This window comes from Protobothrops mucrosquamatus, unplaced genomic scaffold (genome assembly GCF_001527695.2).
Source record: "Protobothrops mucrosquamatus isolate PMUCROS unplaced genomic scaffold, P.Mucros_1.0 scaffold3915, whole genome shotgun sequence".
In the NCBI taxonomy this organism is placed as follows: Eukaryota; Metazoa; Chordata; class Lepidosauria; order Squamata; family Viperidae; genus Protobothrops; species Protobothrops mucrosquamatus.
The window spans coordinates 1-70,549 of record NW_015389859.1 but is presented as its reverse complement, the minus strand read 5'-3'; the positions used below and the strand labels follow the sequence as shown (position 1 = coordinate 70,549).

At 37.9% G+C, this 70,549-nt stretch overlaps 1 protein-coding gene across 1 annotated transcript; it reads left to right on the top strand.

Annotated features, from left to right (window-relative positions):
- Positions 1–44,027: 44,027 nt before the first annotated feature.
- Positions 44,028–70,372, top strand: LOC107298362 (lethal(3)malignant brain tumor-like protein 3; the record flags this gene model as incomplete). Its single annotated transcript, XM_029286506.1, has 12 exons — positions 44,028–44,160; positions 49,981–50,092; positions 51,397–51,401; positions 52,607–52,794; positions 56,509–56,638; positions 57,488–57,572; positions 59,621–59,712; positions 62,807–62,911; positions 63,561–63,696; positions 65,952–66,043; positions 67,659–67,810; positions 70,296–70,372. Coding segments are annotated over exons 1-12 (1,276 nt in total), but the record flags the coding sequence as incomplete, so codon positions are not given.
- Positions 70,373–70,549: the final 177 nt, after the last annotated feature.

Below are 70,549 nucleotides of genomic sequence, written 5' to 3'. Positions count from 1 at the left end.
GAGAGAGAGAGAGAGAGAGGGAGAGAGAGGGGGGGGGAGGGAGAGAGAGAGCGAGAGCGCATTGGTTTTAGAAAATAGGAAGAACAGAAATGGGAAATGGATCTGCTGTGGTCCAACTTCCAATAGAATCAAAAGAGGAATATAATATTCTTTAGAAATCCAACTGCGAAAGGAAGAATTAAGAAACCAAGTCAGAAAAAGAAGAAAGAGAACAAAGACGAAAGATAGCAAAATGAAAGAACAATTCAGCTATAAAAGGACTTGTTAGAGCACAGACCTATTCACATGTCCTACTAACTGCAGCACAAAGTTTAAAAAAAAGAAAGAAAGAAAAAGGAAACGAGTCCCTGCGGATTTTACTCTGCTAGTCGTTGCCAACTATAGGAGAGGTACTCATTTCCATTTCAAGGCTATTGAGCCAGGGCTGTCTGAAGACATTTCCACAGTCATGTGGCCAGCATAGCCAACAGCACCAGCAGGAGCACTGTTACCTTCCCACCAAAGTGGTACCTATTTATCTTCTTGCATTTGTATGCTTTCAAACTCCTCGGTTGGTAGGAGCTGGAGCAAGGATGGGAGCTCACCCCGTCGTGTGGAACTCAGGTCTTGAACCTGGGCTGCCGGCTTTCCAGCCCACTAGTCCAGCGTCTTAACCACCGAGTCCCCATGCCGCCTGCAGCATGAAGATGCCCTGCAAAATATTTCTAAAGGACATGGTCTCATGATGTTGTCTTTGTCTCATTCCCAGATCACTGCAGGAGCAGCTTAAAGCAGTTTTAAAGCAGTTCCAGTTTTAAAGGACTATCTTCCCTTTCTTCCACACGACCAGGGGTAGGCAACCTTGGCTCTTTTATGACTCGTAGACTTCAACTTCCAGAATTCCTGAGCCAGCATGGCTGGCTCAGGAATTCTGTGAGTTGAAGTCCACGAGTCATAAAAAAGTCAAGGTTGCCTACCCCTGCACAAGACAAATCTCATCATGCTTCTCTGCTGACACTGATGACGATGACCTCAGAACTGGGATCTGCCCAGCCCCAATTGGTCACTTGATGCTGCTGGAGCAGTGGTGGGATTCAGCCGGTTCGCACCAGTTCGGTAGAACCGGTAGCTAAATTTTGTTGAGTTCAGAGAACCAGCTGAACCTATGCTGCTTCTGGAAGTCCGTTCTAGGCCTCGGAGGCCTCCCAGGCCTAGAACAGCCCATAGGAAGTGCGTTGATGTCACTTCTGGAAGTCCATTCTAGGCCTCGAAGGCCCAGGCCTGCATCCACACAGAGAACCAGATGTTAAGGTATTTGAATCCCACCACTGTGCTGGAGCATGCCCTTTCTTCACCGGCCATTATCCCTGTAACCATAAACTGCAGCAGAGACCCACACCTGACTCCGGACTTCTGAGGCATCAGCCCGTGTCAAACTCGGACAACATTAAAACATGCTGATCAGCCATTTTAGGGGTTCCCTGTAACCTTCTGAACAAGTGCTAGATTGGGTTTTAAATATGTGCTTAGTGTGGTTTTAAAAAGTTCTGTACTTGTGTTTGTAAAACTAGACTTATGCTTTTTTGTGAGATGAATTATCCTGCGAGACAGAAGAGGTCAACCTAAACTAGGAAGGTGATGCCAGCTGGTTCTGTTACCCAGGAACATATTGTTGGTTCTTTAATACCATGTTTTACAATGGCCATGCTTATTTTTTATTATTTCAAGGTACTCTTTTTGTCTAGTCTTGCAACATTTTATCTTCTCCATAGACTACTTTTACTCCCTAATCACTCACTGCCAGCACCTTCTTGTTTCTAAGATTCTTTCCTTACACTGTTGAGCTTGAAATTAATTCCCAAAGATAGCAGTCTAATTCAATACTATATGCTTAGTTTAGAGCTGTCTTACTTATGGATTCTTTTTGTATCGTACCTCTGTTAGGAAATGATTAGTATTAATAAAATTACTATTAAAAAAAACTAGACTTCATTGTGGAGATATGTGATGCCACAACGAGGTTTTGAAAGACACTTTGCTGATAATGGAATAGATGCAACTCAGGTTTTGCTTCTCAAAAGAGCTTCTCCTATGTAACCCATTTATACAAAGGCAAAACTGATTTTGTTTTTCTATCTTCACCAGGGTCTTCACCATAGCTCTTAGGTAACTTCCTCTTTGCTGGTTTGATCCAGAACATCACAGATGGAACATTAGACTTAACTGTACAAAGTCTCCCCCTAAAGGCTGACTTTCCCTTATCCCTTTCCCTTATTCTATAAAGCTGAAAATAAATATTCAGAGAGCAGAAAAAGGACCTGTCTAGGAAATCTATGCAGAAGGCCAAGATGAGTGTCTCCAACTTTTTAAAAGAGGCTTTAGTGCTATGCCAGAAGAGGGCTAAACCCATGTTTAATTACGGCCTCAACAACAGTTGACACATGCAAGAAGATTTGCACTATGAAGCAGCAAAGAAAAAGATGATTATCAATCTCTTCATCTTTATCTTGCAGATCAAGCCCCCCTTCAATTGTGTCAGCCCCACTAGATAGACTAGATTGAGAAATCAGCATCATATGAAAGCTAAAACTACTTTTATTGAGATTGTTTATAATAACAATCTCAGACCCTTTGACCCATCATCCAGCCAGTTTCAGAACATGAGTCTTGTACTCTTTTTATCACAATTTACATGAAGAGGAGTTCTTGAGAACTTGAAAGACTGCGCATACTTTGTCTGATTTTGGATCCTAATAAAAATATTATCCAACAGTTATTTTTTTATATATAAACTACAAATAGTCCTCAGCTTACAACCATTCATTTACAACTGTTCAAGTTACAACAGCATTGAAAAAAAGTGACTTATGATTGTCCTCGTGACTGTCGCAGCATCACCAAAGTCATGTGATCAAAATTTGGGCACTGGGCAACTGGCATATATTTCTGACACTTGCAGCATCCTGGGGTCATGTGACCTTCCCAGATGGCTTCTGATAAGCAAAGTTAATGGGGGAAAGCTGCATTCACTTAATGACAACATGATTCCCTTAACAACTGCAACATGATTCCCTTAACAACTGCAACAATGCACTTAATGACTATGGCAAAAAGGGTTAACAGCCATCTTGGATAGCAATGGGAATTCTGGTCCTGTTGAGGACTACCTATATTGAGAATCTAATGCAGGAATCAAGGAATATGGTTGTTGCTTTTATGTATATGTAGTAAATTAGGATGCCTGAATCAATGACTTTTAAAGTGCTCAGTATTTGGCAATGTGAGAAAAATCCTTAGTATTCTTATCAGGGGTAGTCTAGAGCTTTCCATCCATGAATGGATGTTTTAAAAGCAATCAAGAGCAAAATAGCTATAGCCCTGAAAGAAGTCAACGCATCAGTAAATGGTACAATTACAGGAATGACTCACTGAAAAACAGACTTAAAGGGCTGAAGAAAAGGAACCTGGAGGAGATGATACTAACTGATGGACACCTACCTCCAGAGCAGTTCCAGAACATCAGCTACTTAGGAATCCTGGCCAGTTTACAATGTATTAATCATTCTCATTCAGAGTAATAAAACTGGATAGCACAAGCATTAAGATGGCCCTTTGCAAAGCTTCAGTTAATAGGAAATATGTTCAGTCTTTACATGCATATGCAAACCATTTAAATCAATGTTGATGCAATAAATAAGGTTGCTGTTACTTTGTTCCAAGGGTGGGGGGAATACATCTACTAACATTCATTAGTAGAATATTATCAGGGCTGTGTTTTCTGCAAGCCCTATTGTGGTGGCTATGAGAAAACTGATTATTGATTCTTAGAATTTGCTGCAAATGTATTCTGGTCACAGAATTTGTAAAATTGTGTATTGCTCAATTTTTTAAAAAAAGGCATAGAGCGTACTTGCATATCTGTCTGCTCAGGAATGAATCCCCACTGAATTTAAAATTGCAGCCACAGTCAATTAATTTCTGGAAGAGTAGCCAATAAATTGAATTGTCAATTAAATTTGTGTATAAAATCGCGATTCCTGATTTTAAAATTACATTTCTTTACTTGAATGAATTATATCAATATTGGGTTCCGTATTTTTTAATACTTAATTCTGTTCTCTCTTATTTTGAAGGTTGCTGACAAAGAGGAAGGCACAGCTGAAACATATTTGATAAAAAGAAGTTCTTTGGACTTAATCTGAGTTAAGGCTTGGCTTTGGAATAAAACCAGTCACTCTTATAACCTTTTGAGGGAGGAAGGCAGAAAGCATATGACCATATTGATTTTCCTTAATCTCTTGGTGACTTTTGATGGTCGTGACTACAATAGCTTCCTAGACCAGCTCTGCAAAAAGCATGATTTTCACAATGCTTCTGCTCCTACCCATATGACAGTATTCAGAGGATAATGCAAGGTGATTGTACCTGATCCCCATGGCAATTAGATTCCAATTTGTTCCCAAAGTTGTCATATCCACATGATATTGCTGAGGGAGGTTTCAGCAGTATGCTGAAGATTCCCCACGTATTTTTCTATATCATCTGAATAAGGACATGTTATGCATTCCTGGACACTGTGATAGGGACAATAAATTGAATCTGAGATTTGATCAACTAGACTTTTTTCATCTTCTTTTTTCCAATATTTGGGAAGGTCACCTATATAGGATTGTACTCTCCTTGAAAGACCAGGAGTTTTATCTGGAGGAACTCTATTGATGTGGGTTTAAATGGCCTTTTTCCAAGTAAGACTGTTCATTAGCTATATAACTTGCTCTCAGTGATCTATACACTGGAAGTCTTCATCCTGGTTTATTGCTGTCTTCTGTATATGGGTTAGCATGAGAATTCATGTAAAATTCATGTGTCCAATGTAAAATACAATGCAAACTTTTAAAGAAGGCAGTCTGTTGCAAGCAAATACAGTACCTATTCTAAAGATATTGTCCTGGCTGGTGATTTGCTCCCTAGCTATGATCATCATCATCATCATCATCATCATCAGCAGCAGCAGCAGCAGCAGCAGCAGCAGCAGCAGCAGCAGCAGTAGTAGTTGGAAGGGACCTGCTCAGGCAGGAAACCCTATCCAGTCTCTTCTTAAAAACTTCCAATGTTGGAGCATTCACAGCTTCTGGAGGCAGGTTGTTCCACTGATTAATTGTTCTAACTAACAGAAAATTTCTCCTTAGTTCTAGGTTGCTTCTCTCTTTGGTTAGTTTCCATCCGTTGCTTCTTGTCCTGCCTTCAGGTGCTTTGGAGAATAGCTTGACTCCCTCTTCTTTGTGGCAGCCCCTAAGATATTGGAACACTGCTATCATGTCACCCCTTGTCCTTCTCTTCATTAAACTAGACATACCCAATTCCAGCAACCGTTCCTTATATGTTTTACCCTCCAGTCCCCTGATCATCTTTGTTGCTCTTCTCTGTACTTTTTCTAGAGTCTCAACATCTTTTTTACATCGTGGTGACCAAAACTGGATACAGTATTCCAAGTGTGGCCTTACCAAGGCATTGTAAAGTGGTATTAACACTTCATGTGATTTTGATTCTATCCCTCTGTTAATGCAGCCTAGCACTGTGTTGGCTTTTTTGGCAGCTGCAGCACACTGCTGGCTCATATTTAAGTGATTGTCCACTAGGACTCCGAGATCCCTCTCACAGTTACTACTATTGAGCAAGGTACTCCCTATACTATACCTGTACATTTGGTTTTTATTGCCTAAATGCAGAACCTTACTGAAAGAACATACAAAAATTTTAAAAAATTAACCACTTGGACAACAAAAGGAATCCTTTTCCTGCATGTTCTTGCCCATTAACAGAGATTTACTGGTGACATTTCTCTTAAAAATGCTGCATCTGCCAATGAACTACTACCGTATGTAACAACTTGACCATGGACATTTTCAGTGCAAGCCTCCAGTCAACCTATCTGAGACATTTCCTCCCTCCTTAAAACCTATCTAGTCTCCCAAGTGTTCAGTTATACTACCCTACTGTACTTCGGAAGAAGTTTGGTATTCTCCTGCATCATAGCTTTTAAGCAGTTCACGGCCTCAAGCGTGGTATTTTAAGGACTCTTTATTGAATTATTTATATTTTAATTGTATTTAATTTATTGTAAATGGTTTCCTTCTTTGAGACCGGTTTATGGAAAAGTGGGTTAAAATGTCTGAAATAAAGTTTCATCGGAAGAAAGCAAAATGCATGACTGCTGTTTTCAACACTATGTGCTGTACATTGAAGCTAACGTCATACAAAAATGTATGGAGTTTTTAATTCAGGGATATGGTTTCCCTGTGACATTTGGGTTAGAAGAAAGAAAGCAGTGTTTCACTTCCCCATTTATTTGTTAATAAGTAGGGGTTTTAAAACCTTAGGTTATGACCCCACAGAGGGGTAGTAAGATTGGAAGGCTAGTTTTGCCTCAGGCATGATAATTGAAGCTGGACTTTTAAGTATTGCTAAGTTAAAGTATTGGTTTTTCTACTTACCAGCCTTTCTTAATAAAATGACTATAACCACCCACATTATCACAATGTTATTTGTATGCTTTAAATATCTCTTCTGGTGTGGCATACAAGTATATCCATAATCTTTTGAAGAGTATAGAAATATCTATATAATTGAAGCTCAGCATTTCCATCCATTATTTTTTATATTTCTAGTTTTAAATGGAAAAGGTTCTGTTGGGTAGTAAAAGAAAAGAAAAATGGGGCAAGTATCATCAATAGTGGCAATAAAACTAAGGCTAAGTCAAAACAATAGGAATAAAATCATTTATCTTTTTATTCCACAAGTGTTTTTGCCACAGGAGAAGAACAACCTTAGTGTATTATTTGTTGAAACAACAACAATAAATATGACAATATGAAGCCAAATAGACCATAACAATACATAGAAACAGGTTCATGCCAAAATAATGAGATTCTGTTATTGTTATTTGAAACAGAGTAAATGTAATTATTAAAAGTCAATTGTGTATTTTATTTTGCTTAGCCCTAAACCCAATAAAATCACATATATTCTGTTATCCTTTTTAGGGAGATATTATCCCACAAAGTTTGAGAAGCTCTGTACTATAATGTAACGGTAGGGGTTCAAAACATAGAGTTTACTCCAGTTTCTAATATTTGTTGTTCTTAGACTATCCTAATGTTTTTGTTACAAAATTAAACTGGAGGAAATATTATACTGTTTTGAAAAAGAATGAGAAAAATTATGTAAGGGAGTATACATGTTAATTTGATGATAAATTGTGGCTGTTGTCTTTGAACTAATTAGGATCCAGAGTATAAAAACACTTACATTATCACTAGCTATTGAAGGAAACTCGTGTTCATAATAAATTATTAATACTGAATAAAACAGGCTTGACTGTATGCACATTAAAACATGATGTACATACTAATTTCTGAAACCGAAAAAACTACATAATCAGCAGTTCTGTAGAAAAATGTTTGCCAGGACTCTGAACTTTCTCATGCTTACTAATTAAAATGCCTGTGAACTTTTTTTACACAATGTGTGTGAATATGACAAAGAAGCAGTTTAATGATACTTTGAATGCTTCAAAATGAATGTAATTGAGGCTGAACAGAATAGCGAAAGTAAAATTTCACATTCATAATATTGTAAAAGTCACTTGTGATGATCTCTACCTGAAGAAATGATTGGTTTTCCATTCCAGTGTTGGGCTATATAAATTAATTATCCTGAAAGCATAGTGGAGTTCTTTCCCTTTCTAGCTGATAGGGACAAAGAAATCTTTGGTAAAGAAAAAAAAAAACCCTTCACTTCTGAAAGAAACAAATGGAAATAACTACTATCCCAGCTGACAGAACAAGCAATGATCATATGCTTTATGAAAAGACTCTTAGAATACAATTTGTATCTTTAGGCAATTCTGGTACCAAACCTATAGATTTATGTAAACACTGCAGCTCAGGAATAACTTGTATTGCAGTAATATATGGATCCAACTTGTGATATTAATTACAATCAATTTTGATTGTTATTTCTTATAATGGATGATAAGTCCTTTAAACAATGCAATAGTCACTCAGAATTCAGTCCCAGCAAGCACTGTTCCCTCTATTATGACCCCATACAACTATTGTTGCCTATATTTGAGTCAATGCTTTAGCCTTGAGCTTCAATAGTTCTAATGTGAGTGATATATTTTATTTATTAGCTACCGGTACTTACATATAAAATCTTCAGGATGATAAAAGCAGCATTACAGTGTAATGCTGAAAAATACACCACTTTTGGATAGGCGTGAGATGTTGTGATGCATTTAGAAAAGAGATTGGGTTTTCATCATTGTAGCACATTGTCCTCCACTTGAATTTTATTTTTTGTATGTTGCTATATTATTTTTATATAGATAAGATAAGATAACCTTTATTGTCATTTTTTTTTACTGTGGGCACAACGTGCATGTCAAAAATGAAATTTAGTTGCCCGCTCTCAGAGTGAAACACATACATGACACACCCTAAAAACATACTATATACAACATATGTATAGACCCACACCCCTACATATACATAACAAATATTAAATACTGTCCATCTTGAATATACAACGGAAGGAGGAAGCTTGAGAGTTCACAAGGTTAATGCTATAAGGTTCACAAGGTTAATGCTATAAGGAATGAAACTATGGCTGCATCTGGATGTTCTGCTGCAGATACCAAGAAGCCTTCTCCCAGAAGGTAACAAGGAAAACAGGTCATGAAGAGGATGTGTAATGTCCCAGATAATCTTATGGACCCTGCTCAAGCAGCGCTTCTGTGCTATGTCCTGGATGGGAGGGAGGGGACTGCCAATGATTTTTTAGGCCATTCTCACCACTCTCTGCACCGCCTTTCTATCTGAAGCAGTGATGCTTCTAAACCAGACTGTGATGCTGTATGACAGGATGCTCTCGATCGTCCCCCTGTAGAAAGTGGTCAGGACAGGGGAAGGAAGATGTGCTTTTCTCAGGCAACACAGAAAATGCAGGCGCTGCTGTGCCCACTTTACCAGTTTCTCACTGTTGAGTGCCCAAGCCAGCCTACTCGTTAGCTGCACACCCAGGAATTTGATGCTGATAACCATCTCCACTGGTGAATCATTTATGCCCAGAGATGTGTGGCTGTGCCTGCCTTTTCTGAAATCAACAATGATCTCTTTGGTTTTTCCGGTATTTAAAACTAGGCTGTTTTCCTTATACCAGTTTGCCAACTCCTCAACCTCCTTGCGGTAAGCTTCCATCTTGTCATCATGAATAAGGCCCACTACTGTTGCATCATCTGCAAACTTCACAATATGGTTGGTGGCAAACCTAGCACAACAGTCATGGGTCAACAGGGTGAACAGCAGTGGACTTAAGATGCAGCCCCGAGGAGAACCTGTGCTCAAGGAAATGGTATTAGAAGTATTTGTTCCAACTCGCACATATTGGGGCCTGTTGGTAAGAAAATCAAGAATCCAGTTGCACAAAGGAGTGTTTAAGCCTAAGAGGCCCAGTTTGTCTACAAGATGCTGGGGAATAATTGTGTTAAACGCTGAACTGAAGTCGACAAACAACAAACGCACATGAGCATTTCTTTCCTCTAAGTGCTTCAAGCTCAGATGGAGAACAGAAGAAATAGCATCCTCCGTAGAGTGATTTGGTTGGTAAGCAAACTGAAGCAGGTCAAATGCTGGTGGGAGGCTAGATACAATAGTGTCCTTTATCAGTTTCTCAAAGCATTTCATAATGGTGGATGTCAGTGCAACCGGATGGTAATCATTGAGGCCTGTAATTATGGACTTTTTTTGGCACTGGCAAGATGATGGCTGTCTTAAAACATGATGGGACCACTGCCTGATGCAATGAGAGATTGAAAATATCTGTGAGAATACAAGCCAGCTCCTCTGCGCATTCCTTGAGGACATGTCCAGGGATGTTATCTGGGCCTGCTGCTTTCCAAATGTTAACTTTCTGCAGTGTTTTCCGGACAGAGGTGACATCGAAACTTAGCACTTGCTCGTCAGGATGGGGCACAGCTTTCCTAGCAGGAGTATTATTTGATGCCTCAAATCTACCAAAAAATGTATTCAGTTTGTTTAGGAAGTCTGTGTCGTCCTTGCATCGCAATGGAGTCACCTTGTAATCCGTGATGGCCTGGATCCCTTGCCACATTCACCTGGTGTTTGTTGGGTCCTGAAAAAAGTTCTGAATTTTCTGGCAATGGGTTTGCTTTGCATCTTTTATGGCACTTTTCAGATTTGCTCTGGCTGTTCTAAGTGCCAGCATGTCACCAGATTTAAAAGCCACATTCCGTGCTTTCAGCATCTTGCGGACCTTATAAGTCAGCCACGGTTTTTCATTTGCCCTCACAATGCTTTTCAGGACACAGACATCTTCTATGCACTTTGGGATATATGCAGACACCATGGTGGTATACTCCTCAACATTTATAAGTTGGTTATCAGTAGCTGCTTCCTTAAAAATGCCCCAATCTGTGCATTCAAAGAAGTCTTGTAATGCTTCTATAGCTCCCTCTGTCCACAGCCTCACTGCTTTACTGTAGGTTTCACTCTGACTAGTAAAGGATTATATGCTGGAATAAGCAGCACTGAGAGATGGTCAGAGGAGCCCAGGTGGGGGCGGGGGATAGCTTTGAAAGCCTTCTTGATGTTGGAATAAGCAAGATCCAGTGTATTTTCCCCTCTGGTTGCAAAGTCCACATATTGATGGAAATGTGGCAGGGTAGCTTTCAAATCCACTTGGTTAAAGTCTCCCACTGCAATAAATGCACCCTCTGGGTGAGTAGTTTGTAAGCCACTGATGGTATGACAGAGAACCTTCAGGGCCTCTTCTCTGTTTGCATTTACACAGCTGTGATAATGGTAACAGAGAATTCTCTATATTAAAAGGTTCCCTGAATAATTTACTTTATTAGTGAAGACAATTTGAATTCAATCTACAATAGACTATAAAAACCAACAAAAAATACCAATTCCCCTCCCCCAAACAAACCCACAAAGCACCCCACACATTTAAAAAAGAAACCTGAGAGACCCAGAATATATGAGTTATTCAAAAAGTTTCAGTGACAGTCAACTCTTCACCTAGTTTTCAAAAAAGCTGTCAGGTGCCTGGGAAATTAGGAGATCCAGGCAGTTCAAATGAGTATAAAGATTTATTGCAATTTATTTATTTAAGCTCTCTACAAGAATCTGACCAACTATCAGTCAAAGCAAATGAGCGGGAGATAAGAAAGGCATTCAAGGTGGGCTGGACTTAGATGTCTTGCAGGCACACAGGCATTCATAACTTATGATGTGTTTGATCCCTCCCTCGGGCTCAGCCTGGTCATCTCCTACAAAAGCTGATACCAGGCAGAGAAATTTTCCTGCATCCTCCTTCTCTTCCTCCCCATCTTCAATTCTCATTACATTTTATTAGAGAGCGTGTTTCAGCAATTACGTTTCGAAGGAAAAGAGAGTTTTGGAGAAATCTCATGACTAGAATATAGAATTCTTTCACTTTTAGCTATAACTTGGTAAGAAATGCATATGATTTGGTTATATAATCATCTCCACAGTAGTTTGCAGCCTCCCTGATTCCTCCCCCCCCCCACATGTCAATTAATCCCAAGAGATCCTTCCAAGGTAACTATTATAGTATAGTAATATTATTGTCTGGATCATTAAGACATAGTTCAATCACTGGTAAATTGTTGAATGCTTTTTCCCCTCTGGAAACTGGGAGAATTTATCTATGAAATCATTCTGCCCAAAACTTTGGTGGAGATTTTCAAAAGGTCATTTGTGCCTAGCTATAGAAGAAAAAAATTAGAAAATCTAGACAAGTCTTCCTCATATCTGGTCTGCTACTGAAAAGCTCTCTCTGAAGTTGTTTCTCACCTTAGTTCCTTCAACAACCACAGCTAGAATAGAAACTCTGAAAGAATTCTTACCACTCAGGAAGTTAAGATAAGGCAGAAGGCATGTTTTTTGAAACCTGGTCAAGCTGATCAGATTTCTGAACTAATGCATCTGAAAAAGCTCTGGAGTAATATTACAACTATCAGTTAGAGTTGCAGAATTCCAGATGACTACTAGAGATAGGATAAATCCTTCCTCACTCATGACTTTCACACCATCTAATGATCAGCTAGATTTTTGCAGATCAGATCTGGTAATCTATTGGTCTGGTGGTCCTGTTCTGGGGCAAGTATAGTTTCCAGACCATGTTTAAAAAGGACTCCATATACAGCATACTGAGATGTTTCCATTGTATTAACATACAGTTCCATGCTGGAGTGTCCCTATATTTTTTTTCCCCTCTGGAGATTCTCTTTTTTCATTTTTTTTCTTCCCTTTTATGCAGAATCCACAGGATCTTATTGTTACTCTCTTGCAGTTCCATTTTTCTAAATATTTTTCCTTTGTTGTTTCAGTCTTTATTTGTAGCAATCTTTTTGTGATAAGATACAGCTGCAGCTGCAACCTGTGCTGCGATTTTCAAGGCTCATGTCATTGTGATTTCAAATCGAGCACTTCTTATTTTCAAGCTCACAGCCCATGCATTATTTGCTGTTGATCCTAGTAAAGGTGAATTAGTGGTGATTTGCCCCTGAAAAGTCTTTTTATTGTCACAATGTCAGTGGCAGTTATGGTGGTGGCAGTTGCTTTAATTACTGACTTATTTATCTTTCCCCCCTTTTTAATGGCAAAACAGTGTAATAAAAACAGTAAATAACCATCTTAAAGGAAAACAGAGGAAATGATTAATTTTGCCTCCCTGCTAGGAAGAAAATCTGGATGAGACAATTTGCAGGTGGCAAATGAGAGGCTATTGCTCATTCATTCTCTAATTCTCACCTGATCAAGGGAAGAAATAAAAAAGGATTGAAGCACAAACAAGAAGCTTTCATTTAGCATTTGAAAGGATGTTTACTGAATAGAAGGGCATTTACTGAGAAGACATTAAGAATCTTAGGCGGTTTAGAGGGAAGCATGGGTGGATACAACTGAAGAGAGTAAGAGCTATATAAGCCCATCCATTTAGATTCTACTTGGACCTAAGTGGAAAAAATTGCACAGACTGCTAGTAAAACTGAAGGTAGAAAGCCACAGTGCAAAATGCTTGAACAGTATCAGAAGTTGTGATGTTACACAGTTAACTGAGTAAGTACTTGCTACAGTTCTTCCTATTTTTTTTCTAGCACAATTGCAGTGTTTCTAAGAGTGTTTGTCATACAGCGCAATTTCAAATCTGATTTTTTTTTCCCCCAATTCTGACTGCGTAAACTTTGAATGGAAACTCTTGAAACGCCCACTTACAAGTCTAAAGAGCTTGCTTCTTAAAGCAGCAAAATCTATACAGAAAAGCTAAGCTTTTTAAAAAATACATTTTCAAGGCTGTTTCAAAACATTTCTGACTGAGACAAAGGACGAAATATCGCTTTCTCTCTCGTTTCACAAAAGCAACTGTTGTAGTAGTTGAATCATAGTTCAATCCTGAGGAAAATATCCTTTACTGCAGGGGTGTCAAACTGGCGGCCTGTGGGCTGGATGCGTCACCTGCAGCCATGCCCGCCCCAGCTCCGCAGAGGGAAAAAACATCATGATACGTCACGTAACACGATCGAGTTTGACACCCGTGCTTTACTGTATCATATTTGAAGATAGCAGATGTGGTTGAGTTGCAGGAGCTGAGTATGGCGCAGTCTGCCTGTCACACCTTGTTCAGACATCAGACATCTGCCTCTAATGCCGTGTTTCTCAAACTTGGTTACTTTAAGAGATGTGTACAGTGCTGGCTGGGGAGTTCTGGGAGTTGAAATTTTCATAATTTAAAAGTTGCCAAGGTTGAAAAACACTGCTCTAATGAATGAAATGCTTTGATAGCCAAATAATGATAAAAAATAAAAGCTAACCATTTAGAATATTATGATTCCCCATCTTAAAGTGCATAGCCTGGAGGTCTGAGGTGTAATTTTATTGATTGCAAGTATCAAATGGTTTGAGGGAACCTCATACCTGGCCCAGAATTGTATAGAGAAGCTATATTCTCTTTTACAGTATTGTCCTTTTAAAAAATATTGAGCTCAGAAAGTTTTCCTGCCCCCTGGATTTTTTATTTTTTTTTTTTGTCACAGACTGAATCTGAAAACACTTTCTATTTCCTTCTGAATCTGAAAACACTTTCTATTTCCTTCTGTTTCCAGCACAGCAGCAAATATTAGGTCACTTTTAAATCCACATTTTAAATAAAATATCTACATTGGGAATAGTAAACATATTCATTAAACTGTGGAGTCCTTGGTGCTCTCTGAACTTGTTTGCTTGCAGATGATTCATTACCCAACTAGGTAACATCATCAGTAGTGGTGAGTGTGGGATTTGCTCCCTGTTTATGTCCATATACATTAGTCCCAGGAAAAATAAAAGAGAGATGAGTAATTGTGCAAAGTAGTTTCTTAATAGATAGAATCTTGCCAAACTAAATCAAATTCTGCATAAATATCTGATAAGTGCTGTGAAGAATTAGGGAGGATCCTTTCTATGTCTCTTTCCGCATAGCAATGATTCAAGGGCTAATGTGTCTCTTTGTTCCTTTCTACCATAACTCAGTGCCAGATTCCACCACACTATATATTTATAGAATAAATATAGAAATGTATATCTATATACATATACACGTACATACACAGTAGTTTTCCCAGTCAGGGTTATTCCTTGATCAGGGTATTGATTACCCATTCTTGGTAATTTCTTGACCAGGGTATTGATGTTTTTTCTTTATTGTTTGACTGGAATTAATCCCTGCTTATCTAGGTGTTGATTGCTGAAGACATCCCCTCTACAACTCCAACCAGCTGCTCAGATATTAAAATCTAGGAAAAGCTTCCTTAGATCGCAGGAAGAATGTAATAAATTTAGAAGTAGAGTGGACTTATGGAAAGCTACAAAAGATCAATAATGGCTAAAACCTGCAGAGGAGCTGGCACCTGACCACAAAGAAATCTGGGCAGTTTGGCAATCGCTAAATAGATTGTGCATAGGTACAGCAAGATCAAGGGGTACCTTGAATAAATGGGGATACTTAGTGATACTACAGTGAATGTGGAGACCTGCAGACTACCACACACATGTACAGCTGCCCCCTGTGCCCTGCTCAATGTACTCTTGAGGACCTTATGATCGCATAACAGAATGAAATCAATGTTGCATGCTTCTGGGTAAGCACTACCTAAATTAGGCTTTTATACATTTTAAAATTTAAGTTTATATGTTTGTACTTATACTTAACACATAAAATTTAATAACGTGCTTCTGACACTAATAAATAAATAACCCTGGTCTTTTTAATTTCTTTCTCAGCTTTTTTATTATTTCTTTTGAATGGTTTATTTCTCTATGTCTATTTCATTGTGTCTAAGCCCACACCTGCTTGCACTGATGATGTTATCTAGTTGGGTAATGAGACATTGCCAAACAAAAGGCTTCCAGTTTGTGATCGCGGTGCTAGCGGATGTGCGGGGCGATCGCTTTCTTCGCTGTCCGGTTTTCTCCCGCTGGGGGACCCTGAAAGGGTCGGAAGTTGCTCTGAAGGGGCAACGAGCATGAAGAGGACCCCTGAGTGATCGCGGAAGGGCAGCAGCCCTCTCATTTGATCCAGGGCAGCTCTTCGAACCAACGGGGAAAAGATCAGCCATTAATATGGCCCATCACTAATGCTGCTACCAGCCAAGGCCAAAATTACTAACAAGCACTTTGAAAGCACCGTGGAGGAATACCTTCTTTGTATCCCAAGTATTTTCCTGTAAAAAGCTTCTTGAAATCTCTTCCCCTTATGAGGAGAGAGGGAAGGGAACGTCTTCCTCCCACCCTCTAAAATGGCTGCATCTGACTGCTTAGGGGAAATAAAGCCTTGAAAAGAACAACTAAATAATTGGATTTGCATCTTCTTGATATTTGGGGACCCAAAAAGTTCCTACTCTCATAGGGACTTGTTACCTTATCTACTCCTAAAAAAGATGAAAAAGAACTTAAATTGGATAAAAACTTAGCCCCTCCTGAAAAAGACTTTAAATGCTAGAGGGGACATCTTGTGGTGAAGCTTGGTTCAGCAAGTGAATATTCTTAATAAAGAGACCTGCTTACAGCCTAGATCTGTCCTTGATATTATCTAAAAGAGACAAAAAGCTGAGAGAACAGCTGGGTGGTGAAATTGGCTTTTAGGAACTGTGGAGGTGAACACTTACTGACTCTTGTTTAAAAAATAGCCTCCACTAAAGGACCATCTATAACCATATCAGAAATGGAGGAGGACCAGCAACAAATTTCGGCTAATTATAAACTTATACTTGAAAAAATCCTTGAAGCTACTGAGATAATTAAATCTAGACTGAAAGACAAAGGCATCAGCTTAAACCTACAAAGTGAAACCCTGATTGCAACCAAAGAACTTACAATTCAAAAAACAATAGAAGCGGAAGAAATTAATACCAAGACAGAGAACTTTAAAGAACAATAAGTACAATGTACTGAAAATCTAGACAACCAAACCCTGATTGCAACTAAAGAACCTATAAACCAAAAAACAACAGAAGCAGAAGAAAGTAATACTAAGATGGAGGGTGCTAAAGATCAACAAGTACAGCTTATTGAAAACCTAGACAACCAAACAACAACCATAAAATTGGACCTTCTACTTAAACCAGAAGAAACCTGAGGAAGAAGACCAGATCGAATTGAAGATAAATATACAAGAGCAAACATGGGCATTTGAGCCATCAGTGCGACAACGACCATAAATGGGCCAGCTCCTCTGGAAAATTGATAACTAGCTGGTATCCTTTGATTCAAGTAACATGCACAAGAATGAAGGGAGATCTATCTGATGATCTAAAGGCATTGGTATGGGAGCCTGGTTGGCATAAAAAGAAAGCTAGAGTTAGATTTAAAAAATAGGGTCTTTTGATTTATTAGAGAGGATCCTAAAGGCTCAACTAATGAGCTAAAGGGAGATTTTGAGATGAAGGGAAATATGATTATTAGATTTAACTATTCTTGGAAAATGATAAAAAAAACCAAGGGATTAATTGACCTAATATTAAGGATTTAGATTTATAAGGGAAATGAAAATTAACTGTTAGGAAATAGCTTTGAATTATTGTTTAGCCTAGATAATACAGATGATGGATTTGAGACAATGAAGGATACTCCACTAGTAAGTGGTGATGTACTAGGATGAGAAATAGAAAATGTTTATGAAATAAAATAAGAATATATTTAAGTAATATGTGTATTTTAGATATTATAACTTTTCTGTAGTGAAATAAAGGAAATTTGGGTTACCCGAAATTTAAATACTATGGATATTAAAGGTTAAATTGGAATACTGTAATTAAAAATTAAAAACTAAGTAAAAATTAAAAACAGGACATGGATATGTATAAGCAAAAAATATATTGATAAATGTTTTAACTGAGCTTGTTATAATTAGAAACTTACCAGCTTAAATATGATACAGCAAATGTTAAGGGAAATAGAGAAAGAATTTTTGATGATGTAACCTGAGATAGGTACTAAATATTTTGTTATTGTACTATTGACTACTCAATCACCACGCTGCTTTCCAAATACTTAAATGTTAAACTGGAAAACCAATAAAAACTTGTTATATATAAAAAAAGACATTGCTAAACAAACAACTAAACTCACAGAGCACCAATGATTCCATAGTTCAACCCTAAGCTACAGATATTCTGTTCTCTTGGATATATATTATAAAAAATATTGTTGCTATTGTGTTTTTGTGCGCAACAGGAATAAGGGACTTTAGGCCCTCCAGGATCAATTCACTAACATCTGGAAGGCCCATTTTGCCCTTTCAGACATATAGTTTTATAAAAATCAGACAGTAGTCAATTATTTCTGATTTCCTTTTTCTCTATAATTTATCTGCCTTCCCTCTGTTTTAATGTAATGTTTACTGACAAAAACATTAAATAGAGGAGGCCCAAGGTGTAAAATGTTTTTGTTTAATATATATGGTTTTCTTTTAAATATTATACATGATCTGTTTTTTTATTTTTATGATTTCTTGATTTTTTTAAAATAATAAGTGTAATGTTTGGTGTCAGGCAACCTCTAAATTGTATATAACAAAGAAAAACTGTAAGATATTTGTTCCTTTCTTCAAAGGGCTAATCTGTTTAGTTATTTGACATCTTTAATTGAGGTGAGGATGTGGAGAGATAGTATCATGAATTCATTCCAATCCAGCCAAAGGTCTCAGGCAAGTAACCAGAGAGAGCTACAGTAATTCCATGTGGTCAGCTAAATTGCCCATATTGCTGGGGAAGATGGGTGGTGTCTTCTCTGCCTGCCAGGAGGAGAGAAAATGACCTAGATAGGAACTACAAAAAAGGCACCCTTATTTCAGTGGCTGTTTTTGTTGTGCATGTCTGGGGGAAGAGGGGAAGAGGCAGAAACTTGTAGAAATGGGCCAACAGCCGCCAATCCTTTCTTAATGTTGTTGATCCCCATACCTGTTTTTTTTTTCCTAGTAGAAGAATGTGAGAAAGGAACCAGTCCCCAAGCCTTCTCTATGGTAGTTGGGAGGACCTTAAATAAAGCTGAACACAATTGGGACATCTCTGATAGTGAAGTGCCAGTGCATGGAAGTGAGATAAAAAAATTTTGGGGGAAAAAGGGAATGAATTCATCAATTGTGTCATGCAAACACAGCTTCTATAAAGGCATAAAAACAATTCCTATTAATATTTCTATCCATTTCTGTTCAGCTTATAGTTTGTTTTTTGTCAGCATTCATGACTCCCACTCTGTCAAATATTAGTCACTTGTTACTGAAAGAAAGTGCTTCATTGGCCTAACCATGTTTTTCACCTATATTGGAACCGTGGGATTTTGAAACTCTTTAAATAAAGTATGGGATTTATTTCAATAGTTCATGTAGATTGGTGAAATTAGAAAAAGGGGCTCTTAAATTCAACCACAACCACGTTTGCTAAGTGGTAGAAAAAAGGAGAAAACATACATTCATCTCACTATTAACCCCATCAAGTTTTTGTGGCTGCCTCGTTATCACAAACTAAAGTGCCAGTGTTTGCAACTGGTTGTGGATTGCAGGAAGAGCATTTGCTTATTGGTTTTCAAATTTTGTAGCAAGAGAGCATGGAATTCCTCACAACCAATTGAGCAATTTCCTGATAAAAAAGAAATGATTGTCATGCTTTTTTGAAAGGTTTGTCTACCATTCCTGGTCTTTTCCATTACATTTATTTCAAATCCCCCTGCTATTCATTGTGAGGATTTCAGTCTATTACCTTGATGGAGATATATTCATAAAACTGCATTTTCTGAAATAGAAACTGGATTCACATTCTATGCTAAACATAAGCATCTCTTACCAGCCATGGGAATGTCCTGCACATCATCATGCCATTGTATAAATAATGTGAATTTAGTAATTGGCATAATTTTCTTGATATTTTAACATGCATGTTACTTACACTGCCCCCTCACCCATATGGTAAGTCCTAGCATGATTTTGTTGGTTTTGACCTAGTATGTTGTATGATCCCAGCCTTTGTGATTAGAAAACCATGGCTTATAACTTCAGCTATGGTCACACAATATTTTTAAGTCAAGATTTATTTGATCATTAGTTTATGAAAAAGCCATTGTTAGCTGGGCTCATACAACATCCCAAGTCAAACCAAGCACTATCTCAATCAATTATGATTTACTCTCTAAACTGGTTAAGCAAATCTGTCAGTATAAAACAGTATTATATGTCTCATTTATGTGACAGACAGATTGGAGAGACATCTTTGGATTCTCCTGGTTTATTGCTTTTTGCTTAAGTTTTTATTGGCTTTTATAATTTGAACTGTGCTTTGAAGTTTTAGGTTGTAAATTGATAGAAGTCATTTTTGTTAAATCTGGTAGTATAGAAACAAAATACTCTGAAAGACATTTTATCCAGTTTACATCAGATTCTGTATCTTGACAAAAAGAAACATTCGATATAATAATGTGATATAGCCAGCTTTAAGGCCTGGTATGTGTATTCATGCCATGCCATAATGCAATTTGGTTGTCCTGCCTTGCAGGGTGAAGTTTGCCATTACATAACGGCTATTAAAATGTGATTTATGATTTAGTATTTTGTCTGAAGCCATTCATTTATTTAAAATATTTATTCATATTAAATGTATATCCTGCCTTTTTATTTATATAAACTGTTAAGGTGCTTATGTCCATGGAGGAAATAAAACAACCTTCAAAATGGTGGCCACAACCATGTGACTAAAGCCCTGCATGTTTACATGCATGACAATTGTGGCATGGTTGTGGCTGCCATCTTGAGATTTTTTTTTTACCCCCTTTTGAAAAACAACCTTAGTGGCTTACAAAACTTAATTGTAATGTGTTCAATAAACCAGGGCTAAGCAGGTAATATGAGGTGTGAGCAGTGGTGGGATTCAAATATGTGAACAACCGGTTCTTTGTGTGGATGCCGCTTCTGGAAGTCCATTCTGGGCCTGGGCAACAAAAAATTAGCTACCGGTTCTGCCGAAGTGGTGCAAATTGGCTGAATCCCACCACTGGGTATGACCCCAATCCTCCTGCAGCATTCAGCATATAAAATCTCTTTTACTAGCCTGAAAAGACAAAGACCTCCCCAAAGCATTAGCATTCTGCGATATAGTCAGGCTGCTGAGTGGCCAACATCACCGACACTCCCAGCCTTCCTCTTCTTCTTTTCCCTTGCAAATTCTTCACATTTTGTCATTTTTTTTCTATAGCGGAGAGGTAAAATAAATGATGAATGTATATTTCTAAAAAATGTATGCACGTTCCCATGCCACTTTAAAACATTTATAAAGAGGTAGACAATACATGGCTAAGATTCAATATTGTCAGCATTTTAGGACTTTCATTTATATCCAAGTACACGTGTGAGATAAATGGTGAAGTTGGATTTGCAATCCTGTAACAAAATATTCCCCTGGTTGTTAAAAGCTACTTTTTTATTTATCTTGCTCAAATAACATCTATTTTGACCAGCATATTTACTTCAGTTCATAGCTTAAGAGTTGTGTTTTGGATCTGTTTTCAACACTGACAGAGAAGGCCTGAAGCAAAGAATCTATCTAGCTTTGCTTGTTTTCCTAACTGAAGAACTAACTTTATGAAGAAACAACATGATCAGTCCACTCTGACTCCATGTGATCAGAGCTTAATTCATCAAAGTGCCTCATGACCAGAGTTTGAGACGCATGCTTTTCAAAATCTGAATTTAAAAAGATAGGACATATTTCAGCTTGGCCTTTTGGCTAAGCCTGTATTGTATCTTTGCAAGAACGATTGTTGTGTTTTATTACAGGTGTTAGTACACAAGAACTGATTTTAAAAAACAAGAATTATGATGGCATCATTCTTACAGAAGTATTATTCTCTGTTTTGTGCATGCATGGTATCCAACAAAACAGTCATCCCATACGGTAGCCAAAAGATTATAAGTATATAGGCTGAGTTTGGTGGCTTTAAAGACAGAGGGCTAAATCTTGTTATGAGGTTCAAAGTTAAAAAGGTGAGAATGGTGACTGGGTGTCCAGTAAGATTCAGAAAAATATTCCAGTTGTTGTAATCAAAATTTCATTATTCTAATATCCCTCTCATGATTAATCGCTCATTTATGACCTCTTTATAGTTTTATATAAAAAAGCAATCTTTCCTAGGAGTTCTGTTTAATATGTTTGTTCTTAATATTCAGCTAACTTCCTCAACAGTAATTTGTGAATCCCATGTTTGTGAACATAAGAAACTCGTATATAACATACAAACTTCTTGCTTAGGCCTATTTCTTTCCTTCCAAGAAGAACTGTGAAGGAATAGGATACATGCCCAGAATTAGTAGACCATGAATGGCCAACTTTCTTCATTGTCCAAATGACTGGATTTGCATTTTTAAATCACCTTCTAACACAGGCGTCCCCAACCCCGGCCCACTACTGGGTCTTGAGCTGTTTGGAGCCAGGCTGCGGAAGTGATGGGTAGGTGCACGTGCGTGCGCATCCCCACTTGCGCGAGCGGCGGACAAGTGCACGCGCACTCCATTTGCATAAGCGGTGGATGCACATGCCCACCGCTTGCGCAAATGGAGTTGCATGTTTGTGCTGCTTGCCCACCATTCATGCAGAACCATCCCCTCTCCCAACCCCCGGATGGTTCACAAAGCCAGAAAGGTTAGGCAAGAACTTGTCATATCTTGTGTGAACCCAGCTAAAGGAGTCTTGGGAATGAATTTGAAACAATCTGTTTTAGGGCTGAAGTCTCCAACCTTTCTCAGTTGGTGGACTGGAGAAAAAGGGAGGGGGGAGCATTTTACACATCCGGACATGCACAGACAGCAAACAGGGCCACAAGCACACGTGATGCAAATGGAGTGGTGCTAGTGCCCGCGTGACACTCGCTAGAATCACCTTGTTGTCGCCGTGCAGTGCCTCATTTTTGCCACACGGCGCCCCGTTTTTAGTGCGAGATGTCCTGTTTTTGCCACAGCAACGGTACTAGCATGAGTGGGGGCAAGTGCATGAACTTGCCAGCCTGTTCCGCGGGCCGGTGGTATGGGCCGCAGACCACAGGTTAGGGACCCGTTTTAGGGCATTTTTACATATAATACTAAGTACAGGTAGTCCTCGACTTACAACTATTTATTTAGTGACCGAAGTTACAATGGCACTGAAAAAGTGACTTATGACTGTTTTCACACTTATAACCATTGCAGCATCCCTATGATCACGTGATCAAAATTCGGATCAAAATTCGGCAACGGTTGCAGTGTTTATGACGGTTGCAATGTCCCGGGGGTCACATCATCACCTTTTGCGACCTTTTGACAAGCAAAGTCAATGGGGAAGCCAGATTCACTTAACAACTGTATTACTAACTTAACTGCAGTGATTCACTTAACAACTACGGTAAGAAAGCTCGTAAAATGGGGCAAAATTGACTTAACAGTTGTCTTGCTTAACAATGGAAAGTTTGGGCTCAATTGTGGTCGTAAGTCAAGGACTACAAGTATACTTTTTTGTGAAGATTATTAATATGTGGTATCATGCAATAAAATGAATAGATTTTTAAATCTTTTCAATAATTTAAATATGAGTTTATTTGTGCGCACACGTTCACATAATTTGGCAATGTGTTAAATATATATCTTAATAACAAACATTTAAAAATACAGTTTATTATTTGCCTTTAAAAATATACACACATTCTGGCATTTCTGTTTATGCTTTTTAAATCAGATACAATACTGACAGACTGCACTGATATAATCTTTGATGAGAAGATTAATAACTCTGATTCTACTGTGTCTAGAAGTAAATCATGCTATTAAAACTCCACCCATTATTTCTAGGAAACAGTGTTTTGATCCTTTTTTTCTTTGATGCTATGAAGTAATTCAGATTTCAGATTTAATAAATAACTTATTACATGGAAAATTTAGATGGAAGCTAGGATTTATACTTTGGATGAAATAGTAGGTGAAGATGGGCTTTTTATACTTTTCCGTTCTAAAGGACAGGTATTATTTGTGTGGTATGGCACAGTATAGTAGTAGTAGTATATGGTACTACACCTAGTCCTCGACTCACACCAGTTCATTTAGTGACCATTCGAAGTATGAACGGTACTGAAAAAAGTGACTTATGAGCATTTTTCACACTTATGACCATTGCAACATCCTCTTGGTCATGTGATTTACACTGAGAACTGATTCATATTTATGACAGTTGCAGTGTCCTGGGGTCATGAGATCCCCTTTTGCGATGTTCTGACAAGCAAAATCAACGGGGAAGCCAGATTCACTTAACAACTGTGTTACTAATTTATCAACTGCAGTTATTCACTTAGCAAATGTGGCAAGAAAAGTCATAAAATGGGGCAAAACTCACTTAACAAATTTCTCACTTAGCAACATAAATTCTGGGCTCCATTGTGGTCATAAGCTGAGGACTATCTGAACTGCTATCTCAGTTTGGACATATGTCATTTTCAACCTCAGAAACATCTAAACTACTACAATTAATGTTTTAAATCCAAAGGCGCAACATTTCATACAAATTACTCTTTATAAAATTCTGTTGGAGTCTAATCAATTTCATATGAGAAGTTTAATGGCAAAATGGAATAAAGAGTTAAAGATTCTATTTTGCCTAGACAATGAGAAGGTTTAATTTTAATAGCAAGAACTGAAGTAGATCTCAATCAACAAAATAGTGTTTTGGATTTATTGGGCACTGTTTATGTAGAAAAGACATATAAAAATTGTTCTTTGAAGATGTAGTGAAATTGATGTTTCATTTAAAAATCTTTGTACAGCGTCCTAATAAAGTTACATTTTGGGAGGAAGTTATTACATGTATAACCTTTAAAACAAGATTTAGCATTTTCATATGTTCAAATCTTACTGCATGAAAATTGACATCTGGACAAAAAAAAAGTGGATTCTCCATGCTGAATTTATAGCTAAATTATTCTTCAGCCCAGAAAAGATAAAATATATAGCCCCAATTACACAATGGACTGTATAGTCAATATCATCACTACTGTTAGGGTTGTTGTTCGGCTGAAAATAGGAGGATGGAGTATTATGTACATTCGTGGCCTTGACTTAGTTATAAAGTAATAAAAACAGGATAAAAATCTAAGAAATAAATAAAGAGTGTAACAAAATATGGCTACCATTTATGGAAATGCCTGGTTAGAACTTTTATGCATGACTCCACGAATATGTGCTCTGTTTTTATTTCTCTGTTTTTGTTTTCTTGCGTTTTTCTTTCTAACTTTGTGGACTTGTTTCTTTTTCTCCCTCTTATTTATTTATTTTTTGGGTATCCCATCAGTACAAGCAAAATAAATAAATAATACAATCCACCGCTCAAAATGAGGAGAGAGTTCAAGGCTGCTGCCATTCAGACGTTTCCCTGCGTTTCTCTTCCACGGTTTCCATTCTATTCATAGAGCAACCGATGCACCTTGAAGATGGTGATCTTGGCGGATCGGAGCGGCGACGCGGCGTGGGGAGGAAAAATACCCACGATTACGGCTATCGCCTGCCTGCTTTTCCCAGAGTCTGAGACATAAAAGCGAAGGGAAGAAAAGCCACTCCGGCGGCGGCGGCGGCGGCAGCGGCAGCGGCAGCAACAGCGGCAGCAGCAGTTTCCCCTTTCCCCAGCCCTGACTCTACGGGCGCATGCTCACTTGTGCCCGCAGCCCTGGACCATATTTGTCAGGACTACTCGAGAGACGGAGAAAAAAAATAAAGAGAGAGAGAGAGGATTTGGGGGGGTAAGGAAGCGCCTGGTTCGGATATGATTGCTAACCCATTAACTGCAATGCACAATGCTCAGGATGGCTTTAAAATTGCTTCCGTTCCTTCGCTAGGGATGAAAGTTGAGAGAGAGAGAGAGAGAAGGAGATAAAGGAAGGCAAGCGCACCTCCTCTGCCTCCTTCATGAAACGGGCAAGGGGGGGATTTTTTTGGGGGGGGGGGTAAGGAATTGGGAGGGAAGGCTTCTCCCTTAAACATCAAGCGAAGGAAATGGAAGTAATCTGGGGAAAGTGGCCAGATGACTCTGAAGTGGCCGAGGAGTGGGTGGGTCGTGGGGGGAAATCTTTCCTAAAATCCTTTAAGTGCGTGAGAGTGAAAGAGGAACAAAAGAGCGAGCGAAGGAGAGGGTGCCTTCGCCTTCTGCGCCCCCCCCCCCTCTCCGCTCGGGCTCTGCTTTTCTCCCCGAATTCTTGACCGGCATCGGGAGCGGAAGGGGGCAGGAAGGAGACCGAAGTGGCCGGGAAATAAGGAAGGCAATTCACAGTCGCCCACATATTGATGAGCCGGGGTGGGGGTGGGGGGGTGAGCGATTTGCGGCGTCCTGCCCCACCGCTAGCGAGCCGGAGCCAGGGAATTCTTGACACCTCCCCAGGAATGCCGGGGAAGGGAGGAAAAGGGGCGCCGCAACAAAGATTCGGGGTGCCGGGCGAGAGGGGCGGACGGGGACAATCCATCCCAGCGCTCACTCTTGTTTTGTTTAAGGGGATCCCTCGGGAGAGAGAAGAATGGTTTGCGAAGAAAGCACCCAGGTTTGGCTGCAGCGGGATATACCGGTTGAATGTGTAGCATGTGTTGTGTGTCTCCTTTGCAGAAGGGAGGGAAAGGAAAAAAAAAAAAAAAAAAAAAGGCCTGTTCCGATCAGCGCGTAGCAGCCGCCGCCAGCTTGGGAAGGGAGTATTTGTTCATGAATTGGTGGTATAATTTCGCTTCCTCGTCTCCCTTGTGTGCAGCTTATGGACTTTGTGGCGTGAGTGCGCGCGTGGCGGTGCACCCGTGTGCGCGTGTCTCGAGCTATAGAAATATAATACTGAGCTCCCCAATTCCGCCATTTTGGGCAAACTTTGCACACGCACGCACACACCACACGCGCAGAGAGACGCGCCTAGCAGTTTGTAGTGGGAGGGAGCGCGCGCGCGCGCGCGGAGCGGTGGGGGGGGGGGAGAGAGAGAGAGGCGAAGAGAGAAAGCCTCTTGGTTTCTGTGCATGCCTTTCACTAAGTGTAAACATGTGTGTGCGCGTATGTGTGGTGGGGAGCGGGGCTCTTCCCGAGGGAGAAGGGTGCAATTCGAAGGTTGTCAGCAAAATGCACACAACTCCCGGCCGGCGAAAGCTCCCCGGCGATCGCTGCGTATTTTCAGGGCAGCGAGAGGAGGATGCCTCGTGTGAATTCGGCTTGCCACTCAACACCTGGGTGCCCCCCGCGCACTCTTCAACTTTGCTGCCCGTCTCGGGAGTCCGCGCTTCCTGGGAAGCCTATGAATGAAACGGGAGCTGCTTGCCCACTTGTTCGCCGCTCGTTTGTGGGGAGGGGGGGCGGGGGGGCGGTGCTCGTCTGAGGCTCGCTGCGAGGGTGTGAGAACCGAGGCCTGAGCTGTGGTGCGTAGGGGTAGGGAAAAAAAAATAACAGAAATGTGTGTCTTGTGCGTGGGCGCTCCTGCGGCCCCCTCTGTTTTCTTCGCAGTCGCCTACAGCAAGAGAAGGGGAGCGTGACAGGGGAAAAGTTGCGAGAGGAGCCAGCGGTCCCCAGAGGGAGACCCCCTCCGTCCGCCCTCTTTTCGGCCTCAGGTTTGGGGCCCGGGCTAAGGAGACCAAGGAGAGCGAGCCGTTTCCCCTCCAGGAGAGGATCCGGAGCCCGCCAAGGAGAAGCCTGGATCAAGTGGAAAGAAACCTTGACCCCCCCTTTTTCTCCTTGGAGCCGAAAAGGGCCCTGGGTTTCTCTCCCCCCCCCCGAGGATGGGGAATATGGAAGGGTGTTTCCAAAATGAGGAGGGGACAAAAGGCTCCGGAGCTTGCTTTAGGCAGCCTCCCCTTCCCGGTTTCCGTCGCAGCCGCCCTAAGAAAAACGGGACTCGATTGACAAACAAGAGCCTTTCATTATGCAACTTCCTCAGTCGAGCGCCCGGTTCTTTTCCTCCCGCTCCTGCCCCGCGTACACCTTTTTTGCCCGCCGTGCAACAACCGCGCCGCCCTTTCGGGCATTTCCCTGAGCGATGGAGGGGAGGCGATCGTAAAAGTTATTTCGGGCGTCCCGGGGCGAGCTGATCCAAGCTACTTTTCATTTCTAACCAGAGGAAAGAGGCAGATTCGGTGGGGGGGGGGGGGAAGGAAAACAAATCCCGCTGCAGCCTGAAGGCAGGTTTGGGGGCGGGGGAGGGAGACTAAGAGAAGATGCACGCAAGAGACCCCACTTTTTTCGACTCCCCCCTCCCCCGCCGCTCTTAATTTTGGAAAAAGTCGGGGGGGGGAGGCGTCTGACGGGCTGATCACTGTATTTCTTCGGGAAAGTTTCAAGTGCAGCAAAAATTTAGTTCAAAACTGGCCAAGGAGGGACCCCTACTGGTCAGACGTAGGCATTCACCCTGGGGAGCAAAGTTCAAATTTAATCCTCAAGTTTTACAGAGACTGTTTTTCGCCGGGTATGAACCGGCAGAGAACTAGGTAAATAGTTCGAAAGGCATGTCTTATGTCTTCTCTTCCTAACTATTGTTTCCATATGTCTGTTTCATATTTTAAGTAATTAAAAGTAAGGAAGCGTGATTGTTATTTAAGAACTTAACATTGCTAACAGCGTAACAGGTAAATATATCTGGCAGTTGGATACAATTGTAACTATGAGTTTATAGTCCCTATTTAAGTTCCTTGTTAGAACTGGTCAATTTCATTGTTGTTTCTAATGCTAATAGTGATAGGAAAAAAAACCCTAAAACAACTTTGTTATGTTTATTGGATATAAATGTAGGCAATATTATGAGATGCTCATTGCAAATGCGCAAAGGTATTTATGAACTGAAACTTAGATTTCCTTATAAAACTTGGAAGTAAGCTAAAGTTATGTCTTCTGTATACTTTGAAAGTGGCATTGGTAGAAATGCTGAAGCTAAAAGCTGGTTTGGTAAGGTTGCCAGGTGTCCACTATTTGAGTAGACAGTCCACTTTTTTCACATTATGTTCACTATTTTTTTCACAAAATAGTGGACATTTTTTTTATTCAAACGCTTTATGATGAACTGGTACGTAATCTAAAGCTGTACAGTCTACTTTTTTTACTACTTAAACCCCCACCCCCCCCGCTTGTCCGCTATTTTTTGGAAGCAGACCTGGCAACCCTATGGTTTGGTGAAAAGCTTAGAGCAATGAAATTCTGTACGGTAGAAAACTAGAAAATTGATGGAATATTTGTGACAAAGCTAATCATGTGTGGAATGTAATTGTTCTATGGATATAATGTTCTGTGGATATAATGGCTGCGAAGAAGCTGTTCTCAGGCCATTTCCCCAGTAACTACTTAGTACTTTGAAGCACCAATCAGCTATCTTTGACATAATATAAAGCCTGTCCTTGATGAGTTCTATACTGAAGATACAGATTTACTCAGCTGGTTGATTAAAGCTAGCTATTTCGTTGGTGTTGAAAGACTCCTCCCCCCATCTCTTATGAAGAAATTTTATGAGATTGTTGTAAAAAGCCAGAATCATAAAAACTTTTAGCCTCTGATCTTCCTATAATATTATTCACCATCCTTCCAGTTGTTCATTTTATTCAGCAGAGTTTGTTTCATTCTATTTGGGCATTTTCAGTAATTGTACATGGGAAAAATCTGATGGGATAGTGGAAAACAGGGCCACTGAATGAATACTCCCATGAGATGGCACTGCAGACCTGCTACTCAGCCGCTTGGCCATTATGGGATTCTGGTTTTTATGCTTTTAACATATTCTTAAAAGATGATTGAGGAGGTCGCCTGGTTCATGTCACTATAGTTCAGAGGTCCCCAACCTTTTGGGCACCAACGACCGGTTCCGTGGATAGAGGTTTTTCTGTGGACCGGAGAAGACGTGGTTTTGTGTGCTGCCTGCATCCCGCGGATGGAGCGTTGCTTTTTTGTGCGGACCAGTTACTGACATGCTGCGGACCAGTACTGCTCCACGGATCGGGGGTTGGGGACCCCTGTCTATAGTTGATTATACCTACATCTAGCCTTCTTCCAACTAATGCTAAATTGACCACTGAAATCTTGAACATGCTAAATGGACTATTGAGGGTGAGTTCAGGCAAAACTATTCTTTCCATTGATAGACCAAATAGAGATTGGAGGAACATTTTGTTCTAGTTGGAAGGGATCTAGTTCACGCTTTGTGGAGGAAGGAATGGTTGTTGTGTCTAGCAGTGCCTTGGTTGGTGCAGAGTTGAAGAAGAAAATTAAGGCTAACAAGGGTTGGGTTTAGCAATATAGGGATCCATGGTCCAATGTAGGGGTCCATGGCACAATAATATTTTGTGAGGCTGCGGTTGATGAGTGTACATAAAGTGCAGTTACTATCAATATATTATTCCTATTGCAACCAATTATATGAACATGACGCTAGTTTAAAATTTGGTTTACATCCTATTTCGCTATGCAGCAATCTAGTCCAATGGGGACATAAAAGAAGGCCTTTTCAGTGGCTGCAGTTTGTGGAATTATGTCTGTAAAGAGTACAGATAGCCTCAATTTTGTTTAGTTTTGTGTGTATGCTAAAGGATTTTCTTTTTTCTTTTTGGCTATTCAGTGATTTGAAATATGATTAGTTTTACTCCTTGATAATGAGTATTTTATTTCTTTTTGCTATTGTTTTTTGAGAGGACATTTTAAACACTTTTAAACTGAATAATGTCTTTTTGGTAAAAAAGACAAATCATAAATAATCTTATAAATTAATATAAAAAGCTTGAAACATTTCAAATTTGGTTATTAGAAGGACTTTTTTAGCACAATTTCTTCAGATGCATTTATTTATTTAAATTTATGTGCTGCTCTAAGCCAAACAATGCTGTAAGCAGCTAATGATTTGGAGTTAGTAATCTCATTTTTTACCTATTCACTCTTAATTGGGACAGATAGCCTTTCAATTGTAAGGATGGCATATTCTCATTTTCTTCCTCCATTTTGCATGAGATGCATTTTAGTTTATTGTAACACTTGACAGTGCTGGGAATATTGCTAGTCCCTGACAAGTAGTATGACTTCATTTACTCTCCACTTAGCTCATTACTAAATCAATTAAATAAATTACATTAGGATAGCTTTTTCACATAATCTGATGTATGTGTTAGGAAGTTTTATGGCATTGTTATTTTAAAATTTGTTTCATTGAATCACTCTGATTCAAACAGTACATTTCAATATATTAAGTTGTGATCAGTTTTGAAAACAAAGGTAGTGTTTATTATGTTTTATTTAAGAGCTTGGCTTTTAAGCTGTTCTTGAGTTGAAATTAATAGGCTTCTTCTGATGCATGTTGACAAAAACAGTTTTCTGATTGATAGTAAGAATGTATATCTTTCTACACGTTGCTTATTTTATACTGTCAGAATAGGTAGTCTGAATAGAGCTATTGCAAAACATACTGTATTGATTACTGTTGAAAGGTTAAGCCAGTGATGGCGAACCTTTTAGAGACCGAGTGCCCAAACTGCAACCCAAAACCCACTTATGTATCGTCGGGTGCCGGGTGGGCGTGGCCCATTGGCTGGGCGTGGCCCATTGGGTGGACATGTCTGCGGTGGTCACGGCAGACTGGGTGGGACTGAAAAGTTCAATCAATCAATTCCAACTTTGCAAGATCTTTTTTTTCCTGCAAGACGTTGAAATTGACTGATTGATTGAACCTTTTTTTTTTGCACATGGCGGTGGAGGCCTAAAGCGAAAAGTTTTTATAAAACCCAGCTGAAGGCCTAGGACTGGGGTGATGGCACGTGTGCCCACAGAGAGGGCTCTGAGTGCCGTCTCTGGCACCCGTGCCATAGGTTCGCCACCACTGGGTTAAGCAATGCTATCTCATTTAAAACTTGAAGAACAAGCTAATAAGCTGTAGAACAAATCTGTAAATTAGATATTTAAGAACAAAATTACTTTAATGCTAGAATTGTTTTATCAATTTATTTCCAAATAAACTGAGTTTATAAGATTTATGCTGAAAGCCAGACCAGTGTAACAGCATATGATAACTTACTGAAGGAGATTCCATAGCATAATATATGATCTATAAAAAAAGTCTTTAATGTTCATTGAGGATCTTTTTTCTTTTCTTTTTCCAAATGTGAATTTTCAGTCTTGACAAAACTACTTGTGATTGCAGTAACATACTGTCCTGAACTCCTGTCCATAGCTTGAGGGACTATCTAGTTATTGTATTTTTACGCTAGGATGAATTGGATTGTGTATTAGCTGGCTTGCTGAACTGAAATTGTTATTGCAGTAGAGACCTTGGTTCAGCTTCAGAATGAGACAATTTTGGTTAATTTCTGATTTGATTATTACCCAGAGTGTGCTATAAGGAAATCCATTCATCTTTTCCCCTCTTATCTTAACTATATATATATATACACACACACACACATACATACACAAGCGAAAGAGATGAGATTAGCCAATATTCTTGTCTACAACTCAGGGGAGTTCCTTGATTACCTAACACAAGCCTTAGGCATGCAGGATACAGTGAAAAGAAAATTAATGGCATTTATGTTTGAAATAAGATACACCAAAGCCAAATGTACTGTAGGCTCTGAGGGCCAGAGTTATAGCTTCTCAGTTGACTAGGACCAAAAGTTTTGGATTATGCGTACAGCGTGATTCTGTGCAGGCTGCTTTGAAAGTAAATACTATTGATCTTATTGCTAAACAAATAGTTGTAGGAGTTTGCCTAAATTAGACTGCCAAAAATAATGAAACTAATGATGATTATGTGCCATTAACTTGTGCGATGATGTACTGTAAATCGCTTTTCTCAAGGATGATTGTTCCCAATCTGATCTTTCTAATCTTCCAACAATGTACCCATTGCTGCTGTCCTCTTGCTTGCCCTCTTGTTCTGCCTTTCATTCTGCCTTTCCCAGCTTTAGAGAGACAAGAAAGTTACGTTTCTGCCTAATGTGTCCAAATATGATAATATGAGCCTGTTCATTTTTGCCTCAAGTCAGAACTCTGGGTTGATTTGTTTAATGATTCATCTGTTTGTTTTCTTGACTTCACTGCAGCTCCAAAATATCAATACTATTTCTACCCTGTTTCTTCAAAGTTCAACTTTCATAGAGTGTCCCATGGAAAACCACTGCCTGCATAATTCTAATCTTTATAGGTATAGACCTAGGTCAGCTCCACTAGGTACAGTACATCACATCAAAAAAGTAAATCCAAAGAATAGTTAAAAGTACTTAATTATACTGTATGGCCAATAGTAATAAAATCTTGCAAGTCTAAGTGTGCTTTATTTCTGCCCTTCCCCCTGCAGTGCTGTGAAACTCAGAATGGGACAGCTTGCCACAACCAGCTCTCTGTGGCCAACTCATCATGGGACAACTTGCCGCGGGACAATTTAACAATTCTATTTAATTATTTAAAATAAATAAAAAATATTTTAATTTTTGCAGTTCACATTTTGTTTTGTCCCCCCTTTTGTATCCTTGATGATTCTAATCCACTATTTCTTTGATATTAGCGTAACTCTTGTCCTGCAACAAGTTTGGCTGTGGCAAGTTGTCTCGCAGTGAATTGGCCACGTGAAATTGAGGAGGTTTTGTTAGAGTTGTTTCCTCCTCTGTTAAGATTGTTATGAACTTGAGCTTTTTGCCTCATTACACTAGGAACAGATCAATGTCATCTTCTTTACTTTCTACACATTGTGGTATCTGAAGATCTTTTTCAAGGCCTTCATTGAACGTGCTAGTCTGAGGTTTATTTCTTCACTGCTGGAACTTTATAATTAGCCTGAAAAAGCAGGAGTTTCAGTATCTACATCAGTGGTTCTCAACCTTTTTAATGCCGTGACCCCAACCGGTCGTAAGTCGAGGACTAAACCAGTCGTAAGTCAAGGACTAAACCGGTTGTAAGTCGAGGACTATCCAGCCGGTCATAAGTCGAGGACTTTCCCTGCCCGGGAGCGCCGCGCATGCGTGGTTCCGCCCCCTGCGCCGGTCAAGGCGTAGCTGGCAAGTGGCAGAGATGGAGCAGGCCGACCACCAGCTGGCCCAGCCCAAGGGAGGTAAGGCACCCGCCGGAAAAGGGGGAAAAAATGGCGGACAAAAAAAATGGTGGACAGCCTTGCTTGGCGACCCCCGTGAAATGGTCGATCGACCCCAAATGGGGTCCCGACCCACAGGTTGAGAACCACTGATCTACATCATCAGTTCTGGGGCTGATTGCTTATACCTGTTCTCCATTAGTTTGATCTTTTTACTATGTGATTTTAGTCCCATGTTTTCACTTTGCTCCTTGACTTTCAGTACTAGATCTGGCAGATCCTTTACAGCTATCAGCATAGTACAGTTTACTGTTTCTTCCTCCAATTTTAAATCACGCTAATGTTTTTCTGAGTCCAGCCTCCATCAGGTTCAATAAATAAGGGGAGAACTCATAGCCTCGGCTCACTCCTTTTCTGATCTGGAGCCAGGCTGTATTGCCATTTTCCATCTGGAGTCAGGTTTCCTATCCTACATATAGGTTTTACACAATGATAATGAGATGTTCTGGGATTCCCATTTTCCTAAGCACATTCTAGAGCTTGACATGGTTGACATATCAAAGGCTTTTCTATAATCAATGAAGCATATATTGACTTCTTTTTGTTTTTTTCTTTTATTGAATTCTTTAGCTTTCTGAGTTCTCCAGTCTGAATCAGCAATCATATCTTTTATTCCTTGCCTTTTCTAAAGCCAGCTTGAACATCTGGCATTTCCCTTCCCATTTAGGACTTTAATCTGCATTGAATGATCCTGAGCATTATTTTACTAACATGTGACACTAAGGAATATTGTATGACAGTCTGCACACGCTTTTAAATCTGTCTTTTATATTGGTGCCTTCAGATGTCTTCAGATCTTTTAGCTGTTATATTGTTCTACGGATTTGCTTCCATAGTTTGATTAGAAGTTTTACAGATTCTTCTTTTGTGACTTACCATATATCTATAGATATTCCATCAATTCCTGTAGTCTTAGGAGAGTAATAATTATTTAAACGTTCAAACTATATCTTCTAGTACTAGATGTTTTTGTAAATTCTGCAGAAATTACCTACTAAGGTATTTGGGTTGGATATTTCTATTGTACAGAATTTTAGTATACTTGTTCCACCTTTGCTTAGTCTTCTTTGAATCAGCTACTATCTGTCCTATCCTATAGCATACAATTTGAGGTTGGAATTCCTTCGAGTTCAGAGATGGTTTGGAAGACTTCCCCCCCCCACATCTGTTTCCATCCTTGATGCTTTTATAGATGTTCATTGTAATGCTGCATGTTGTCTCTTCTAATAACTCTCTGAAATTCCTGAGATCTTTTGTCTTTCTTGGCTTTGGCTTCTTTTATCTTCTTAGCAATTTCCACCCTTTATTCTGAAATCTAGTTTTCTGTTCTTTTCTTCTGCAGTCTCTTTTTTCACATCCATCCGTATCAATTTCTTTGATTTCATTCCACAATTTTGGTCCCGTCTCCACCCCTGTAGTGATAAAAGGAAGGACAAAGGCCTATGGTTAAAAGATTGATTGAATTAAAACTCTATTTAGTGCTGATTATCTTGAATTAAGAAGAAAGGAATAATTCTACAAGAAGCCTACAAGACAATCAATACTGGTAGGCTGTGGACTAGACAGACAGTATAAAAACTTGACTTTTGAACCAGCCTGTAAGAGAAGGAAAAATAAAAGACGTTGAGATTTTTTTCTCTATTATTCAAGGGAAACTATTAGCTGGAAGTCCAGCTCTGATCTTTCATCCTTCTGGCAAACTTTTCTTTATGCCAGGAAACTTTGCTCAGAAAAGCTATATCTCCTTAACAGACTTGAGCTTGGCCAATGTGACCATGAGGTGAGCAATTGGGCTTGCAATTAAGCCTAAAGAAGATAATTGGGCCATGGAGGATTAAACTTAGCTCCTCCTGTAAATTGTCATTTTAGCCCTGAGGGGATTTGAGTCCTGCACCATTAGAATCGGAGTGCATGCAACCAAGGTATTATTTTTACAGCCTTGTTGCTTACAGTTCTTGGCTGAATTTCTATTAACAATGAGAATATGTCTATATAGCGTTAGCTGTCCAATCAGCTTTTTGTTGTAAAGATAAAAAAAAAATCAGTCAATTATATTGTAATATATGTATCTGCTGATAGTGGAACAGATCACGAACTAGTCATGTGCCAGTTGTCACTTGAGGCAAAAATGACCAGGCTCAAAATATTCTACTTCAGACATATTATGGTAAGACCTAGGTCTCTGGAGAAGGCTCTAATGCAGACATGTCAAACTCGCCACGTCGCGCAACGTGTTGGAACTTTTTCCCCATTGCCGTCAATGGGGTGGGCGCGGTTTCCTCGTGAAGCGTCCGGCCCACAGGCCGGCAGTTTGACACCCCTGCTCTAATGGTTGGAAAAGTGGAAAGAAAGAGAAGACAGTCAACAATAAAATAAATGAATTCAGTTACAATAGTGATTGATACAAAGCTTGAAAATTAGACAGATCATGGATTGTCATGGAGAAAATCTTATGTGCAGGTTGAGCCCAAAATTTGTTGTTAAGGGAGTTTTTGCCCCATTTTATAACCTTCCTTGCCACAGTTATTAAGCGAGTCGCTGTAGTTAAATTAGTAACAGTGTTGTTAAGTGAATCTGGCTCCCCCATTGACTTCGCTTGTCAGAAAGTCGCAAAAGCCGCTCACACGACCCCAGAACACTACAATCATCATAAATATGAGTCAGTAGTCAAGTGTCTGAATTTTGATGAACAAGTGGATAGAGCAGGGGTCTTCAAACTTGGCCCTTTTATGACTTGTGGACTTCAACTCCCAGAATTCCTCAGCCAGGCACGCTGGGACGTGCCTGGCTGAGGAATTCTGGGAATTGAAGTCCACAAGTCATAAAAGGGCCAAGTTTGAAGATCCCTGGGCTAGAGCAATTAGTTAATTCTATGGCTCTGTTTTCAGTTCAAGCCCAATCATTTCTTGAAGATAAAATTGTGCCATGGCGGTACACATAGATAGTATGTGGAATTGCACTGGAAAACCGTGTGGAATTGTAACTAGTGCAAATATTGCTATGAATCTCTTATGGAAATAAAATTTCACAAATACATTTGAATGATTTTTGTTATGCAGACTTAATTCAGGTTATTGGTGTAACCTTATACAGGTAGTCCTCCATGTACAATCACAACAACACTCAATTTCCACTGCTAAGCAGGACAGTTGTTAAGCGAGTTGTGTCCCATTTTATGACCCTTTTGCCACAAGTGAATCATGCAGTTGTTAAGTGAATCTCGCTTCCCCCATTGACTTTGTTGTCGGAAGCCAGCTGGGAAGATTACAAATGGTGATCACATGATCCCAGGATGTGCAGCCATCATAAATACATGCCTGTTGCCAAGCATCCGAATTTTGATCATGTGACCATAGGTTATGCCGCAGTGGTCGTAAGTGTGAAAACCGGTGCTAAGTTACTCTTTTCAGTGCCGTTGTAACTTTGAATGGTCACTAAACAAATGGTTGTAAACTGAGGACTACTAGTAATGCCTTTCATAATCTGGTTCTCAACTATTTTCAAGAATGGCTGTCACTCTTGTTTTACCTTCCAAGTTTAAGCTTAAGTTTACCTTCTAATCTAATCTCTAGGCAAAATAAAATAGCGCTGAGCAAATGACTTTCATCTCAATCAGTTCAAGGCCTTGGAATGAGCTCACATCTTGGATCCAGATTCCACACTGTTGGCCCGTTGGAGGATGTACTGTGGCTTGACCTTTTAATTCAGCTGCTTACTTATTTGATTTTAGGGGGATGTTTTTATTAATACATTTTTTAATTGACTTACATGGTTTACTTAAACATTGCTTTTATTCTCTGACAGGCCTGGGAACCTCTAAGGTGGTTAAAGAGTAGATTAAATACAATTTAGTCAAGGAATCCTTTAGGTCATTGATGGCGAACCTTTTAGAGATTGAGTGCCCAAAAACTGGCCCTGCCCCTGCTCCACCCCCCCTGCCCCGCCCCGCTCCATCCCCCATCCCCCGCCCTGCCTGCCCACAGGGCCACTCACTGCCTCCAGGGCCCGCTGCAGATAGCCCAGGCAGCCTAGCAGTGCTATGGCGGCCACACCCTCTGCCCGTGCCCTGTAGCATCAGCTGTGCACAGTGGGGTGTGAGGGCAGAGTCTTGTCTATGCTGCCTGGCTGCCATGTCCTTGACTGCACTGCTCCGCGTGGGCCACGCTCGGGGGTGACTATCCTTCAGGGGGGCTGCTGGAGAGGGGGTTGCGGGGGCAGGCGAGGCTGGGACAACGGCACGTGTGCCCACAGAGGGCTCCAAGTGCCGCCTCTGGCACCCGTGCCGTAGGTTCGCCACCACTGCTTTAGGAGGTGGTGCTAACAAAATTCTTCATCTATTCTATGTGGCAAGTATTAAATAATATGCTTGACCCACATCATAGACATGTTACCTAGTAAGCGAGATTTTCTTTCATACATAAGGCTGGCCCTGTCTCTCCACTTTCCTGCCTTGCACTTGAAGATATGGCTAGGTCCAGTGTGCCATAGTTAGAACCTTCTGATTCACACAACTGAGGTTTTGTTTCAGATGGTCTTTTTCTTGAAGCTTAAATACTTACTGATAATGTTTTTCTCTGAAACATAATAGCACTGGCTGAAATTGACGAGGCCTTGGCTAATGAGAACGACTTTTCAGCCCTTGGAACCCTGTTCCTTGGTAATAACACTATATTTCAGCATCTCACTTAGGAATCTCATTGCTTTCATATTGAGTTTTTGAAGTTGGCATATTAAAACAACCTTCCCCATTGGGGATGACGCATTGGGCTATGAGTCCCAGAATTCTCACTTCGTTTTTAATTGATAAGGAATTTTTCTTTGTTCTCTGGCTACTTCCAAACGAATGGTACCAGAATTCTGCATTTGAAATCATGCTTAGCTCACCTGTTCAGGACACAGGTACCTTGTTCACCGTAACCATTTGCATTCATAATTAATGCAACTGTATAGCTTAGCAAAAAATGCCAATTTGGTGCATGAACTTTAAAGAGCAAATTCTTCAGTTGACAAATCTATTTCATTATTTTATATTTGTACGATACGTATTATTTACTATATCTGGACCCTCATCTGAGCGTATGACACCAGCCAAATTATGTAATTTATTATCTTTAACATTTCTCTCCTTGCAATATTTTAGAATATGTATTCCTTACAGATATTTCTTCCATATGTTTTATCCATAAGCTTTTGGAACGAAGGTTGGCAACTATTTAGCTCTTCTCAAAATTGAAATGATTCCCAAAGTGTAAGAATAAAACAAAAGTATAATTAAAAATCAAAATGGAACCAACATGGATAGTTTAGGTAGGCCATATGGTTCATTGGGGCACCATCGTGTCCCATTTCATTTCCCTTGGTACTTACTACTTTATATTGAAATTTTGAAGAGCATCAAAAAGCACTGTCAGAACATAAATACGGTAAATGTTTTTGATTATTATATTTGAGTATATTTGATTTAAGGTATGCCTGTGTGCCTTTAAAAAAAAGGGGTAGGTGGTAGAGCCCATGTGTGATGGCTATCCGTGACACTATTTTCTCATTCACAATGAAAGCAACTTTCATTGCTTTTAAAGGATGTTGATTTCGAACTACTGGATTTTCACTGTTGCAGGAAGTTATTATGAGCCCTGGTGGCGTAGTGGTTAGAATGCAGTATTGCAGGCTGATTCTGTCCAAAGCCAGGAGTTTGAATCTGACGGGGCTCAAGGTTGACTCAGCTTTCCATTCTTCCAAGGTCAGTAAAATGATCACCCAGATTGTTGGGGGCAATACGCCGTATATAAGTCTAAGTCAGTGGTTCTCAACCTGTGGGTCGGGACCCCATTTGGGGTCGATCGACCATTTCATGGGGGTCGCCAAGCAAGACTGTCCGCCATTTTTTTTGTCCGCCATTTTTTCCCCTTTTCCAGCGGGTGCCTTACCTCCCTTGGGCTGGGCCAGCTGGTGGTTGGCCTGCTCCGTCTCTGCCGCTTGCCAGCTACACCTCGGCCGGCGCAGGGGGCAGAACCACGCATGCGTGGCGCTCCCGGGCAGGGAAAGTCCTCGACTTACGACCGGTTGGGTAGTCCTCGACTTACGACCGGTTTAGTCCTCGACTTACAACCGGTTTAGTCCTCGACTTACGACCGGTTGGGGTCGCGGCATTAAAAAGGTTGAGAACCACTGGTCTAAGTGCTATTGATACTTCTATTGCTATTATATACACCAGTGATGGCGAACCTTTTAGAGACCGAGTGCCCAAACTGCAACCCAAAACCCACTTATGCATCATCGGGTGCCGGGTGGGTGTGGCCCATTGGGTGGGCGTGGCTGTGGTGGTAACATACTGGGTGGGACTAAAAAGTTCAATCAATTAATTTCAACTTTGCAAGATTTTTTTTTTCCTACGAGAAGTTGAAATTGACTGATTGATTGAACCTTTTTTTTTTTTGTACACAGTGGCGGAGGCTTAAAGCAAAAAGGTTTTATAAAACCCAGCTGAAGGCCTAGGACTGGGGCGACGGCGCACGTGCCCACAGAGAGGGCTCTGAGTGCCGCCTCTGGCACCTGTGCCATAGGTTCGCCATCACTGATATACAGTATATGCAGAAATGATACGATGAATGGTTTAAAAAAAATCATTTTACAGTGGCATTTGTTAGAACACAATTGGATTCCCATATGTACGGATTCACCTTCTGCTGTTTATACCTGTAACTATACAGAGTGCATTCCTCATCTTAGACTCTTGGGCCCAAAAGTTGAGAACATAGAAGGGAACTAGGGTACCACAGATTTCTAAGGCAGGAATTAAGTATTATTCACAACCACTTATTGATCCAGACTATTAGGTCAAACTGTTTTTATACACTGTATTAGCCATTATGACCTAAAACACTAATCACAGATAAAAGTGATTGGGGGAGAGAGTTTTTTTGTGTTAATAGTTTGGCTGGGTGTGATATTTTGTCCGTTGGCAATGAAAGAAATGTGAGAGGTCATTAAATTACATGATTTGTTCTTGTGAATTATCGATATCTTTTTGGAACAATATTTAATGTATATATAAGTTTATAATTATGGGGAAATAGGAGGGAGGAATACTATATTAGATAAGTTCACCTATGTGTGTGTGTATGTATGCAGTGCTTTTTTTCTAAAAAAAAAAAAAAAAAGGTGCCGGAACTCACACACGTCATACAACCCGCCTTGCCTACCCTACAAGGTTCCATCCAAAAAAGGTGCCGGAACTCCGTTCTAGGCATTCTATGAGAAAAAAAGCCCTGTATGTATGTACTGTATATATATGCGTGTGTGTGTGTGTGTGAGAGAGAGAGAGAGCGAGCGGTAGAGAGAGAGATTGTAGATTGCTGGCTGGTGGGATAAAAATGTAATAATAATATTTTAATATTACAGATGTTAATGTTATGTGGAATACTCTTGTCAGTTTCTTCTGGGTTGTTAGTCTAAAACTAGTGTTATACATGCACCTGTACGTGAAATAGTAAAATACTTTGAAAGCAGAATCCTGGACTGACAGTATTTTTATTTGATGCAGCTTTTTTTTTCTCTGAACGTTAAGGTTTATTTCCCTGCAATTGTTGTTAGTTTCCCTAGTGCAAACACAAGGCCCGGGGGCCGGATGTAGCCCGCGAAGCCATCCTGGAAACAGTGAGGGAATGGCCCCCGCTGCCTTGGCCCTGGCCCAGGCCGGCTGGGAGCCAATGTACAATTTTGTGGTGGCCATCTATGCTGAAACGCATTCAGTCTTAGCTCCACAAGGCCATCTAGAAACAGCGAGGAACCAGCCCCTGCCGCGTCGCCCCCACCCCCTGGGTGCATGCTAGGGAGGTGTCACCCTTTGTGAGTAATGAAGAAATGCACCATGCCTTGGCGCTTGCCCCGATCCCACCCCCTTCTGCCAGAGACCCTCAGATCTGTCCCACTCCTGCCCAGGCCCCCACAGGCACCCTTGACGCGAACGATGTAGAGCTGGCCATGCCCACCCAGTAGGCCACACCCACTCCATCCATGCCCACCCAGTAGGCCGCACCCATCCTGGCCACACATCCCCGCCCCCCCCGAGGGCAACCGCAATGCTGATGCGGCCCTCAATGAAATTGAGTTTGACACCCCTGCCCTAGTGTAAGAGCCAGTTGATATTGTTTTGAAGGGTGATAGCTCTTTTGTTTTTTTGGCAAATTGCTTCACAGAGGTAAATCTGGTTGATCATAGAATTAATTATGACAAATTCTACAATTTAGAGTCAGTTTTCATTTTAAATCTTTGAAATCATGGCAAACTGAAGTAGTTAAAATCACTGCTTTTGTGACCATACAACAGAATAAATATTTGATTGTGATTTGAATCGTAAACATCAATAAACACCAGCATTTAATTTGATTTATGTAATTATCATAAATATCTTCAATTTTGAACTGTATCCCAGATTAAAAAAATATATTTTTGTTCTTGTTGAAACCAATGAATTCATCATAATGATGGATTCATAGCTAAAGGATATGTCCTAATAAACTTTTAGTGAACTCTATTCTTACAAGTAAGCTTTATTTTATCTCAGTTTCATTATTTCAATTATATTAAGTCTATATCTTTTGGATCTGACTGAAATAAATAAAAATAAAATAGATTAAATCTATATTTATCTCTCTTGTTCTTAGAGCATCTGAAATTATAAATTAAGCAGTTGCATAATTAGCATCCTCTAGTTACGAGGCGAAAATTAAAATGGAGAGTTTGGAATTAAGAATATCACTAGGATTTATCATGTTTTTTTTAAAAAATTCTTTTAAATATTTTTATAGCACTTCCCATTCCAAGCGTCTGCCAGCTCTGTGTGCATTAAAATACTGTGTTTCCAATAAAACGTATAAAGCAATTTAAAAGCTTAAACTTTGTAAAGTATATAAAAAGGCTATTATTGTAGCAGTGCTATTAGAAGCCATCAAATGCTAGGGTAAATGTTTTTACTGTTTAAAAAATTCCCAAATAATATTAGGTAGCTCCAGGACTTCTGGGGAGGAAACAGCAAAACGAAGACAGAACAGAGCCAGTGACTGCAGCAGAATGAAGAGCCGGTGAGTGGACTGGCTCTTCAGAATTCTTCTACAGTCAGGGAGATGACTTGGGGTCGCACACGAGGAGGAGGAGGAGCCCCACAGGGCAGTGGTCTCCAGCAGGTTCAGACCTCTGGGAGATGAGAGAATGCCACCTTTGCCCAAACCATGGTGTCTGCCTTTACGGACCTAGGATTTTCATACTTCCTATCCCAATAACTTTTTGAAATCGACCGTTAACTGCTTTTCAGCTTTTAGGAACCTTTGAAACGACAAGAGTTACACACAGGGGTCTTCAAACTTTGGCCCTTTTATGCCTGGCTGAGGAATTCTGGGAGTTGAAGTCCACAAGTCATAAAAGGGGCAAGTTTGAAGACCCCCAAGTTACAGCATTGGAGGAGCTTCCTTTAATTCTTAGAAAAAGAACCTTTAAATATAAGGACTTTAAAAAAAAAATCTCTTTTTGGAATAAACTGCAAAAGGGCAATTAGAACATTGATTTTGGAAAATTACAAATGGACTAAGTTGATATGGATTTGAAATAAAATTTTGGAATTAATTATAAGCATTCTTTCCATGAGAAAAATCTATTGTTTTGAATTCTTAAAAAAAGATGGAATTTTCAAAGTTGGTTACATTTGAGGGAACTAAAGACAACTAAAAAGTGCAATTAAAGGACGAGAATACTTAAATTTGATTTGCTAAAACAACATGGAGCAAAATAATTCAACATTGGATGTATTGTGAGATATTTGTAAATAATGGACCCAGAAGTTAATTTCAAGAGAATCTGCCATTACAAACAGACTGAGTTTTAACAAAAGTTATGGAAGAACAAGAAGTTTTACTGGACAAGACTGAAACTAATTTGAAAGTGAAATATACACATGGTGGATAATGTTAGTTCCTTTATTCTAGCACTGATAGGTAAATTTAACTTTTGGATATTTTCCATTAAATTCAGTGGGGCTTACCTCTGAGTAAGTATGCAAGTTCTATTTCCTTTGAATTATATTTTAACAGTCTTTGTGAACACAGACTTTTCTGGATCCTATATTTCTTTCCCAGGGACTCAATTTAATAATATCCAAGATGATGAAGAATCCCAGTCAACTGAGAAGTTTCACACTAATCTGTGACATTTTCCTTAATTCTAAAAGGCTTTTGTGAATTTTGGAATCATGTAAAACCTGTTATTAAATAATATCAAACAGATGATTTTTTAAAAAAATCTGATAATACAGTGATAAACAAATATGAAATTGAATTAGATATATAAGCTTCCTGATTTATTTTACAGGTTATCCACCATGAATGAACCAGCTTGTAGTGGAAATGGGCAAGACTTTGATGTATTTAGTGTAATGGATTGGAAAGATGGAATTGGTACCTTGCCTGGAAGCGATTTGAAGGTACAGTAATTGCAGAGATGTACACAGAGCAATGTATAATGTTTTATAAAAAGGTGTGATTATTTTAGTTAAAGAACAAAAGAACAAAAGGCATGTTATTTTTAATTGTAAAATATTACATAGCAGTAAAGTAACAATAAAGGTGTCAGTCCATAATATAAAAGAAGCAATAAAATGACCGAGTAAAAACAAGAGCAGCATATTAATCTTAGATTTTAACTTTAACATCTTAACTTCAAAGTCTTAAAAGTAAGGAGCTTTGGAAAGAAACTCCTCTGATAGTTGGGATATCCCCATACAACTACAACTGTCACAGCATCTCCACATCATATGATCAGAATTCTGGCACTTGGCAACTGGCATACTACGGTTGCAGCATCCTGCACTCGTGTGATCACCACTTCATAGAAAGTTTGCTGACCCAGTAATATGAACATGATTTTGGAAGATTGAATTGCAGTTATATGCAAGCTTCAACTAATCATAAAGGCATTCATTGTTATTTCATGGAGTAAGGAACTGTTCTATGAATGAAAACACTGAACAGGAAGTCATTGGGAAAACGATGATAAATGGGACAGGGAACTCGATTGTAAAATGGCATGGTTGCAAAATGCAAAGTCACATGAATGCTGACTTAATGACAGCAATTCTGGCAGCTCCAGTTGCAGTCGTTAGGTGAATCCTGCATGGTCATCAGATGTGATGTCACGTGATTGCCATTTGCAGTCTCCTACCAGCTTTCTAAGTGATTTTGTTTGTTGGAAGCTGGTAGTGAAGGTTGCGACGGGTGATCACGTGACTATGGGACACTGCAGCCTTGTAATTGAGTCCATTTGCTAAGTACTTGAATCACAATCACATGACTGCAACATTGAGTCATGTGGCTGCAACATTGAGGATTGTCCATAAACCTCAGTGCCATCATAATTTCTAATGGTTGCTGAACAAATGATCATTAACTGACGATTACCTGTAATTCTGAGGGCTAAACCCTAGAGGTCACATCTCTGTATGTGTATGCTCATATAAAGAATCATCTCCAATAAATACTGCAAAGAGAAAAACTTGTCAAATGTATCATTTGATCACAAATAGTGACAAAGAAATACATTTTTTTCATATTTATTTGGGGGTATACACAAAGATCTTAAAGCAATTCCAATGTGCAGTTCTATGGAGCTGAATGGAGATTTGATTCCAAATTATCTCCTCAGCTCTAGTTCCACTCCTAGACTGCTGTACAACATTTCCACGCTCAGCATTCAGAACGTTTAATTGAGGGAAATGAAATGTGTCCTATTAAGTTTTCAAGGATCATGCTGTTTTGCCTCTGGTGCTTTCATCTTTTCTCCTATCTCTTTTTCTCTTCTTTCTAGGCTGAAACTTAAATTTAGAGTAAGTCCTTTTGAATTTCTGAATAAATAAATAAATAAATAAATAGAGGATGTTTCACATCTATGCTTTATTCTTTAAGCATAATTTTTAAATAAGGTATAGGTGTGTGTTTGAGGAGAATGCTTGGGCTCATCAGCTTCCTTCTGTGCAGAAAGGGGGGCACACTTTAAATACAGGCTTTTAAACACAGGCTTTTTGTTCTTCATTGCCTTCCTTGTGCTGAGGAGATGACTTATTCCTCCTATCTGCTTGCTTACATTTTGGAAAGTGGCTTTCTAACTAAAATGACTTGGGGTTTCCATTGGAAAAGAGATTAATGCAGCAATAATGCCAGAAGATTTTTATTATTAATTTATTATTTCTTTAAGTTGTTTAAAAATATGACCAAGTCTAAATGTAGGCCAAATATACAAAAAAAAAATTCAAACACCCCTCCCCCATCTTCAATGCATGGAAAGTGTCTTACTTAAGCACTAGAATTTTTTGATTTTTCTATAGCACCTACAGTCTTGTCATTACTCGTTCTTTTCTGTCTCCAGCATTTGTATTCAGCTTATTCTTCCCACCTAAATACAAGTCATACTTTACTCATACTGAACTAATCATGCATAATACCTCTGTTATAGTTGATTAGGGTTCTTTAATTAGGAAAATGTGGGAAGAACTCTCCCACTTTGGAATAACAGCAGTTTGGAGCAATCTTATTTGTAATGATATTAGATGAAAGATGTTGCCCATTTTTAAACGGTAAAGGTATCATTACTTATGATACTCAAGGAAGTGGATCAATTTTATTCGGATTGCCTCACATTGCAAAATGCCAGGGCAGTTTTCAGGATAGGACTTTGAAAATGAATAGTTTGGGGAGGATCTTAAGGCAATTCTATAAACTTTAATTCTTCAACTTGATCCAGAACAGATTGTTTTTGATAATTCAAATGGTGAATTAAGATTTTTATTAAGTGAGAAGGCTTAGAATCACACCAACAACAATCCTAGTTGGTATGGGAAACCTCTTCCTGACTTCAAAAGAAGAAAGATCAAACAAAGGATCGTTCCAGAAAAAATATTTATTAGTAGTACATTAAAACACAGATCCTTTGAATTATCTAAAAACAGAATATCACACTGCACTGTTATTTTTCTTGTTTTTAGTATAAAATGGTGGATTATTTATAGAAAGCAATTTCATATATGAGCCATTTTTTTCCAAGCCATTTTTTCTTGAAGACTGCCTGCAAGAAAGTGGGTCTTTCATTCATTATTCAGATTTGCTTCAAACATTGTATGTTGCAAATTATTCCAACATCCAAATTTGTGAGTAAAATGTTCAGACAAAATGAAATAAAAATGCTGCAGCAGTCTGGCATTTAATGCAATAAGTAACTTTCATCTGCTGTAGAGTTTCAAAGTTTGGGAGTTTTCCATTTGTCAGGCAAAGGAGTATGTTCAAATCAGAAACACTTCAATATATTACAATTGCTGTGAACTGGGTAAAGGACTTAAAAGTTGATATTTTCCAAACTGAAGAGCATATATAAAAGTGAAGGACCCTGCTTTTCTGAAGCGTTCTGATGAGTACATACAATCACCATCACCTTTGGATTCAAGTGCTGCAATTAAATTGGACAAGCTGCAATAATTTAAAATTGCTTCCTGGTAAAGTAGCAGTATGTGGAACATTTTTTTAAATTTTTTTGTACTTGTGTGCTTTTTCAAGTGCCCTGTTTTCAAAGTGACGTTGCAAGTATGCCTAGTACATTGTTATTGCTAACTAAACAAGTGAATGCGTCTATTTTAAAAAAAGCATTCTGAAAATAGATATAGCTGAGCCTGGGAATACATTCAGAAACGGACATGTGCCAGAACCTAATGGCCAAAAAAGAGCTAGCCAGGAAATAAATCTATTATCAAATCTGGTTTGCAAGCATCTGAAAGTGCCTTAAATTATTCCATTTCCTTACTTGGAAACTGTATTAGTACATTCCATTTACAAGCAGTTCCCATTGTCATTGTGTGGTGCAGGGGTGAAGAGATTTAAGGCTTGGGGATGCTATTTTGATTATATATAGAACCTAAGGTAGCAAACAGGAGCCAGCTGCAAAAAAACACGCTCTTAGAAGGCTGAGCCCCAGAGGATTCTGTCCCTCAGAGCAAATATCAGAGGATGGATACTCTTCAGGACCACAGCAGGAGAGAAAATAATTAAATTCCCCATCTATTTCTGCTGCTGTCCTAATCCATTCTCCCAGCTGCTGCTATTTCCATTTTTAACCACCTGCATGTTAAGTGCAGTTGTCGCAGATATGCCTTGCTTTGAGAGTGCAATCCTTTGAAGCAAAACCACAAATTGACCTTTACGTGGTTGAATACAGGTAGTCCTCAGCTTACGAACACAGGATCACAGCCTCCTCTGTCACAAAGCGATTTTCTGACTTTTTTTTTTTTTGCCATGGTTGTTAAGTAAGTTACCATGGTCATTAAGCAAGTTTGGCTTCCCCGTTGACTTTGCTTGTCAGAAGCGCCCTGGGAAAATTGCAGATGGTGATCGCATGACCCTGGGATGCTACAACTTTTGTAAATACATGCCGGTTGCCAAGCACCCTGGTATTAATCAAGTGCCTGCAGGGAACCTGTGGTGATTGTAAGTGCGAGGACCGGTCATAAGTCACTTTTTTCAGTGCTGTTGCAACTTCAACTGGTTGTTAAACAAGTTGTCATATGTTGAGGACAAGGTGTAGTGGAGCAAAGTGGCTGTGTTATTTTTTTTCTTGACTGATCAAAGTGATTTTTGCACATGCACAGAAGCCACTTTCTTCAAGGCAAAGGCACCAGTTTGATTAGCCCCATATCCATGCGTTGCAACTTACAAAGCAAGACTTTTCTTTATGAAAGACTGAAATGGAGTAGGTCTGCTTTCCATATCCCTAGAACAGGGGTGTCAAACTCGCAACGCCATGTGACGTGTCGCGACATATCGTGACTTTTCCCCCCATTGCCGGCAATGGGATGGGCAAGGTTTCGGCATGACGCATCCATCCCGTGGCCCGGCAGTTTGATACCCCTGCCCTAGAAACACACATTTAATTTCATTTGGACCTCTCTTAAGAGCATAAGTACAATGCAAGTAGAAATTTATCAGGAAAGCAATAAAATTTGGCACAATAGTGAAGAAACATATCAAGAATGTTTATGTAATCTAGCACTGGCTGAAATGACATTAATTTTTATTCTGGGGTGTTATTATGTGTAACAGGAGCGAATAGCACATAAAGGATTTTAGACTAAATTCTATGTATACAGTTCATTTTTGAACTAGATAAAAGTGCTAATACAGTATGTATGTGCAGAGCAGAAAAAAAAGTAGCCCCTACCTCTGTTTACAGTCAAAATTCACTGCAGGGGAAACAAAAGAGAAAGGAGAGGCTAGCAGAGACAGGAGTTTACTGTATGCACTTGTCTTTGTAAAAGCGCTGCTATCTAGAAAAATTGATGTTGTCTTTTTTGTTGTTGAAAAATGAAACTGCATAAAGCCATTCATTCCCATTCAGAAAGTCCATTCTCAAATGTATTTTCAATGGAATTATACGTGACCACTAGATGGTACTGGCATTCTACTATTTTTTTCTTTCAATAGCCTCCCTTAATTTTACTATCATTTAATTATAAAGCCTTGTTTATTTTATGTTCACACTTTCTGTAATTTTCCCCAACGTTTTCATCTTTGATATGCATGCTATCCTGAGAATTCTGGTCCTTGCTCAGTCTAAAACTGGAACAGATGTTTAAAAGAATATATAGAAAACTCTGAACTCAGGAATATGTTCAATGAGACAAACGCACTCAGGGATAAGCAGCCTTTGCCTGTTATTTCAGTTCATGTGGGAGAGACTGATATTTTTTAAAATTCAGAAGACAATATATAAATTAGATACTGAGTGGGATATAGCACCATAACTGAATCAGCCGATTCCCCCATTGCTTTGCTTGCTTGGAAGATGGCTGGGAAGGTTGCAGATGGCAATCATGTGACACCAGGATGCTGCAACCATCGTATAAATAATATACTAATTGCCAAGTGTCTGAATTTTGAACACGTGACCATGAGGATGCTGCAGTAGATGTCAGGGGGAGGATCAGTTGTAAGTCACTTTTTTCAGTGTCATTGCAACTTGTCCGCAAACAAGGGTTATAAGTCAAAGGCTGGCTGTACATGTAGCAATGTAAAAGCTTCTTTTGATTTTTCTGTCTAAAATCAAGTCCATTTTAAATAAGTAATGAGATAATTAAGGAGCCAGTATGATGAAGAATAATAAATATCACCGTGTATGTGTATGTGTGTATGTGTGTAATATACAAACTACAGTTGATAACTAAAACTTACCTGTTCATATTGTGTTTTTTTTTACATGTTAAAATCAGTTTTGTGTGAATGAATTTGGTGCTCTAGAAGTAATCACCGATGTAACAGAGATGGAAAGTGTTAAGAAGGCTACAGCTACCACAACTTGGATGGTGCCAACTGTCCAGGAAGGTCAGTGCAGTGATTTTAATTTTGTTTCTTGGCATCCCAATTTCATGCGAATATCAGTGTGTCTGGCTTCCTAGGCAAGGTTATAATTTCTGATGCGCATATATTTTAAATAAGAAGAGATGGAATCTAAGCAGAATTGTTCTACAAATACTCTTAAATTTTGTTTCAAGGAATGAATCGTAGTGCTATCGTAAATTCTCATTTTTAAACAGTTTGGGGCAGCAAGTAATGGAGGGGGGGGAGAGGGAAAGTGAAGACCGAGACCAGAGATATGCATTTGGCATAATCCAAGCATTCCACCTAAAAAAACACCTTGCTGTTCTACCTTCCCTGCTACTGCCACAAGGGAAAGAAAGGACTAGACCTGTTTGTCTGCTGGATGGGGCCCCAATCAAGTGCTTGCTCTCTTGGCCTGGAAACAATAGTCATGTTAAATGCAGTTAAAAACATTCACGTAAACATTGGCTCCAAATCAGCAGGATTTATATTAAAAGTAAAAAAGCTACTGTTAATGAATTTTGCTTAGAAGAAGGTTGCAGCTTCTGCTTTCTTGTAATATACAACACCACCTCTCGGCTCACAGAATCACATTTTGTCTCTTGAAATAGTTAAGCCACGATTCGAAGACGGAACAAAAATAAAACAAAAGCGGCACCAGATAAAAGGATCAGAGAAGGCAGTTCCGTAGATTGTTTAAGGTTTTTGTGGTTCCTTTATATTTGTCTGTGGTAAAACTAAAACCCAATCTTCTTGTGCCCATGGAAAACTAATAAGAAGCAATTAAGAACTAGGTGATAGTATTCTGAATATGTCAGAAAAGAGCTACTGAATTAAATTGTGTTCTGGGCTGAAGTAGGCAGTTTCTGGCCTCAGGGATATATAAGGCTGTGTGGGAAGACCTGCAAATTGTTTTGTAAGCCCCAAAGTGGCCATAACCCAATTTAGGAAAAAAAGACAGATTACTTCATCTACTTCAACTCTGCCCACTCATTTCCCTGCTCACTATGGTTTCACTCTCCCCCAGCTTTTATATTTGATTCCCCGATAACCAGAAGATTGCCCATTCCTGCTCTAGATGCTGGATATATGCAGACTTGTGCTTCCAGGAAAAGGAGCTTATCTTTCATTTATGAAAGAGACCAGGTTCAACAAACTCTTAGCAGTAGGGAGAGTCTAAAGGAGATTTCATTTATGAATTCTTTCATTGCCTTGCAGCCTACATGCTGATCCACAGTCCTCTGGAACATCTCTGCAGGAAGATGGCAAATTCATCAAAAATCACTTGTCCTTATTTCTCTTGTGAGTTCCAGTGAGCAGAATTTTGCTCATCTGGGATCCAGTCTAATAGCTTTTATATATTGAAATCTGTTTGACGGAATATTTTTCCAAAGTTCTTAAGCTTGCAAACCACTTGATATAAATAGTAATTTAAATGTTGACTAGTAAGGACTTAAGAAGTGTCTTGCTGGATTCGACTGTTGGTCAGTCTAATCCATCTGTTCTCGCAGTGGCCAACCAGTTACACAAGCAAGAATTCTTCCATGAATCTGGCCAACCCTTTTTTTGAATCCAGCTAAGTTGGTAGCCAGTATTATATCTCTCATGGCTCCAAATTCCAAAGTTTAATTATTTATGGTGTAAAAATACTTCCTATAGTTTTATACGCCTTATTCATCTTCTCTCTTGTTCCTTTCTAAAATAAATGCCCCCAAAGTTGCAACATTTCCTTGTAAGATGCAGTCCTTTTATCATCTTACTTTCTTTCCTCCGGACTTTCTCTAGTTCCACTATACCCTTTTGAAGATAGGGTAACCAAAACTATGCACTATATTTTAGATGTGGCTGCAACATTGATTTATATACAGTCATTATTTATTTGTTTGTTTGTTTATTTATTAAAGTTTTATTCCTCCCATCTCCACTATAAGGCGATTCTGGGTAGTTTACAGATTATAAACAAATAGAAAAATAATTAAAATATATTAAACTATTAAAACAATACATATTTAAAAATTTAAAACTATACAAAAAACAAAACCATGGTTTTATGATATTGGTTTCTCTATTTTCTGTACGAATTCTATTTATCCCTGACACGCTGTTGACGTGTACATCAGATGCACGCTGTACTGATATCTTCATTGAACTGTTCACCATCACTCCGAGAAATAAGATTGTTGTTGAGTAAATGGTTTAGATGAAGCCAGTAAGATTTTTCCAAAGTGTCAGCTCTGATAGCTTGTGGGAAGCCTGAAATCCCTTTTCAAAATGGGTATTGGTAATTAAAGAGGTGCAGGAGGTTGAACTCAAAAGCAAAAAGATGCTTTGGAGCACGCAAGTTGTAATATAGATTGTTCTACAGCCGCAAAAGCAGCCACAAAATCTTGGATAAAAGATACAGCTACTTTAAGGAATGGTAGACGTGCTAGGTGTGTTTCCCAGCTGAAAGTCTTGGTCATTTTGTTTGACATGATTTATTGATATGCTTTTTTTCCACCTGTATGTCATCTTGAGTATTCACTGCTTTCTTTCTTCTGTGTAGCATTCTCAGAAAAAACAGACGTACCACCAAAATTGAAGGAAACTGCCAAGTCAGATGGGCTTCATTTTTGTGAAAATTGTTTTCAGTCTGGAACATCAGTGGAGTTTGTAGCTGGAGAAAGAACTTGCAGCCAAAAATGTGCCCATCTGTTTAAAAACAAGTAAGGGTTAATGTAATACATACAACACAATATCATTGCAAGTACAGATTCTGTTGTTGCCTAAGAGAACACTGATTAAAAATACTTGCTGAGCTGTCAGTTGATTTTTAAAAAAATGAAATCTGTGTTGTATTATTGTGCTAATTACTGCTGGGTTGTTTTTTTTCTGAAGCAAAGGAGAAAAAGTACAGGGATATTAGAGGCACTAGGTGCTATCATGCAAGCCTTAAAGCGGTTGCAGGTGCAAATCTTCCACCCTTAAGAAATTCCAGGGCTAGAACACAAATGATCTTACAAAAATTCAAACATTTATTTGTTAAGAATGCTTCTATGTGAGTTCAGTGATGCCATTTGGGGATACTGTAGATGGTGTAGTGCTTTTGATGCTGCATTATTGACCCCTGTTCAGTTAGATAAAACAAGGCAGATATTTTCTACAATTGTTTAAATAAGTTTATAAATAAAAGAATTCCCAAGAGCTTGAAACAGAATTGACCTTACACGTCTTGGAGAAGCCATATTTTTCTCAGTAATTACCACTGTTTGTTTGTGAGCATAAGATAAATCTGCCAGAATAGTCATATATTTGATTATCGTTCAGTATAATTCATAGCTAAGTGTCAACAGGATGCAGTCTTGTGCACATTAGGACAGCCATATTCTTTGAAAGAGAACAGGAGCATAAGAAATTCAGAAGCAGTCTTAAAAGAAGTAAACCTGCAAAAAACACATGGCTGTCAAAGATAGGTGCTTCATTCACATTCCTGCATGCTACAAGAATTGGAACAGTTCTGATACACATCTACTAAGAAATGAATCCCAGTAGGTTTGACTTCTAGTTAAAAGATTGCAGCATCAGTATATATTCATAGAATTTTGCTTATTATATGAGCTTGTGATAAAAAAAGTTTGCATTATTCACTTTGATTTTATAAAGGTTCTATTTAGATGCAATCCAATATATTGGAATTTACAGAAGCAAAGTGATGTGTGTTTTTTCAGGGCCATGCATTAACTGTTTCACTCTCTATCAATAATAGTATAGTTCAGTTTATTCCTAATGCAAATAGTTATTGCCTAGTTGCTTTTACTGTGTTCATTTGAAAAATTTGTTTTACTGGGATTGTACTCATTCCTACATAATAATCTCTTCAATCTTTCAACGGATTGCAGTCTTTCTTCTTTTTTTAAAGGTTTTTATTAATTTTTTCCCATACATTCAGTAGTATTTATTCAACAAATGTGCTGTCTGTGTTTATATTCGCTAATACATATTTAGTTCCTAATCCTTTATTCTTTCTTCTAGCCATCGATAAAATAAGTACTGAGTTTGATAATATTCCGTTTCTTCTTTTTCTTTCAGTCTCAGAGTCAGTCTATCCATCTCCGCGCATTCTAATATTTTTTAATTATTTCTTCATCTGATGGTATTCCTTCATTTTTCCAATATTGCGCAAATATAATTCTTGCCACTGTTGTAACATGCAAAGTTAAACATACGCTTAATCTTTTCTGTTATTATACCTAATAAAAAAAGTTCAGGTTTAAAATCTACATGTTCTCCCAACATCTTTTCTAGCCAGGCATGTATGTTTTTCCAATAACTCTTTGCTTTGGCACATGTCCACCAAACATGATAATAAGTGCCTGACTTCTGTTTGCATTTCCAACATCTATTTGACATGTTTTTAAACATTTTTGCTTGTCTTGCTTGTGGCAAGTGCCATCTATAAAACATTTTATATAAATTTTCTTTGTGGGAAGTTGACATTGTCAGTTTATAATTTCTTTCCCATAAATTTTGCCATTTTTCTAATTCTATGTTATATCCAAATTTTTTTTGCCCAATTTATCATTGTTTCTTTAACTTGTTTGCTTTACATTTTCAAAGTTAATAAAAAATTATAAATTTTCTTAATTAGTTTCTCATCAGAAGTTAACAATATCTTATCAAACAAGGTTTGCTCCTTATAAAAACCTACAATTTAACATCTTTATCATATCTAGTTTGCATTTGTAAATGTGCGCACCATGATAAATTGATACCCTGATTTTCCATTTCTTGTTTAGATTTTAAATTCCCTTCAAAGTTTAAAATATCTCTATATGTCCAGATTTTTTCAAAGTCAACTAAATTTGGGTGTACAAATGCTTCCATTGTTGACAACCACCCTGAAATTTTCAGATATATTTTACATTTTATTTTTTCCCATGTTAATAATACATTTCCTATATAGTGATTGTGGAAGTATTTATGAATTTTATTTTTCCCTTACCATAAGAAAGCATGCCATTCCAATTGTAAATCATGCACCTCCAGATATAACAACCTTTTGTTTCTAAGAATTATCCATTCTTTTACCCATGTTAATACAGATACTTGGTAATATGAAACCCACTCTGGTAAACCCAAACCTCCATTTTCCTTGGCATCTTGTAACATTTTCATCTTAATTCTAGCTTTCTTTCCTTGCCAGATAAATTTCAAAATTAATGAATTTAAATCTTCAAAGAATTTTTTCTAAGTTTTATAGGTATTGTTTGGAATAAAAATAAGATTTTCGGTAATATATTCATTTTCACTGTAGCAATTCTTCCTAATAGTGACAATTGCAAGTTTTTCCATTTTTCCAAATCCACTCTTATTTGATTCAATAGTTTTGTATAGTTATCTTCTTTTATCATTGAACATCATGCTGTTAAATATATTCCCAGATATTTGACCTTTTTAACTATTTGTAATTCTATTTTTTTCTGATATTTGGTTTTTTTGTTTATCTGAAAGATTTTTGACTATTACTTTACTTTTTCCTCTGTTTATTTTCAGTCCTGCTATTTCTCCATACTGTTCTACCTTTCCCAGTAGTTTAGGAATCATCTCCAAAGGTTCTTCTAAAATAAATACCAAATCATCAGCAAATGCTTGTAACTTGCATGCTTCACCTTTTATTTCTAGTCCTTTAATTTATGTATCTTGTCTAATATTTCTATTTAAAATTTCCAAGATCAGAATAAATAACAACAGAGATAATGGACATCCTTGCCTTGTACCTTTTCTTATCTCTTTTTTGTTTTCTTTGAAGAAAAACTCCATTTCTTTTTTTTGCTAGTTCTATAAATTCTCTTTCTTTTAATATAGATTGATTCAAATTGTGTCTTTATATCCAACATTTGTTCATTTAATTTATCAAAATTACTTTTTGTCTCTTCGTGGTTTCTTTGTATTGATTCTTGAATTAATTTCAATGTGGTTTGCATCTCATTTTGGGCAGTGCTTATTTTTTCATGCTGCAATATTGTTTCAATAGATCCCTGGCTTGTTGGGCTAGATCAGGGGTAGGCAACCTTGGCTCTTTTATGATTTGTGGACTTCAACTTCCAGAATTCCTCAGCCAGCATGGCTGGCTCAGGAATTCTGGGAGTTGAAGTCCACGAGTCATAAAGGAGCCAAGGTTGCCTACCCCTGGGCTAGATGTTCCAACAGAGGGTGCAGAAGAAGTTTTTTTTTCATAAGTCTGGTGACATTTGATTGCAGTCTTTCTATTATTCCACTTGACAGCATTCAAATTTGCTACTTCTTTCTTTTAAAATGCCCTTTTAAAGTATGTGCTTTGAGGAGAAATAGGAAAGGAAAGGTTTGAAAGATGCGACGTCTGTTTTGTGAATCATAACTTTTTCCTTGTAGTAATTAATGCAATTTAATTCTCATTCTAGGGAATCAAAGGAGGAAAAAGAAGTGTCCGAATGCAGTGATGAAGACTATTCTAAGGGCATTCAAAAGAGAAAAAGCAAATTGCCATCCAAAGGAGAGGTTATTGAAGAAAAGGATAAAGACAAGGAAACAGTTAGTATTTTTCAGTTGATAGTTCTAGATTAGACAATTTCTTGTAGTTTTAGTACTGTTCAGTAGTCCATGCTTGTAAAACCTGTGTACTTTAAGCCTGTTGCCAATCATAATTTGTTCAGGGGTAGATTGAACAAATCATAAATGGACTATGTTTTAATCTAAATTTAACTGATTTGCCTCATCTCATGAGATTTCTAGACTACGTGATATTTCAGCAGTCTCAAATCATTTTTCTCCAAATTTTATGAACTTGATTTTTTATTTGAAATCTTATAAGATGTAAGTATATTGAAATCTTGTAAATTTCAACACTATCATGGCATTCCAATCATTTGATTGATAGAGCAACATTCATTTAATTTTGCCATTGACAAATATTGTGAATTCTTGCTGAATTGGATGTTGGAGCTGGGCTGGTGTTAAACACATATACTCTTCTGACTATTGCATTTATTTTCATGTAGATAGAATGAAAGAATAGTAAACTGTATATCTGTTTTACAGTGTAGTCATTTTCTTACAGAGTCTTATAGAGAGCATATTGCTACTCTTCTCTCTTGTACTGAGAGAATAATTGGGAAAGTCCTGTATTGTAGTTCACTGTTAATATTGCAAATCAAAATTGAATTTTATTCATACATCTAGTTTCAGGTGTACTTAAATTGTTCATCATACCATCTTCCTAGTTTAACACCACTCTGCAGGCTGGAACTTCATTCTCCATTGATTTTTACATGAACTGAATTCATATTTAAATATTCAAAATAGAATCAGAACAGAAACATCTGTGTTTGATCATTATAAATGATAATTATGCCTGCCACAATATTTAATTTTGCAATTTAGGAAGAGAACTCTGAAGGAAGAATACTGAGAGTATCTCAAAGAGCCACAAGGAAAAGGAAACGAGAGGTGGCAATTTTAAAACAAAGTAAGTTGATATATAATACTTTAGCAGAATTAAGTTTTCCTTCAATTCCTCAAAAAACTTAAAATTTGTCGTGAGGTAAATGGATTGATTAAGTGTACAATCAGAAGTGAACAACCATATTATATGAATGTGTGGATTTTATACAGTATATAATTTATACAGTTTGCAAATATCTTGTGGTCATTGATTTTTCATAATGCCACATGTGAACATTTCTATTGTATGTTTTGTCGATAAAATTGACGTAGCCCCCATCCTTTGGAACATCATTCCCTCCCCCTGCTGAGGTGAGGTTGGTCCCAATTCTATTAGTTTTCCAGAAAGCCCTTAAAACAGAGGCGGCAACTGTGACAACTTTATGACCGGTGAACTTCAACTCCCTTGCTGGCTTAGGAATTCTGGGAATTGAAGTCCACAAGTTGTAGAAAGTTGCCATAGTTGCCCTGCCTTCAGACATAGCTTTATCAACTAATTTAGTGATACTATGATAGGGGAACCTGTTGGATATCTATATGACAGTTAATGGATGCACTCTGGTTTTATGCCATTGCTTTTTAAAATTTGATTTATCTTGTTTTTATTTTAATTTAAATTGATTGTTTTCAATCAGTTTTTATACATTCGTGATTATTAGGTATGCTGCACAGCGTCACTAAATGGGATGGGCAAATGGTGGGATTCAAATATGTTAACAACCGATTCTCTGTGTGGATGCCACTTCCGGAAGTCCATTCTGGGCCTGGGCAACAAAAAATTAGCTACCGGTTCTGCCAAAGTGGTGCGAACCGGATGAATCCCACCACTGGGATGGACAGCTATGCAAATACTAAATTAATTAAGTAATTAAATGAATGTACTATTATTTTATATTTAGTCAATAATATCACATTATAATAGCTATGCTGTACATGGTAAAACATTCAGTATTTTGTAAAAGAAAAAAATGGAAGAGCATCTTCCTTCGAGTGCTTACATTTTATTGTTTTATTAAAAGCTTCAAATATTCTGTCTTTAATGTTCCCCATTCCATAGGAGAGTTTAAAGTAGATGTATAAACGAAATTAAGACAATACTCTTCCCTGAACACTAATGGGGATTTCTGTTCTGCATAGATGAAATTGTTCAACTAATTTTTGGGAACATGTAGAAAATTAAGTATTGCATATTTCAAAAAGTGACAAATCCAGAGTGTTAACTAAGTAGTAAAATGCTACCATATCACTGTGGAGTTAGTTTCCTAAAAGAGTGAATATGCTTCTTTAAGGAAAATAATAAGATTAGGCAGTATTACTTACCTGTAAGCTGATCTCTAATATTCAGTTTGATGGTAATTATCTACTATCTCCGCTGTCTTAATTAACAGCAAGCTGTTACAGTGCAGTTCACACAAATAGAGGTAGTCCTCGATTTACAACCACAATTGAACCCAAAATTTCTGTTATTGAGACATTTGTTAAGTGTGTTTTGCCCCATTTTACAACTTTTCTTGCCACAGTTGTTAAGTGAATCACCACAGTTGATAAGTTAGTAACACGGTTGTTAAGTGAATCTGGCTTTCCCCTTTGATTTTGTTTGTCAAAAGGTTGCCAATGGTGATCACATAACCTTCGGACACAGCAACGGTCATAAGTGTGAGTCAGTTGCCAACCCCCTGAATTTTGATCACAAGACCATGGGGATGCTGACCATGGGATCATGTGGAAAATGATCATAAGTCACATTTCTCAGTGCCGTTTGAACAGTCACTAAATGAACTGCTGTAAGTCAGGGACTACCTGTATAGTAACATTGCGTTACTAGATTTGAAGTGTATGGGATGATATTACCATATTTAGCCAATAGTAATACAAAATTTTTCACCAAGATACTTCTTATCTATGAATGGGGCAGGGAAGAGAATCATCCTATACTTGCTGGTAAGATGTTTTTCAGTAGTTTGAAAGCAAAAAAATGGACAGTTACCTGAGTGCAGATAACAGCTTACACGTGTCTTCTGTGACTAGATTTTATTTTCTAATTTCTTTAACTGCTTTGATTTCTAATTTCAGCTTTAATGTCAAAGGGAAAGAAAGCGTGGAGTTGGTCTTCATATTTGGAAGAAGAAAAGGCTACAGCAGCACCTCCTAAGATTTTTAAAGAGGTAAGCTCCCCTGTAAATTCCTAACTGATTGGTTTGAGGAATATATACTTTGCTAGCTAACTGTCTTAAATAAATGTGAACTTAAAATTTTGACATGGCTGATAAGGGTTATGTTAATTCCCTTACTTATGAAAGGCGGTTCACAGATGTTACTATGTTTATATATAATAACTGATGTAGAGATTATCTCAGGTGTTGTTCTGTTATAGATACCTGCATATAAGTGGGCAGGTTTTCATAGTGATAACATAGTTCTGGAGTTCTAATTGTATTATATTTAACTCTTCTAAACATTTGTTATTTAAAGCAGCGGGCTTTAAATGTTGATGTTAATTTAGCTAAGCATGCTTCTGCCTCAGTTTAAAACTGAATTGTTTGAATTGTTATTTCATACTTCCTTATATTTTTATACCAATTGATATATTTTAAGATGATTTCTGTATGCTACTAAGTGCCCAATTCCAAAACATTGCAATAAGAATTCATTGGTATTATTACTGCTGGCAGCCTGAAGTGTGAGCCCTAGCTGTATGCATTTGTGCTTGGTTTCAGTTTTGTACACTGATGAAGATACGTTTTAACCTGTTTTCCACACTCCAGATTCTGGGATAGGATTAGGTATATCCATTTGGAATAAATTGTCTCTTTTGGTTATAGGTTTTTTGGTTCACACATTGTTTATTCTTTTTTGCTTTATTTTAGCAATTGTGGATTTTTTTAAAAAAATGCATGCAGCTTAGAGTCAGTAATGAGTTAGAGGAGGGACTTATATATCTCAATTATATATATATATTAAAATATTGGAGCACATAATACGAACAATCCTGAATAGAAAAGAAACCTTTCAATAGTTGTAATGGTTAGATAATTAATGGCTTTTTAAATTGACATTATGTAAAATATTTTTGTATAGACTGAAATAAGGATTGTGTCAGTGAAACAATAAACATAAATCTCATAATTTTACAGGCAGTTAAATCATTCTAGATGACATCATTCTGGCATACAAAAACAGTGCTCTTTATATGCAACATTTCTTTGCCTCTTTTTTTTCACACTGTATCCATTCCTGGTATTCTTCTAATGTATATATAGATCAGTGATGGTGAACCTTTTAGACACCAAGTGCCCCAAAACCAGCCATCCCCTACCCCACTCCTGCCCCCTGCCCGGCCGCAGGGCCACCTACTACCTCCACGGCCCGCCATAGATCACCCAAGCGGCCCTGCAGTGCCATGTTAGCCACACCCTCTGTCCACGCCCCACAGCATCATCTGCGCGTGACAGTGCGCGAGGGTGGAGTCTTGTCCCTGCTGCCTGGCTACCATGTCCTTGGCTGCGCTGCTCCACACGGGCTACACCCGGGGGCGACTCTCCTCCTAGGGGGATGCTGGTGAGGAGGGGGCCACGGGGGGAGGCAGGGCTGGGGCAATGCCGCCTCTGGCATGTGTGCCATAGGTTCGCCACCACTGATATAGATGCTGTTATACCTACAGTATGGATGCTGTGAAAATAGTAAGTTATTATGGAGCAAATTTAATAAGAATTACATGAAGGACTGCACAACAATCTACAATACTGTATACAGCTTAAGTTGAATGCATGTGGGTCCTATGTATTTTGACAAGATCGGTGGTTATAGCTTTGATTACTAGCAACCTCTGGCGAGAAGCTTCAGTTGATGTAACTGTACATCAATAATTTTATTGGAGTAATCCTAATTATCCAGTTACTGTTGTTAATAATAGTCATTAAAGTAGACAAAAAGAAGTGGTGAGACTTGGGTTCCTAGGAAAGGATTAACATAAAGTTGCGTATAATCTTACAGTACTTCCTTTGCCCCCTCCCCTCCCCGACATTCATAGACACACATTGCTTCTTAATTGTGGTTTCTTTTGCCTGGAGCATTGCCTTGTTTTGCTGTATGTCAAGCAGTTTCAAAGAGTGAAACAATACGTCTGTTGAAAACTCGCAAATCCATTCGTTCTTACACTTGTTTCAGTACAAGCAGTAATGCAAAATCCTGCTCGTAAAATTATTCTTTAAAGTAAATGTATAGATAATTGATTTTTGCATGGTTATATCTTCATGGCATAACTGGAAAAATCATTGTGGAAGAAGCAGATACTTTTCACAAACCAGAATTTTTGAACTTCATGTAAGAAATTTGTCAAACTCTTGGTATTAAAATTAATTTTAGCATAGTAGTAGAAAAACTTTCAAATAAATACCAACCACTGAAGAGGATCCAAAAAGTCAATTATTTTTCAAAGCTAGCAGGTTACTATCAATCCTTGGGGTTTTTTTTGTACCCAGATGAACCAAGAATAAGAACTACTAGGTTACATAGGTCTTAAAGAGAATGTTGATTACAAACAGTTTGACAATGTGTATTTGTTAATAGGAGATGTCAATAGAATTATTTTACAACGATTAAAGAAAATGATAACAGAAAGGAAGACAATTAGTATTCTTCATTGCATGAAAACATAGAGATGCATTTTCTGAAAGGAAGCTTACTTATATATATGACTTATACGAAGTCTCTTAATTGTTATTCCAACAAGCAATTCCTAAGCTTTGCTGCAGAGAGAGATAAGGAAGCACAGCTGTACTCATCCTTGTATTTACTGTCTCTGCTTAAGGCACAAACTCTAAAATCAATTAGAAACTAAAAGGCGTAACTGACACAGTAAAGAAAACCCCATTCTTAAAGGTCATGCAAAGACATATATGCAATATTGTATTGTATAATGAAGCATATGATGACATAATTACTTAACCTAAGTTCAAAATACAACTCGCACTGCAGGAATGTAAAAGATGAAAGAGGAATTACACAGAGCCATTAATCCGGAAATATATTAACATATTTATTACTTGGGAAATGCATAATGTACTTTATACTGAAGATTTTGATCTAGTTTATGTCCGTATAGCTTTTCTTGAAAAATGGAGGTGGGGAAAAAAGTTTCGTTAGCTGGCATCAATATGGAAGATCTGGATTTTCTTCTTAAAGGAAAAAAATAAGGTATCTATCTTGGTGTAGTTTAGAAATGCTTATGTTAAATAAAACTTGACATTTTACTTCTAGTACCAGTCCTTGCCATACAACAAAAATGGATTCAAAGTTGGAATGAAACTAGAAGGAGTGGATCCTGAGCATCAGTCAATGTACTGTGTGCTTACAGTAGGAGAGGTAAGTGGCAGGTGATCCATTTGTCTGTATTAAAAACAAATTATAGTAGGCAATAAGAAAATAACTGCACCCCATCATTTAGAGCCAGGTAACAGAATTATAAACTATAAATAAGAATATAAGAAGAGCTTTGTTGCGCCAAATCAAACATTGAGTGTAGTCCAACATCATGCTTCCCACAATGGGGAATTGTTTGAGATTCATGTCCCTATAATGATAATGGCTATTGTTTTGCTTAGGTACCTTCAAAGTCATACTTTCTGGTACTTTTGTAAAGCTTTTTAATTTTTCTAAATTTCTAAATTCATCTAAATTTGTAACCATTGCATCTTTTATTAAATGTTGTGTGGTTTATTAAATGTTGCGTGATTCAACTTCATTGATTAGACCTAGGTTCTAATATTATTACAAGAAATACTTAGAATGTTTCCTTGGATTATAGCTGGAAAGAAATATTGGATTTTTACTTATAAACTATATATATATATATATGTTGAATGAATCTTGATAAAGATGTGATAGGTTTGCACTACTGTATTGAATGATTATGCTATCTAAAGTTTGTTTGAGAATTGTCCCCCTATTCAATAATTGACCCTCTAAGGCCCATGAGGAGATACGCTTCTATTTTTATATACTGTGATTTTAGATTTGTGGCTACAGAATTCGACTTCATTTTGATGAATATCCAGACTGTTACGATTTTTGGCTGAATGCTGATTCTTCAGATATTCACCCTGTTGGGTGGTGTGAGAAAACCGGGCATAAGCTTCATCCACCAAAAGGTACTAAGTTATCCATAAACAATTTATGATCTTTCTTTATTGTGTTAAGGCAGCATAGTTACACTTTTATAGTGAGAGACTTAGGAATGTACAAGTAAAAATTTATACTATAAAAGTAGTATACTCCTTGCAGAAATCCTTCCATTCCCCATCATCCAGTCAGAGCTGAAGAAGCTTCTTGGATGAGAAGCGAAACGTCTTCAAAGAAAAACAAGAAAGTCTAGTTGCCTCGTGAAAAAGCACCTTTGGGATAACTATGACCTGGATGATTGAGAAACTCCATAGATATGTGATCGATCATACAAGACTCATAAATGAATGCTTTATCCTTCTATGACACTCTTCAATTTTTAGCATCTAATTCTAGCATTGATAGCAATTCCATTTTTTTCCACTGCAAAAGACATTTTCTGAGGTGTATTTCTAATATTAATACAGTTCCCTGTTCCTGCTTGGTATTGCTTTCATTTTAACAGACCAATGTTTGTGTGTGTCTGTGTATAAAACACACACACACAGGAATTTTTGGTTGCACTCATCTCCACTATTCGTTTAGATCCTATGTTTTATCTCAAGAAGGTAAGCCTGCATTGTGATCTGATTTTGCTTCCTAAAGTGGACCTGAAACTATTCTTTCTCTCCTATTCTATACTGAATTTGGAATTGGATTGTTCTTTTCACTTTTGTTTGTCACGTCTTGGCTTTTTGTGTACTCATAATAACTTCTCACACAACATTGTAGTTGTTTTTTTACTCTTTGGGAAAAAGAAAGATTTCTATTTCCTCTTAGCAATTTTATCACTGGATTAAGGACATCAATTATTAACTGGCAACCCTCTTGCTTGTTAATGTTTATGGAGTCACTGTATTATCCATTCTGGTTGGAGAGTGAGACATTGGCACCAGCTCCAAGTAAGATTTGTTGTTCATCTACAGTTGCTTACCTGTAATTGCCATCCCTAAAAATAGTCACCTCTGCATTCACAGCATCCTTGAAACATCCTTTCTGCAGGTGCTTACATTCCTACTGTAAGTCCAATACTGGATGGGAATGCAGATGTCTTTGTGCAGATTGCCATCAACATTTTTATAACTGTAGAATGATCTAGAGAAGGCTGCAGCATAGGCATAACACTCACAGAATTCATTTAAAAAAACCACAGTCAGGGGTAATCAACTGGTTCTTTGTACATTACTTCCATTGGAAATGTTTTGAGGCCAAATTTAGTTTTTGTAAGTAATATCCAAAAAAAGCTTGGATTTAATTGAGGAAAATAAGCATATTAGGTACAATGTCATCTTTAGTAAGAGGGCAACTTCAACTTTGAATACATTTGGTCCATACTTCCGAACTGGTTGAAGATACTTCTTTATTTCTCTTAATGCAAAACAGGTTTCTCTAGGACAGATCACAAAATCAAAACCAGAAAAATAGAGGGGTGTTTGGTAACAGCATGCAATAGTTTGTTATTGATCTTTAAAAATTGTTTGGATATCATAGGTTTCTTTACATGTAATGCTTAAGCTATATTATGTCACTATATTTAACCTTGCACTAATTCAGAATTCTTTTCTTGGCAAGCTGTTTTTTTTCCCCTTTTCATTTTTTTGCCTTTGTGGACATAGTTAACAATGAAATTATCAAATATAGTTCATATTGTACCTTTATAATTTAGGATTGCAGACTTTTGCTATTTTCACTTCATAAAATGATAAAATATNAAGCTATATTATGTCACTATATTTAACCTTGCACTAATTCAGAATTCTTTTCTTGGCAAGCTGTTTTTTTTCCCCTTTTCATTTTTTTGCCTTTGTGGACATAGTTAACAATGAAATTATCAAATATAGTTCATATTGTACCTTTATAATTTAGGATTGCAGACTTTTGCTATTTTCACTTCATAAAATGATAAAATATTAGACTTGTTAGTTACAAGAATTTCAGTGTGTATTATTGGCAAATACTGCATTTGTACCTTACTTACGTTAGAAAAAAGATATTCGTAACTTCTGAAGACAGGCTAGTGCTTTTAGAATTTTCAGATATTACTGACTGATCTTGTTTTTAAATTACTATGGTGCCTGTAATTATATTCTCAAGGGGCTTTTAAAAGTTAAATGTCTTCTGTTTGTTCTTGCAATGGACAGTTTGGCAGACACTGAATGGTGATACTGACAGAAACAGCTGCAATTAAAGTTAAGTGCACCTCAAATTTAAAAAAAAATGTTTTATTCTTCTTTATGGTTTCCAGGTTATAAAGAAGATGAATTTAATTGGCCTGCATATCTGAAGAAATGTAAAGCTCAAGCTGCTCCTAAATCCTTGTTTGAAAACCAAAACACAGTAAGTTTTTTTCTTATATTTATCTCTGTGTTCACATTAGCATTTGTGTAATATATTGATATACCCAATGTAGTTAAAAAATTTAATGGATTTTATCAATGTAATAAATCAACTCCTTATAGTAAATTTATATAATAAATTTGTACATGTACAGTACCTATCTCTTTACTTATTTTCAGGAGATTTTTTTGTATTTTCTATATCTTTTTTCTGTGCCTCTTGATGTTAATTTAATTACTTGAAAGTGTTTGTTAAAAGCTTTAATTTTGGGGGTGTTTTTTTTAAAAAAGCATTAGAATAGTATTTTCCTATATGGGTAGAAGAGGGTAGCCATTAAATTCTTATTTGCACGCCTTTTTATTCAATTTTTAAAAAGAATATGAAATCTAAGAAAAACTATTACAAAGTAAAGAACAAAGAGGAAAGTGCAAAATTTGCCAGCTTGATCTAAGAAGTTAGAAAACAGAGACTGAAAGTTCTAATCCTGCCTTAGATATGAAAGTGGCTAGGTGGATACTTTTAATAATTATTAAAATAATAATTGAACTCATATCAAGTCTGAGTAAGAATTAATGTGATCTTGTAAGATTTACGTGAAGGAAACTTTATCAATAGTTTTTCCAACATCCTTTTTTGACTGTCTGACAGTCTGTCAGTATTGAAGTAAATTAAATGTAAAAAAAGTTGATGTAGGGGATTACAAAATGGATGAGACAGAAATAAAAGAAGTCTGAATTCAAATTTGTTTTGAAATAATCCAAATATTTGATTTAGGAAATAAGAATTTATTTTATTCCCAAGACAATATGATATAAGATATAAGATACACCTTTAATACAGGGTCACACCTCATTGACTTCACACAAGTCCTAATTTGACTGAGTGATTACATATTCACTGTCAGGCACAAGAAGCCAGGAACAGGAGTAGAGTTCAAAACACGAAAATTTATTTCATTCTACCTATGTAAAAGAATCTGATCTACCAATTTGGCTCTAGATAAAGACCAGCAGAATTCACGGGAGGTTGGATTGAGCTCCCTTGTGGGAATGTAATGACTGTATGTTTTATGCCATAATAAGCTAGGAAAGGCAAATTTATTTTGAAAAGTCTGTGAAAAGTTACTCAGTTTTAACAGTATACCATGTAGTAAGATGGGCAGTCAGTAAAATAAAATAATGAAATAAAATAGATAATTTAGAACTCTTTTTTTTAAAGTTCAAAATTATGCAATGTCAGAAGAATTTGAGGATGTAGAGCATAGTTCTCCAACCTTTCCAGCTTTGTGGACCCGCGGGGTGCGGCAAGGGGTTGGTTACGGACAAACGGCCAGCAAGCCTGCACAAATGGAGCTTGCACACATATGCTCACCTGCTACTCGCGCAAGTGGAGATGTGCATGCTTCTGGGGTCCAATTCAAAATGGCTCACAGCTCAGGGATTGTGGATCCCTGATGTAGAGGCTTTTTTCAAAAATTAATCTGCAGTGTTATGTTTGGTTTGGTTTTTTATTGATCTGCAGTTTTCTGTTTTCTTCTGTTTGACACTGTCTTGCTTCATGTGGTTCAATAACCAACTTTCTACTCAACATTATTTTTGAACCTCTCTTTGATTAGACTGTGATCCCATCAGGATTTCGAGTAGGGATGAAGCTTGAAGCAGTAGACAAAAAGAACCCTGCTTTCATATGTGTTGCTACAGTAACTGACATTGTGGACAACCGTTTCCTGGTTCATTTTGACAACTGGGATGAAAGCTATGACTACTGGTAGGAGTGTTTTGATGATAGAATTCTAGAGATACTACCCTTTTTCCCCCCTCTGGCTACATTGTCATTTTTCTATTTAATTAGGATGATCAGATTTTTTAAAAAATCATTTCTCCTCTAGAATAATTTTATATTTTACAGACCCCCTTAAAGAGATGTAGCTGTTGGTAGCAGTGTAAAGAATAAAAGTGATAATAAATGTGAAAGTTAGAAAGAAAAATAATCTGAAAGTGAGAAAAAAATTACAGGCTAGAATACAAGAAAATATACTTGAGGTCAGAGGAAAGTTTTTGAAAACTTTTATGTGGTCCTCCTTGGGTTAGAAATTAGATGTGGAAAGGCAGAAACATAAAAATAATGAAGCTGCTGAACTTTTGCAGTCTGCCAATGAAGCCTCCTGCATTGTTATGTGAAAAGTGTTGAGAGACACAGGGCCTTCTTGAACACGATGGGTAGACAACAACTTAGAGTTGTTTCTGCTCAAGTTCAGATTGTTTCCTTCTTTACTTCCATCTCCTGTATCCAGTAGGAGTTCTAGGAGGTGCCTTGTCAGAACACAGGGAACTACTAGGAATCCCAGGCACATTATATACAGCAATTGCACTGGAATAAAAACCAGATTTGAATAAATTTGCCAAGGGAATTGCTTTCCACCGCTTGGAATGGTTTTAATTTATAAAAGAGTCACCTGGTAACTCATGGGTTAGCACAGTGTCACAGGTCCTTAATATGACATTGTGATAGCTGGAGAACTTTTGAGATGCTTCCAAGGTAAAGCTTTGAAAGGACAAAGACTTCATGGAAAACTATATTGTAATTCCAAAAATACAAACAACTAGCCTATAGTTTAAAGACTATAAGCCCTGCACCCTTAATGAAATGAGGAGAGAAATAGAATTATTTTCAAAAGCCAATTAAAATCTAGGATAGATAGAACCATGCTTATTTCTTTAGGAGAACCCTATTATGGCAGTAAACCTGATAGGCTGGCTCTTTAAAAACTGCAATGGCACCATGAATGAACTCAACAGAAAATATTCATATTGTGCCATTAATGCTTAAATTTATATTTGCGAATAGCCTTCCTAGTCTCTTCTTCACATTCTTCTCCCTATCTACAAGTACTTTTTCTTCTGCAAAGCAGCTGCAGATATCTTCGGATTTAGAAGGAGGCAAAAGAGAAGTCATTTAACCTTTCTCAGCAGTGTATCCTTTCAAATTCCTTTTATTCTGCCACAATTCTCTCCCTCAAACTGAGGAAAAGAATATATTTTGGTGACTTGGACACAAATAAAAAAATAGCTGCCAGAAAATAGCTGCCTGCTCATAATTTGTAATTAATGTATGGGTTTAATTCAATCTTGCATTTAACTATATTCCTGATTGCGAATTTATAGATCTCCAAAGTCAAGAGTCATTTGTCCTGTTGCAACTTACTCTGCTTCTTTGCAGCTGCAAGAGAAGGGAGCTTTTTCTCTTGGGTGCAGCCTACAGAATATTCAACAAATATGCATTTTATTTCTAAGGCAATATCTCCCATAAGTCAGAGAGAGGCAAAAAGGAAAAGGAAGACCTTTGTCAAGGATTTTTTTTTTAACCTTTGGGAGATAAAAAGTGGATCGCTAATAAGACTGCTTCCATTAACACAAAACATGTATGACTTATAAAGTTCCTCATCTGAACACTAGATGGGGCTATAAGATGATCGGTATATTATAAGATGGATATATGATACTATTAAATAGAAACCAACAAAAATATTTAGTTAAACTATCCCAATTTTAAAAAATGAACAGTAGCATGGGTAATAGAAAAACGCAAGCAGAATTTTTTTGTTTACTAATACAGTAATAATATTTTTTTTTTAAAAAAGCAAACTATTAGAATTAGTATTTTGTATATAGTTTACTATTTTATTGTATTTCTATGTCTCATTATTTTCTTAACTTGTATCTGCCTAGGACATAGCTTTTTATAGAACAAAGACACGTAACATAATGCAATTTTAATATTCATTTTTCACCTCTCTGTATACTTAAGGTAATTACTAGTGTCTAAAAAGATGTTTATGTAATATAATAAATACAGTAACAAAATTCAGTAACAATAAAATAACCATAAATTAGTTTTAAATAATTAAAAATATTCAGATGCATCCAATGATGTGTTAAGCATCCATACAGGGCATTCTTTCTGGATTAGAAACTTTAAAAGTATAATTTTGTTTGTTAAATTGTCTTAGGCCAAATGTTTTTATTAGCAAATATATATTTCAGCTTTTCCTAAATATGTTCACACACACACACTCTCTCTCTGAAAAAGCATTTTCAATAGCATAATGAATTTATTCAGTGTTCCCATTTAACAAGCAGTCCAGATGTTCATGTGTGCCCCACTGGCCTTGAATTGTAACAGAAGAAAATCTTAATTGCAATTAAGATATTTATAGGAGAGGTACACAATTAATACAACATCTTTCCTGCAGGTGTGAAGCAGCTAGTCCACATATTCATCCCGTTGGATGGTGTAAAGAACATAGGAAAACACTTGTAATTCCTCCAGGTCTGTATAAGATAGTTATAACTTTACATATTTATTTCACTGGTTTAATATTTATAATGAGAAATTATTAGTGTGCCAAAATTAAAAATCTCTCAATTTAAGAGTGAGTTAGGTAAAAACAAATAAGAATTTATGGTTGGATTTTACGATTGGACAAGGTAGCTTCACATGCATTTT